Source organism: Solanum stenotomum, chromosome 3 (genome assembly GCF_019186545.1).
Source record: "Solanum stenotomum isolate F172 chromosome 3, ASM1918654v1, whole genome shotgun sequence".
NCBI lineage: Eukaryota > Viridiplantae > Streptophyta > Magnoliopsida > Solanales > Solanaceae > Solanum > Solanum stenotomum.
The window spans coordinates 23,693,242-23,765,330 of NC_064284.1; the positions used below are offsets into that span (position 1 = coordinate 23,693,242).

Consider the following 72,089-nt stretch of genomic DNA (forward strand, 5'->3'; position numbering starts at 1 on the left):
CGTAGTTTTTTTGCAGCTCAAAAGGATTTATGGTGAGGAGTATCTTTCATCTCCTATTCATCTTAAGTCATGGAATATTTTTCCAAAATGCTCAAGACTGCTTGCATAAATGGTTGGGCACCCAAGGTTGTGGCCTAGTGGTCAATAAAGTGGTTGAGAATCATGAGGTCTCAGGTTCAATTTCCAATGGAGACAAAAAAACACTAGGTGATTCTTCCCATTTGTCCTAGCTTTGGCAGACAATTACCTGCTACTTGTAGCTAGTGGGAGGTGGCAGGTATCCCGTGGAATTAGTCGAGGTGCGCGAAATCTGGCTCGGACACCACGGTCATGAAAGAAATGGTCGAGTAAGGGGATTCAAGGTTCACAGCCAGAATATCTTGGAAAGCCCATACTTGTTGTATGCTGCCAACACTCTTGTTTTGTGCGATGCCGAGCAAGAACAAATCAATAGCTTGAGGTTGATTTTTGGTGATTTTTCAGGGAGTTTCTGGGTACCAATAAACTGGAGAAAGAACCACTTATTTCCAGTTAATATGGTTCCAACTGCTATGAGTTTAGCTTGAGCTTTAGGTTACCAGGTAAGTAGGCTGCCTACCATTTGCTTGGGATTAGCACTGAGAGCAAGAGATTGAGCTGATAGCATATTGCAAAGGGTCTTGGAAAAATGTGAGAAAAGGCTAGCAAGTTGGAAGAAGCAATATTTTTTTATTTTGGAGGCAGAATAGTGCTGATCAATAGTGTTTTAGATTCTTTCCCAACTTATGTTATGTCTTTATTTTTCCATGCCAGTTAAGATTGAGAAGAGGATTTGCATAAGAAGAATTTATTTTGTGCAAGGAAGTAAGGAGAAGAAATCATTTAATCTGGTAAGATGGAACACACTAGTTATAAACAAGAAGGATGGAGGAATGGGGAGGTTAACAAAATAGAAGGCTTGCTAATGAAATGACTATGGAGATTAACACAGAAGTGGAAGGTCTGAGGGTTGGGTAAGCAGTAATAATTATGGAATTGAGGGACAATGATGCACTAACGAAGTCAGAAGTAGTCATGGAGTATCCTTAAGGAAAGGTATCAGATCTTTACAGCTTGGTTTCTTGAGCAAGACAACAACAGTGGAAAATGGAAGGAACGCCTCTTTTTGGGGAAATTGGTTTGGACATGGCCCCTTGAAGGCTTATTTCCAGATTTACTTACTTTGGCCACTAGCACTACATCAATATTGTCAGATTTCACTCATAATGGGGGCTGGAACATAAATTTTAGAAGGAATTTCAATTACTGGGAAATATCTAGTGCTGCTCAATTTCTTGGGCAACTGGATTCCTTTCAATAAGTCGCTGATTCAAAAGATAGTTTGAAAAGGAAGCTAAATAGCAAAGTATATTTTACTGTTAAGTCATATTAGAGATCTCTTACAAGAATGGAATGCCAGCTTGAACCTTGGTCATGGAAATCAAAAGCACCATACTAGATTTCTTGCCTTACATGGATTGTGAACAAACAAGCATGTCTCATGTATGAGAACTTTCCAAAGAGAGGAATAACCTGTGCAGCAGATGTTTCTTTTGGTGAAAACAAGTTGAGTTTGTCTGCCATTTATTTTGCAGTGTTCTAATCACTGTTCAGAATTGAAAGTTCATTTTAATACAATTGGCATGCAGTGGTTATGGCAAGGGATACCACTGAACTGTTGAAGTTTTGGAACAGAAAAGGGCTGCCAAGAAAGAAGAAGAATCAGTGGAATAGGCTGCCAGAAAAGTTCTTGCTGCATCTAGTGGATGGTTTGTTGGTTTGAGTTTAAAGAAATAGAAGATACTTCAAGGACTCAGCAAACAACACTCAGAAATGCAAATCAAATTGTATGGCTTTGTTTTGTTGTTGGTGCAGAATGGAACATGTAGAGGAGGCTGAATCTATTCTTGAGTTGTTAGAATCACTCCAGGCGTAGTCAGGGTTATACTTCTATTGGATGTATTACTACTATTATTTTCTTTTGTACAATTACAATTGCACATTCTTAAAATATCTTGTTCTTACCTTATAAAAATAAAAAAGGATCTAGGTATTTGAAACAACATAGGAACATAATTTGTAATCTTGTTTGGTTAAAAATAATTTGAAAAAATTTCTAGTCAAAGAAACACTATGGTAGTTCTGAAATAGTATTAGGGACAATCCTTTTGGGATTGACATAATATATATGAAATAAATGCTCAGTAGTGCATATAACTTTTCAGCAATTGGATGTTTGTTTACTAATTTATTCCTCTTGAGAAGCCAACCAAACAAAGAACAAGTAATAGTTAAAAGTCCAGTCAGTTATTTGAGGCTAAGCAAAGTTGATTAAGTGCTAACGCCAAAGGGAACATATTTGAGCTCGATCAGGTTCTTTTGGCATTTATAAGCAGCTGAGAAAACTTGGGATTCTTTTTTTCTTTTCATCTCCTATTTCATTTATTTTTCCAACCTAATCCAGAAATATCACCTGGGACAAGGCCAAAGCAGAAAAGGCAGATAGCAGGGATAGATCAGGAAGAATTACAAGACCCAGCTATTCTAGCAGACCCTGATAGTTGTTTTTGTGAGTTTAAAGGAGTACAAATACACCATAAGATATATGATGCAGAATCAGTTGCTACAAACTTGTCAGAAGAAGGAACTATTTCTCAACCTCCTCATGCTAATAAAAGAGTGAATTTTCCTATGATTTTATTACATGGCTTTGGTGCCTCTATTTTTTCATGGAATCGGGCTATGAAGCCCCTAGCACAAATCACTGGGAAAAAAGTTCTGGCCTTTGACAGACCAGCCTTTGGGTTGACGGCAAGGCTGAATCATGTCAACCATTCATCTCAGGGAAGTGAAGACACAAGACCTTTTAATCCATACTCCATGATATTCTCTGTGTTGGCCACTCTATACTTCATTGACTTCTTAGCAGCTGAGAAGGCAATTCTAGTGGGGTAAGTTCTATTCAAAGTCTACTTTGATTTTTCTTGGATGACAAAATCTGAATTTGAATATTTCCATTATGAACGGTTATGGATTTATATATTTCGACTTATCCAAGAAAAAGCTGTGGCTTCATTTAGCTTGAAATGATTGCAGTGAAATAACATTCTTATAGTTATATTTTAGTTTCACTATGCGAAGACAATGATCCTTCGCTACCCCAATTATAATAAAAGAAATGTGAAATAACGGGAATGGTGAAAATAAAGTTCGACGAAAATCAGATGTGTGTTTCCAAATGAATGACTGGCCTACTCTAGGATGAACGTTTAGGCGATAAAAATTTAATGGTTGTATTCATTCATTATATACATTACCTCTCTCTCTTCTATATCTAAAATAATCTATCAGCATTGTTACTCTTTCTGAATTGACTGATTAGATTTCTATTCCAAATAATTTACTGCAAACGGTTGAAAGTGTCTTTATTTGGTCAAGACGAAGTAGATATGTAATTCCCAATGAGAGGATAATGTGCTACAACTTGTCCTTTGCTTGTAGTATTGCCCTCCTTCCCTTTGCTCTTCCTATTTGATTTATCAAAGATGTCACTTTTGTCGGTAACTAATGAGATATACCAGACACTCAGCTGGTTCCATTGTAGCAGTTGAAACATATTTTGAAGCACCTGAGCGAGTTGCTGCCCTGATACTCGTTGCCCCTGCAATTGTAGCACCCCTGAATTTAGGGCATGTAACAAAGGACAATTCAAGTGGAAAAAGTAACCAGACTGAAGGCGAGGAATTGGAAGTGAACTCTAAAGGGAATTGGTTTACCACGGTTTTCAGCATTTTGTCAAAGGTATCCCAATATCTTGGACAAGCAATCATGCGTTTGGTGAAAGGGATGGGAGACATGATAAACTCTTTATATAAGAAAGCTTTATCTGCATTCTTGCGTTCTGCCGTTGGTATTATGTTGGTATGTACTCTATTTTGGATCTTCTAATCTATTTATTGAACCTAATTTTCCTTTCTGAAAATTTACATCATGAAGCCTTGTGAAATTGAAATTAGGTCTATACTTTATAGTTTGCAATTTTTGAAAATTGGTTTTTGAGTGAGAAATCCTCCCGGACATTCTTGAAGAAGTTAAACAAGAAGGTGAGATGAGTTAAATGTGTAGTGCAAGTCCATGGAACATGTCAGCTGCTGTTGGCTTAGCAGCTCTATTACTTATTTGATCTTTCTGACATTTATTTGAGGATAGATTTGATATATTTATGTTTCAGAAATAGATGGAAGAATTCTTATGAACTTTTATTAGTCATTTGCAACATATGCAAAATGAGAAAAATACTCGATTACCACTCTATAAAACTTGATTAAAATGGGTACAATAATGACTACCATTTTCTTTCAGGTAAGAATGATAATTGATAAGTTCGGCTTAGCTGCTGTTAGGAATGCTTGGTATGATCCTAAACAAGTTGATGATCATGTCTTGCAAGGCTATACAAAGGTGATTCCTTGGCAGCTAGTTGTTTCCAACTAGATGATGGGTTTGGTTTTTTCTTTTGGGCTTGTATTTGATTTTTCAGGTATGCAACCTGGTTTCATTGTGCATTGTTGTCATGTTTACTCTTTTAATATCTGCAGCCTCTCAGAGTAAAAGATTGGGATAGGGCTCTGGTGGAGTATACCGTGGCTATGCTTACAGATTCTGCATCTGAATCAAAACTACCACTGTCAAAGAGACTAAGTGAAATCTCATGTCCTGGTTAGAAAATCATCTATGTGGCACCAAATTGAATTGATATTGATAACTAAAAGAAAACATTGGATTTCAAAATAATTAATAGAAAGGCAAGCAAGATCTCAAGTGAATATGAAGTACTGAAAAAACAATTATGATATATAACCAACAACTCTTGACTACCAAATAACGTTTGATTGCACCATTCTTTTCTAGGCTACTCCCTTATACTGGAAAAGTGTGTCATATGCTTTAGTTCTGTCATGTTCCTTTTACATTCTTGGATTTGTGATAACGCTATGTTCTAAGAAACATATTATCGTAAAGTTGCATGATAAACAATAGACTCCAGTTATACAGTGAATACACAAAGTTCCTAATACTGCTTTTTTCTCTCAGTTCTGATTATCACTGGTGACAGCGATCGGCTTGTTCCTCCATGGAACTCCGAAAGACTTTCACGGGCCATTCCTGGATCTTGTCTTGAAATAATCAAGAATTGTGGCCACTTGCCCCATGAAGAGAAGGTTGATGAATTTGTATCCATTGTTGACAGATTCCTTGAAAGAGCTTTTGGGGTGCAGAAAGAGTCTGATCTGCAACCGGCAACTTGAGATTGATACTTTTTCCAGTTCAACTTGGCCAGGATTGACATCTATTGGTGAGCATTAAGTTTGACACTTGAACTGCCTACTAAAGTTCATATATAGGAAATCATTAAGCTCTTCGTCAATTATACTCAATTCTATAAACACCTATCAGTGCATTCCATATATAACGTAGGTGGCATATAGTTGTTTAAGTAAACATTGATTTTTTGTCCCTTGAGACATGTAAATATAATACACCATGTATCTTGAGAGTTGTAAATTTTTACTTCAGCTTATTACAAAGTAGCTGAAATCTCTGTTGTTACACAAGAAGCCTGAGATTTGCAGATACAAACTGAAACATCTATGCAGATTTTTGTGATAACCTCATTGCACTAATTGTATTTCAATAGATGGTATTCCATCTTCAGACAAGGGGATCAAGGGATATGGTGAGAGAGGGATCCTGTAAACCATGAGGCAGATCAAAACCAGACATGAAGTCATCTCCAAATATCATAGCACCGGCAGCTAATGCCCCTGCACCTACTCCCATTCCAAAACCAGGTCTAGCATTTCGTGCTGCTGAAGTTCCAGTTTGTGGCATGTTTAAATAACTAGGCGGCATGTTATTTGTTCTTGGGATGAAAGTTGGAATATAACCAACATTAGCAGGTGGAGGTGGAGGTGGGGGTGGAGTACGCGACGGCTGATAGCTTGGTCCTGCTGCTTGTGTGTAGCTCGGTCCCGCCACAGGTGGATGTGAATAATTTGTAGGATATGGCACTGGATGTGCATATTGGTGATTTGTCTGTGGTTGGCTCTCCAGCATTTGAGACGGGGTTAAAGATTGTGGTTGTAGGTATGCTGATGCAGGTTTATATCCATTAGTCAAGTTGAAGCCGCTGCTGTTATCTGCAAGCTTAAATCCCTCCTTATCACCTAGTTTCAAACAAGATGTCAAAAATGGAAAATTCTCAGTCAAGACTCGCAAGAGTATGGTTCTTCATCCAGGTATTACCATCTGAATCAATATAAACTAGTGTCTTTTCTCTAAGGATATGTTTCATAGAAGATGAATAACTACATAAATCATGAAGTCTAAAGGAACAAACAGCAACTTAAGTTTATACCTGGTTGTGAACTAGATTCTTCCCTCTCCTCCGAAACTCTGATAGAGACATCGATAAATCCCTGAGGTTTATTCGAGTTCTTTTTCCGCAGTTGAAAGCTCCCAACTTCTTCAATTGGCTTCGAAACCTCAGAGTTCTTAGTGTACTTGTCTAGAAATTCTTTCAAAAGCACAGTAGCTGTTCCCATGAGCTTTTCTCTAAGAAAAATGGGTTCTCTACTGTAAACTTCAACATTTAGGGCCAAATCCTGGAGAGAAGTGTCAACCAACATTGAGAATTTGGTTTTCCAAACAGGATTTGCATTGCCTGAAGAATCAATCTTGGAACAGTACTTGTTGTTTGGATCAATCCATCCAACAGCATACCATTGAAGCTTCCACAAAGCTGATGTTCGCCGGAGTCCCCGGGCGGAAATCAGGCAGATTTCAATCCATATTTTTCCCATTTTAGTGAAAAAGATAGATTTCAGCTTGATTGATACAAATGCTGATAGAATTTGTGCCCCTCAAAGGTTCTTTTCTTGATAAAAGTGATAATGGAAAGGTATAAAGCTGTTTTGCATCATATTAAGACTAGTACCTTACTTTTATGCAAAGGAAATTACTTTATACTATTATTGAAGTTCTGTTAAGAGACATCTAGGTACTTTTCCCCCCATATTATGACTCACAAGTCCATCAGAGGGGGACAGGAATCAGAACAATAGTCAAAAGCTTGCAACAGGACATTGTTGAAAAATGAACTCAACGGTTCACGAGAAAGTAATCTAGGGAAAACTATAGAAATTTGATCCATTAGATAAAATATTTACTTAAATTGGACTCAATCAAATATATTTATCTTGATTGGACCCACGGCCCAAACTATTTACCTGACTGTTACCTTGTTCTATTCAATAAATCACTGATTCTTCATCCTTGATTGATGGTATTTATACTATTAGAGTATATATATTTTGATGCATCAAAGAGGAACAAAAAATATTTAAGTGAAAAATCTGCTCAATTACTACTTCATACCATCAGATTGGGGGGTCATTAGACCATAGCTTGCTGCTAAAAGTGTTGCTAGGCTAACGCGGCTTGCTTTGTGCAAGACCGAAAAGTCTAGCAATAAATTGATTCATGTTCTTGATAGGCTCTCCACTTCTGAAAGGTCTTGTGCGAAGTGAGTTGCGCTAACCTAGCAATGTTTTTCAACAAGAAGTTACAGTTTGACGACCCCCTAACCTAGGTTGGGGAGAAAACTCCAAAATCCATAACACTGGTTAGGGTTCCTTTTCTTGTAGGCGAGCTACTTTGTTTCAAACATTTTTCATATATATATATTCACTTATTATATAGATGCTAATAATCTTTTGATCTAAACATAAGCTAATAAAATGTCAAATTATAAAGAGCAACTTTCACATATAACAAACAAAGAAATCATATTTGTATGCTATAGCAAAGTTTGCATAATTGCGCTCCATAACAAACATATATATGTATAATTCGCTATACATATACAATTGAAAGCTATGTCTATTTCGCTATACATTTATACAAAAAGAAGCAGTTGTATAATTCGTTGGTTCCTCTTCAGATTTGTATAATTTCACTGGCAGACCATTTGTATAAATTGTTGTTAGCCTCTCGTTGGCAGGGGAATATTTTTATTGTATAATTATAAGTGTATAAGACGAATATATATATGTATTTGCATGTGTATATATAATTTTCTCTCGCTTTATACAAACAGAAACGCAATTTATATAATTTTGTTGTATAAAACGAGAAAGAGAGAAAGGCAAAAGAGAACTGGGTAGATGAATATTTTTATTGTATAATTATAAGTGTATAAGACGAATATATATGTGTATATACAATTTTCTCTCGCTTTATACAAACATAAACACAATTTATAGAATTCTGTTGTATAAAACGAGAAAGAGAGAAAGGTAAAAGAGAACTGGGCAGGGGAATATTTTTGTTGTATAATTATAAGTGTATAGGATGGATATATATGTATTTGCATGTGTATATACAATTTTCTTTTGCTTTATACAAACAAAAACGCAATTTATACAATTATGTTGTATAAAGCGAGAGAGGCGAGCACAGAGGGAGCGAGTGAGAGAGGGAGAGTGGCGAGCGAGAGTTTGAGGGAAAGAGGCGACTGACAAACAGTTTGCTACAAGACACAATTAAATCAAAGTGTGGTTATACCATTTAATTTGAATTAATAGTTTGCCATTATGTACAATTTTCCCAATTATAAATGCTAATAATCTTGATTGAAATGTCCTTTATGTGATTATTTATTAACTAAGGAAATTGTTTTTGCTTTCCTTGAATATGCCATTATGTAGAAGGTGAAAATATGATATAATTGAGATGTTGCTGGAAGAGTCTGAGTCATAATTTTACTATATGTAAGTCGAAGTTTAACAACGATGATTGCTAACTTTCAGTACTGCATTTTACCAAAACAAACTCACAAAAATCAAATCAATTAATTTGATATAGTATTTTAAAAAATAAAAAAAATTCAAACTACCAAATCTGGATAAATTTTTTATTTCGATGTCTGAACATATCATAAGACAACACGTGGACAGTTCAACGGTTCTCAGGCCCGATACACTCATTATCGTTGTCCGCATATTTTACTTAGACACCTCAATTTAGCCTCATACCTATTGAAGACCTTATATGTTCAAAAATGGTTTCTATTGGACACAAAATGCTTACCCGAAATGTGTATTTCACGGTCCTTAAGCGTGTGAAATCATTGGAAATGATTTTTTTCTTTTTCTTTCCAACTAATAAACCTAAATTAATAAATAATGTATAAATAATAATTATTTGAAAAAAAAAAAGATTCGTCTTCTCCCCATCCTCCCTCTCTGCAAGTACTCCCATCTCTTTACACCCACCCACCCTACCCCCTCCATCTTTCTCTCCCATCCTCTCCAATTCTTCTCGTGCTTTTTCCTTGTTCTTTTTCTACGTAAATTTTGTTAAAGTCTCAAATATTTCGGCACAGTTTCATTGTTTTTGATAAAAATAATATTCCGGTGAAAAAATTGATTTTTTTTTTTTTGTAAAAGTCCATTTTTTCTTGTAATTGTTATAAATAATTATTAGTGGAAAGAAGATAAAGATAATGAATAGAAGGTTTTGATGCTATTAGAATGAAAGGTGAATGAGGTATTATCTTAGATGGACAATAATGGTGTACTGACGCCGGTGAAAGGGATAAAATTCAATGGAGAAGAAGAAAGGGGTGGAGGCTATGGTTGACTGGCGTTGAGGCGCAGCGGCCAGTGGAAAGGGAACGGAGAAGAAGAAGAAGCATGGAGGTGACGGTTAAGATCGGCGAAGAAGAAAATGGGTGGGTGGCCGGTGGGGTGGGTTAATTCAAAAATAAAATTTTGTTTTCTTAAATTGCTTTTTGATTATTTAAAAAGAACTTTTTTTAAGGGATAATACATAAAAAAAAAACCCTAAACTTGGTGCGAGAACTTACTTTAGTACTTAAACTACACGGGTGTTTATATACCCCCCTTAAAATATTTGATGTGAATTATTTTCAACAGTCCGAACACCAGCCCAGTTGAAGGCTGGGCATTGTTACACACGCGCGTTTTCATTCGTCCATGTAGCTAAGTGTTTAAAAAATATCTTACTCGTTTTATATAACCCCACCAGCTCCCAAAATAGAACCCAACCCATTTTTAAACAAATATCCCTGAATCTTTAAGCCCGATTCTCATTCTTTCAAATCTACAAGACCTAATCTGAAGGTTTTTCTTTCGTTAGCGTGAAGGATTTGCTGAGTTTAGGGTTTTCGTGAAGAAACAAAGTTACCAGGTTAGTAATCTTCGTTTAGATGATTGTAGCATTTAACTGAGTTTAGGGCTTTCATAAAGCTTAATTTTTTTTATCTTTCCAGTTTAACGATGGATGTGTATGTCACCTTAAGGTTTCACCATGGTGGAAAACTAAAACAAAAACCTCGTATTAAGTATGAAAGAGGTATTGTCACTGATTGTTTTGATGTAGATGTTGATAAATTCTCAATACTTTGAATTTGTTGATATAGTTAAAGAAATCGGCTATAATTGATCTGCTTGTGTTGTTTAAATTAAACCACCTAAATGTCGACATGTTGTTGAAGTTAAAAGTGATAGGGATATTATGGGTATTGTACCTCAGTTAAAAAATAGAGACATTGTTGAAATTTATGTGACTCATTTAGTTGAATAAGCTATTGCCCCCCCCCCCACCCTCCCCCCATCCCCCCCTTCCCGAAATTGGATATCTAAATGATGTGGGTGTGGAATCTAATGCTACTTTTGAGGGTAGTGAAGGTTTAGGGTTTGAAGAGGCTGCACAGCCTCAAGAACCTATTGTGGGTGAAGATTTGGGTGAAGTGTTGGGTAGGACTTCTGCTAGTGTTGGAGAGGACTTGGGTTGGGCTTCTGCTAGTGTTGGAGAGGACTTGGGTAGGGCTTTTGTTAGTGTTGGAGAAGACTTGTGTGATACTTCTTTTGATGCTGTTGCATTTGATATTCCAGAAATTAGGTCTGATTGGGAAAGTGAAACAAAAGCAAGTGATGATTCAGACAATGCATATTTGTCTGATGAAGAAAAAGATGAGTATGGTAGTGATGTTCATGAGGAGGTTATAAATCTCAGGAAAGAGAAAAGGGCTGTTAAAATAAAAAGAGAAAAGAAAAGGGCCCTAGATCTGAAAGAGTTGATTTAGGAAAAAAATGAGTTGATTTGGGATATGATGAATATTTATCCAAGAAACAAACTACTTTAGAGGGTAAGTAGCTGGAGATGAGCCCTACTTTGATTCAGATGAAGCTGTTAGTTTTGAAATAGATACTGATGAAGATGTTAATGAGGAAGATGAGGTTGAACAACCTATAAGAAGACAAAGAAAAGCAAGAAGAGCAAAAAGAAATGCCAAGAAAGTTGTCTTTGATCCTACCAGTCAATTAAGTCAGTTAATAGTTTGGGAGACTGGTCTTGCTTTTGAAAGTGTTGAGCAGTTTAAAGAAGCTATTATTAGATATGTAGTTCAAGAACATGTTGAATTAGATAAATATGTTAATGAAGCAACTATGGTGAGGGTAAGGTGTACAACTGGTTGTCTATGGTTGTTGTTTGGAAGTATTGATTCAAGAACATGAGATTTTGTGGTGAAGAGTTATAATCCAGTACATAAATGTAATGGCACAACCAAAAATAAATTGGTGAATTCAAAGTACTTATTAGTAAGGTACAAGTACAAAATTATTTCTGAGCCTGACATTAAAGTATTTCAGTTTCAAATTTTAGTGAAGAAAGAGTTGGGGGTGTATGTGGGGAGAACTGTAGCAAGGAAAGCTAGAAACATTGTGTTGCAACAAATTATGGGTGATCATGTGGAGGAGTTTAAAAGAATTTTAGATTATAGAGATGAGCTCTTAAGGACTAATCCAGGCAGCACATGTGTGGTGAGATTTAGTGAAGAAACTTTTGAAGGTGACAGAAAAATGTTTCAATCATTTTACATATGCTTTGATGCTTTAAAAAAGGCATTCAAAGCTGGAGCCTGAAGATGTATAAGATTTGATGGTTGCTTCTTGAAAGGTGTTTCTAGAGGTCAATTACTTATGGCTGTTAGTAAGGATGGAAACTGTAACACCTCGAAAACAAGAACCAAATTTTTTTTCCAGAAATATACCTGAAGTAGTGAACCACGGCAGGGTTCACGGACCGTGATAGGGTCCACGGTCCGTAGACCTGCCCATGGTCTTGACTTGGAAGTCACCAGGCCCAGACATCAGACCACGAGAACCTTCACGGTCCGTGGTCCTTGACACTGCCCGTGGGGGAGTCCGTGGAGCCTTACCAGTATGCCCTCTAACCAGTCCCTCCAGACCACAACCCAAGTGGACCACAGACAATTTCACGGTCTGTGGTCCTTCACATGGGCCGTGGTAGGGCTCGTGGACTCAGACCCTTAGCTAGTAGTCACCAAGTCCATACCACGACCGACTTCACGATCTGTGAAGGTGGCCGTGGTCAGTTTGTCTGCAATTTAAGTCAGGGTTATTTTAGTTTTTTCCTTATTCGTTGGACAACTAAACTATGTCGTTTTAATCTTAAATTTCGTGGTTTTAGTCAATTTAAGTCTAGAAACATAACTAGAACTTACCCAAGTCAGATCTTTAATCAAAACTTAGAAAATTAGAAGCGAAAGGAGAAAAAGAGGCGACCAACCCTAAGTTCAAGAGCGCAACAAGTTTTCTCCAGTTCCGGCCCCGAAATTGAAAGATTTCTTCGTGGAATTCGTCACCAGGTATGTGGGATTTCACTAGTGGGTTCCTTTCACCCATTAAGTCCCTAGTTTTCAGACAGTTTCTTGATTCCCTTATTATGACTAGACCTAGGGCTTCTTAAATGTTAGAATTGTTGGGTTCTTAGCTGTTAGAATGATCCAAATTAGATTAGTACGTTAATATTCAATTTATTGCATGAATTCTAGAACCCTAGCTATGTATTTCTTTAGTTCTTGAATTACATATGATAGGTCGGATATTTCAGTTATTCAATTATACATGCCTCAGTTATTAATGCCTCAATATTAGTTTAATTATTGCATCCTCAGTTGCATGTTCAGTTTGAGCTATCCAGTAACTTACATAAATCCAGTCATAATGTGTAAATTACTGAATCCATTGGGAGTAGCATAATACCGAGTTGGACAAGGGTTGAGCGTACCCAAACAGTCCCAGAACTACTAGACACGTAGGTTGTAAGTCCCCTTTGTGGGAATCATTTTAGTGATCACGCCAACATGCCTCTACACCTTTAGTCGGGTGTATTGGGTCCTTTCGATGGGCGTATACATCAGACTCCACATTTAGCTCATGTGATTTTATTATCGGTTATTAGTAGCTCCCATAGTTCAGTCAGATTCTATTGTATTGACCATGTATCAGTATATTCAGTATTCAGTCTCAGCATGTTATAAATTGGTCATTGTATTCAGTTAGCTTAGTATTCAGTATCTATATCATGTTCTGATTATATCATTGCTTATTTGCTTTGTTCAGTTATATGTTATTTCAGTTTTATTCTACCTTTCAAGTACTAACGCATACTCTGTGCTACATCTTCTCGTGATGTAGGTTCAGGTTCTCAGCATCCAGATCACGCTTAGATCGATTCCCAATCTCCAGTTCAGTAGAATCAGTGGTGAGTCCTCATTCTTCCAGGACAATAGTCATGAGTTTCCTTTCAGTATTTTCAGTCTTTTAGTTTCAGTTTTGCTAGACTTAGTTGGGGCCTGTCCCAGCATTTCTAGTCAGGAGGCTATTTTCAGACATAGTTAGATTCAGCTTAGTATTGAGTTAATATCTTCTTGTATTAAACTCATCAGTTTTCATTTATCTCAGTGATAGTATATGAGTTTTCCCCATCATATCAGTTTTATTTATGATTTAACTTCCGCATCAGTTATTATTATCCTTAGTATGCTCATGTCATGCCAGCAAGGTTAGCTTGGGATCACTTGTGATCCTAGGTCCCGTATCCGCGTCTCAAGGGTAGCTCAGGGCGTGACAAACTTGGTATCAGAGCCCTAGGATGTCTGTAAAGCCACACTAAGTAGAGTCATTGTCATGGGTGCGAAATGCACCACATCTAAAGAGAAGGAGGCTACAAAGTGTTTTAGGAAGAATCTTCATTTTCTTGTTACTCTTATCGTGCGTAAGGTATGATCTAATTCTATTCTAACTCGATATTCTACGTTTCAGTGATCATGCCTCCCCGTAGAGCTAACGCCAGAAATGCGAATGGCAGGAACGCAAACGCAACTCCTCCAGTCCCTGATCAAGAAGTCTCGAATGCAGAATTCAGGAACACCATTCAGATGTTGGCTCAGAGTGTGGCCAACTAGAACAATCAGCGGGTTCCAGTTCAGGCAAATGCCAATGTTGGGTCAGCTGCAGCTAGAGTGCTAGACTTTGTTAAGATGAATTCGCCAGAGTTCTTAGGGTCACAAGTTGGAGAAGATCCCCAAAACTTCATTGATGAGGTCAAGAAGATCTTTGAAGTGATGCAGGTAATTGGGAATTACCAGGTTGAGTTAGCATCGTATCATCTGAAAGATGTAGCTCATATCTGGTATACTCAGTGGAAGGAGAACATGGGTACAAATGAAGCTCATATTATTTGGGATTGTTTCAGCGAAACCTTTCTGGACAGGTTTTTCCCCATAGAGTTGAGAGAAGCAAGGACCCAGGAATTTATGAACTTAAGGCAGGGTAACATAACGGTCCAAGAGTATGGGCTTAAGTTTAACCAACTCTTCAGGTATGCTCCCCACATGGTTGCTAATTTCAGGGCTTAGATGAATAAGTTTCTATATGGAGTGTCAAACTTGGTGAAAACAGTGTAGAAATGCCATGTTACTTGAAAATATGAACATCTCTAGGCTCATGACTCATGCTCAGCAGGTTGAGGGTGATAAGCTTAAGGAACAAGCTAAGGAGATCAAGAAAGCTAGGACATGCAACTATGACTATTCTCAACAAAAATCAGGTGGTGGAAATCGCTCGCAGTTTAAGCAGAAGTCTTCGACTTCAGCACCTTCATCAGCCAGTGTCCCATCCTCCAAGTTCCAGAATAATCAGAAGGGTGGAGCATCAGGCTCTAAGTCTCAAGGTAGTATTTCAGCCACCAAAACCTACCCAACTTGCCCTAAGCGTGGTAACTTGTAGGAAAAGAAGGATGTTTTGGGTGTAGTCAGTCTGGTCACAGGTTGAGAGATTGTCCTTCTAAATAGGATCTAGGAGGCAATGCTAATCGAGCCCAGTCTACAACTTCAGCAGCACCAACAGGTCGCCCAACTCAGCAGGGTAACTCTTTTGGTGCAGGTGGCGGACAGAGCCAAAACATGCTCTATGCTCTTCAAGCTCGCCAGGATTAGGAAGATTCTCTTGATGTAGTCACTGGTACATTACGAGTCTTTGATCTCGATGTTTGTGCTTTATTAGATCCAAGGGCTACTCTTTCTTTTGTAACTCTTTATATAGCAGTCCAATTCAGTGTTAGTCCAGAAACTCTCCCAGAACCTTTTTCAGTCTATACTCAAGTCGATGACCCAGTTTTAGCTAGACGGGTATACAGAAATTGCCCTGTCACAGTTTCTCAGAAAGTCACCTTAGCAGATCTTGTAGAGTTAGAAATGGTAGACTTTGATGTCATTCTAGACATGGATTGGTTACATTCATGTTATGCCTCAGTCGATTGTAGATAGGATTGTTCATTTTCAATTTCCAGATGAATCAATCTTTGAATGGAAGGGTAGTAGCTTACCAATTATGGGTCGATTCATTTCTTACCTTAAGGCCAGAAAGATGATCTCAAAGGGTTATCTCTATCATCTAGTTCGGGTTAAGGATTCAAGCTCCAAAACCCCAACTCTTGAGTCAGTTCCAGTGGTTAATGAGTTTAGGGAAATCGACTTTGGAATTGATCTTATTCCAGATACCCAGCCTATCTCTATTCCTCCTTACAGAATGGCTCCAGATGTGCTTAAGGAATTGAAAGAGCGGTTGAAAGACCTTCTAGATAAGGGCTTCATCAGACCTAGTATTTCACCATGGGGTGCACTAGTGTTGTTCGTTAAGAAGAAAGATGGTTCTCTCAGAATGTGCATTGACTATAGGCAGTTGAACAAGGTCACAATCAAGAATAAGTACCCTATCCCAGGATTGATGACTTGTTTGACCAACTTCAGGGTACTAGTCATTTCTCAAAGATAGACCTCAGATCAGGTTATCATCAGCTTAAAGTCAGAGATAGTGGCATTCCGAAGATAGCCTTCAGAACTCGGTATGGTCATTATGAATTTGTAATCATGTCATTTGGACTAACCAATGCTCCTGCAGCTTCCATGTATTTGATGATACTTGGACTTGTTCGTTATCGTCTTTATTGATGATATCCTCATTTACTCTAGGAATGAGGAAGAACATGCGAGTCATTTGGGAGTTGTTCTGCTAACTCTAAAAAATTGTCAGTTATTTGCAAAATTTAACAAGTGCGAGTTTTGGTTACAATTAGTTGCTTTCTTTGGGCATATTGTGTCTAGTGAAGGAATTCGAGTAGATTCCCAGAAGATAGAAGCAGTGGAACAATGGCCCAAACCTACCTTTGCTACAAATATCAAAAGTTTCTTGGGTCTAGCGGGTTATTACAGAAGGTTCGTGGAAGGATTTTCATCCATAGCCTCACCATTGACTAGGTTGACTCAGAAGATGGTCAAGTTTCGTGGTCAGATGATTGTGAGAAAAGCTTCGCAGAATTGAAAACTAGGTTGACTACAATTTATGTTTTGACTCTACTAGAGGGTTCAGACAGTTATGTCATTTATTGTGATGCATCCAGAGTCGGCCTAGGTTGTGTGTTGATGCAACGAGGTAAGGTTATAGCTTGTGCTTCCAGACAACTTATGTTGCATGAGAAGAATTATCCGACTCATGACCTCGAGCTTGCAGCGGTGGTGTTTACACTCAAGATTTGGAGGCACTACTTGTATGGTGTTCATGTAGATGTGTTCACAAACCATAAGAGCATTCATTATGTGTTCACCAAGAAAGAGTTGAATCTTCGCCAGAGAAGATGGCTTAATTTCCTCAAGGATTATGACATGAATGTGCATTACCATCCTGGTAAGACAAATGTAGTAGCAGATGCCCTTAGCAGACTATCTATGGGTAGGGTAGCACATGTTGAGGACGAAAGAAATGAGCTAGCAAAGGATGTTCACAGACTTGCTCGCCTAGGAGTTCGTCTTATGAGCATATCAGATAGTGGTGTAACGGTTCAAAATGGGGTGGAATCTTCTTTGGTAGTGGAAGTTAAGGAGAAGCAAGATAGCGATCCGATATTACTTGAACTCAAGGGTGCAATCCACCAAAAGAGAGTTGAGGTTTTCTCCCAAGTGGGAGATGGTGTGCTTCGCTACCAGGGTCGACTATGTGTTCCTTGTGTTGGTGAGTTGAGACAACATATTCCTGCAGAGGCCCATAACTCTAGATATTCTATTCATCCAAGTGCCACTAAGATGTACCGCGATCTGCAGGAAGTCTATTGGTGGAATGGTATGAAAAGAGATATAACATATTTTGTGGCTAAGTGTCCCAATTGCCAGCAAGTCAAGGTAAAACATCAGAAACCAGAAGGTATGACTCAAGAGATTGACATTCCTACTTGGAAGTGGGAAGTGATCAACATGGACTTCATCACAGGTTTACCTCGTACTCGCAGACATCATGACTCTATTTGGTGATTGTTGATAGAGTTACTAAGTCTTCTCGCTTTTTGGCGGTCAAGACTATAGATTCGACGGAGGATTATGCCAAGCTTTACATTAACGAGGTTGAATGGGGTTCCTTTGTCTATCATCTCAGATAGAGGTCCTCAGTTTACCTCTCATTTATGAAAGTCATTTCAAACGGGTCTTGGTACTCAGGTTAACCTTAACACAACATTTCATCCACAGACGGATGGTCAGGCAGAGCGTACCATTTAGACCTTAGAGGACATGTTGATAGTTTGTGTGATCGACTTCAAGGGTAGTTAGGATGATCATCTTCCTCTTACTAAGTTTGCCTACAATAATAGTTACTATTCCAGCATTCAGATGACCCCTTATGAGGCATTATATGGGCGTAGATGTAGATCTCTTATGGGCTGGTTTGAAGTAGGTGAAGCAACCTTGATAAGGACAGATTCAATCCATTATGTTATGGAGAAAGTGCAACTCATCAGAGATAGACTTAAGACAGCCCAGAGTCACCAGAAGTCTTACACAGATGTAAGGAGAAGGGAATTAGAGTTCCAAGTTGATGATTGGGTTTTCCTGAAGGTGTCACCTATGAAGGGGGTGATGAGGTTTGGCAAGAAAGGGAAGCTCAGTCCCAGATATGTAGGCCCTTACCGGATCTCGAAAAGGATTGGTAAAATGGCATATGAATTAGAGTTGTCAGTAGATTTGGCAATAGTGCATCCAGTCTTCCACATTTCACTATTGAAGAAGTGTGTGGGTGATCCAGCATCCGTAGTGCCATTAGAGAGTATGGTTGTGAAGGATAGTCTCACTTATGAAGAGGTACCAATTGAAATCCTTGATCGTCAGGTTCGAAGGTTGAGAAATAAAGAAGTCGCTTCAGTCAAGGTTTTGTGGAGGAGTCAGACCGTAGAGGGAGCTACTTGAGAAGTAGAAATAGTCATGAAGTCCACGTATCCTCACCTCTTTTCTTTCGATTCCATTCCAGCTTGAGGTAATAGTTCATCTTCAGTTTTTTAGTCATTCATACGTTAATTCAGTCTTAGTATTGTGTTCCTTTAGTATGTACTTACATTTTCAGCGTATTTGCATGTTTTTGGAACTCAGTTCAGTCAGAAATCAACCTTCAGTGTTTAGTGGTAGGGTTGCAACTCATTCCTTCAATTTCACCTAGTTTAGTCTTCATTCGAGGACGAATGATCCCAAGGGGGAGATATTGTAACACCTCAAAAACCAGACCGAGAATTTTTTTTCCAAAAATATACCTAAAGCAGTGAACCACGATAGTGTTCACGGAACGTGATAGGGTCCACGCTCCGTAGACCTGCCTGTGGTCTTGACTTGGAAGTCACTAGGCCCAGACATCAGACCACGAGCACCTTCACAGTCCGTGGTCTTGATGATGGGCCGTGGTGACGCCCCCATAGAGTCGAGGCAGTGAACCTCCTAGTCAGCCCCTTAAACCGCCACGTCTAACTGAGGACCACGAGGACCTTCACGGTTCGTGGTCCTTCACACGACCCGTGGGGGCGTCCATGAAGCCTTACCAGTAAGCCCCCTAGCCAATCCCTCCAAACCACAGCCCAAGTGGAGACTACGGACATTTTCACGGTCCGTGGTAGGGCTCGTGGACTCAGACCCTCAGCTAGTAGTCACCAAGTCCAGACCACGACCGATTTCACGGTCCGTGGTCCCTTTCACGGTCTGTGAAAGTGGTCGTGGTCAGTCCGTCTGCAGTTTAAGTCTGGGTTATTTCGGTTTTTTCCTTATTCGTTGGACACCTAAACTATGTCGTTTTAATCCTAAATTTTGTGGTTTTAGTTAGTTTAAGCCTAGAAACATTACTAGAACTTACCCAAGTCAGATCTTTAATCAAAACTTAGAAAATTAGAAGCGAAAGGAGAGAAAAAGGCGATCAACCCCTAAGTTCAAGAATGCAACAAGCTTTCTCCAGTTCCAGCCCCGAAATCGAAAGATTTCTCTGTGGAATTCGTCACCAGGTATATGGGATTTCACTAGTGGGTTCATTTCACCCATTATGTCCCTAGTTTTCAATCAGCTTCTTGATTCCCTTATTATGACTAGACCTAGGGCTTTTTTAATGTTAGAATTGTTGGGTTCTTAGCTGTTAGAATGATCCAAATTAGATTAGTACATTAATATTCAGTTTATTGCATGAATTTCAGAACCCTAGCTATGTATTTCTTTAGTTCTTGAATTACACATGATAGGTCAAATATTTCAGTTATTCAGTTATACATGCCTCAATTCAGTTTAATTGTTGCATCCTCAGTTTCATGTTCAGTTTGAGCTATCCAGTAACTTATAGAAATTCAGTCATAATGTGTAAATTACTCAATCCATTAGGAGTAGCATAATATCGAGTTGGACTAGGGTTCAGCGTACCCAAACAGTCCCAGAATTACTAGCCACGTAAGTTGTAAGTCCCCTCTGTGGGCATCATTTTAGTGATCACACCAGCATGCCTCTACACCTTTGGCCGGGTGTATTGGGGCCTCTCGATTGGGCGTATACATCGAACTCCACATTTAGCTCATGTGATTTTATTATCGGTTATTAGTAGCTCCCACAGTTTAGTCAGATTCTATTGTATTGACCATGTATCAGTATATTCAATATTCAGTCTCAGTATGTTATAAATTGGTCATTGTATTCAGTTAGCTTAGTATTCAATATCTATATCACGTTCTGATTATATCATTGCTTATTTGTTTTGTTCAGTTATATGTTATTTCAGCTTTATTCTATCCTGCATGCTCAGTACCTTTCAAGTACTATGTATACTCTGTGCTACATCTTCTAGTGATGTAGGTTCAGGTTCTCAGCATCCAGATCACGCTTAGATCGGTTCCCGATCTCCAGTTCAGTAGAATCAGTGGTGAGTCCTCATTCTCTGAGGACAATAGTCATGAGTTTCCTTTCAGTATTTTCAGTCCTTTAGTTTCAGTTTTGCTAGACTTAGCTGGGGCCTGTCCCAGCATTTCTATTCAGTTAGAGTCTATTTTCAGACATAGTTAGATTCAACTTAGTATTGAGTTAATATCCTCTTTGTATTAAACTCATCAATTTTCATTTATCTCAGTTATAGTATATGAGTTTTCCCCATCATATCAGTTTTATTAATGATTTAGCTTTCGCATCAGTTATTATTATCCTTAGTATGCTCAAGTCATACCAGCAGGTTAACTTGGGATCACTTGTGATCCTAGGTCCCGTGTCCGCATCTCGGGGGTAGCTCGGGGTGTGACAGAAACAACCAAATGCTACCACTAGCATGGGCAGTTGTTGAGGTTGAAAACACATTTACTTGGAAATGGTTTGCTAAGCTTGTAAGAGATGATCTTCAGCTAGGAGATGGAACAGAATTGACAACCGTTACTAATAAGCAGAAGGTATTTTTATTTTCTTTTTCATTAATTCATTTATTTTCTTTTTCGTTTATTCATTAAGTTAGATCTCATGTTATTCTAAATTTTGTTAAAGGGTCTTGACAAAGATATAGCTACAATTCTGCCAAATGCAGAACAAAGAATGTGTGCATGACATGTTCTAGCCCACTGGTCTAAGAATTGGAAAGGCATTGAAAAAAGAAATTTTGTTTGGAGATGTCCCAAATCTACGTATGAACAAAAATTGAGAAGAAATTTGGATCATATGGAGAAGTTAGGTGATAAAATATGTGATGACTTATTATGGTACAATATAGATAGGTGGTCTAAATTATACTTTAAGTTTTTTAGTTGTTGTGATAGTGTTGACAACAACATGGCTGAAATCTTTAATTCATGGATTTTGGGGCCAAGACACAAAACTATCATCACAATGCTTGAAGAAATAAAGATCAAAGTGATGAGAAGAATAGGACAATTGAGGGAGTTCTGTGATACTTGGATAACAAACATATCTTCAATTGCCCGAAAGGTATTGACAGAGAACACAACAAAGTCAATGAAGTGTAACTTTGAATGGAATGGTGAATTTGGTTTTGAGGTTAAAGACAGTTGGGGTAACATATTTGTTGTGAATCTAGGCAATCAAACATGTACTTGTAGATCTTGGATGCTAAAAGGTATACCTTGTTGTCATGCTATAACTGCACTTCATTTTAGAAAATTGGAGCCCATTAATTATGTTGCACATTGGTATATCAAGGAGACTTATCTCAAGATCTATAGTCACTACATTCAACCAGTTACTAACATGAAAATGTGGCCACAGTCAACCAACCCTTCCCTTTTGTTATGCCACTTGTTATAAGAACACTACCAGGAAGGCCCAGAAAGTGTAGGAGAAAGGAGCAGAATGAAAACAAAACATAAAAATTGTCCAAGAGAGGTGTTGAGATGACCTGCAGTTTTTTTCATGCAAAGGGTCATAATAAGAGGGGTTGTTATTTGAATAATCAAGCTAATGTTGAACTAGGTGAAATGTTAATTCTTCTACAACACCAACTGAATCACAATTAAGCACAAAGAGAGGAAGAGGTCAACCAAAAGGTTCTACAAAACAGGAATGTTTATAGTAATTCATTTAGTTGTTATTTTACATCTTAATCAGTCTAATATTTTTGTTAATCAACTTATATTATAAGCTAGTGCTACTGGAAGGGGAAGAGGAACTACAACTGGTAATGGAACAGGGATTGGTGTTGCTGCTGATGATTTTGGTGCCATTGGAAGGGGAAGAGGAACTGGAACTGGTTTAGCTGGAAGGGGAAGAGGAACTGGTGTAGCTGCTACTGCTATTGCTACTAATGTTCCTGGTGCTACTGGAGCAGGGAAGAGGCCAAGAATGGTTGGAATGGGAATACTACATACACAGAGTAGTTTTATAATCCACAATGTAAGTTGTCTTAATTATTTACATACTTTTCAATTTTAACTTATCAAGCATCTAAGACAACATATTATTGTGAATCTAGCCTGGAATGCCTATGAACTCTTCAATAGTGACTGGAAATCTCGGGCATCATAAACCAAGATCATGCTTAAAATGGAAAGGAAAGGCTGTTGTAACTCAACAAGGTCTTCAAGAGATGAGAGAAAACAAAAGAATGAGAACAAGGTCCGTTGCTGCTGAAGTTTGCTATGGAGACTGCTTTAGTTTGATATTTTAGCTGTTTTTGGAACAATTATGCAGTTGTGATTGCTTTAGTTTGATATTTTAGTTGTTTTTGGAACAATTATGCAGTTGCGACTGCATTAGTTTGATCTGTTTATTTTTTAAACAATTATGCTGCAGCTGTGACTGCATTAGTTTGATCTATGTTTGTTTTTGAAACAATTATGTAGTTGTGACTGCATTAGTTTGATCTATGTTTGTTTTTGAAACAATTATGTAGCTATGACTGCATTAATTTGATCTATATTTGTTTTTGAAACAATTATGCAGTCAGTTTTGCATTACTTTTATGTGTACAATTATGCAGTTGTGACTACAATTTAGTGAATGTAGTTGTAAATAAAACACAAACAAAATATACAAACAAGCAAATTACATTAAAAGACTAAGAAATTAAAAGACTAAGAAGAACACAAAGTTCATTACAAAAGAGTCTTGCACCTAACATAAATAGTGCTACACTACACCAATATTGATCTCACTACATCAAGAGCTTAAGGTAACTTCATTGAACCTCTTTTCATATATATCACCCAGAACCAATAACTTATAGCTATAACCACAACACAACAATAAGCTACAACAAAAAAGAGCACATTTTGCTATGTTCTTCTCCATTTATTCTACATTCCTTTCATCTTCTCAACCTCTTCTTGCAACATTTTCAATTTCATACCTAGGCAATCATCATCTTGTTTGAAATCTCCAGGCTTGTCAACTTCTTCGATAACCTCAACCAATTCAAATGCAGTGGCTGATGTTTGAGAGGATTCTACTATATTCTCAAGCTCACCCAATTTCTGTATTAGTTTAGGAATCACAAATTTCGACCTCGGATCAATATTTTCTTTATCCTTCCAACACCAAAAGTGACAAGATCTAGGACCCTTCAATAATGCAAAAGGATGAAGGAATTAGTGGTTAATCAAAATTCTTAATCGGCTAAAAAATGAAACAAAAATGATCTTTACCCCATAATAAGGACATGACCAATATCTTCTTTCGGGGTTATTTGAAGTCCAAGATGTTTTCAAACGCACCACAAGTCCATGATTACAATAAATTTTTTTCTTCGTAGTATAATCATCTTCTTCCATACAAAGGTTTGTCAAGTTAATTGATCGCATTGTGTGCACAATTTTGTGCAAGAAGTAACGAGAATCTAAAAAAAAGCAGATAATAAGGAAAAGGGAGGAAACAAAAATCAAAATAATAGATGAAGAAGAATAAGTTTGAATAACAATGATTCCTTCAAAGATTCAACTTTTAGGTTTGAAGAGCTAAGATTTGAGAAAGATCAAGAAAAAAATAAATAAATTAGGTCACCATTTTTCGATGATTGGGTTGGTGAGGGAGAAGAGGAAATTAGGGTTCTTTAAAAGTGAATGTGGATCTTCAAATACGTAATGGGTCGGATATTACCGTTGAAGAGGCATATTTGATTTTAAAAAAATGTTAAAAGATGAATAACGTGTCGTTCTAAGCTGTATCAACACGCGCACAAGGCTGGTGTTCGGAGGGTTGAAAATAATTCACATCAACTATGTTAATGGGGGTATATAAACACCCGTGTAGTTTAAGTACTAAAGTAAGTTCTCGCATCAAGTTCAGGATTTTTTTTATGGATTTTCTCTTTTTTTAAATTAATCCAATTGCCATGGGTCATCGCTTATTTGGTCCATTTGCTATGTATGAGCATTTAAAATGTACACATATTTCTCTTTTATTTGACTATCATTTTGTGTTAAATAGGTATAAATTTGTTAAGGTTTAAGGGGTCGTTTGGTAGGGGGGAAATGCAGGGATTAATAACGCAGAGATTAGTAATGCAAAGATTAGTAGTGCTGGGATTAGTAATGCAGGGTATATGTTTTCTATCAAGTGTTTGGTTCATTGCTTTTGACCTCAACTTGTTTTTGGATTAAAACTCTACAAAAAACTTCTTTCTAATTATACCCTTGTATTATTATGAGATTTTCTATTTTATGTAATCGATCAAGGTAGATAATTGTCGAGACAATATTATTTTTTTATGACCTTCTAACTAGCTAGGAGAAACAATTTTGTTGTCATGTTTGCGATTTTCTCACTTGAATTATTTGAGGGAAAACAATTATTATCTTAATAAATTAATCACTTAAAAACGTTAATTTTCAATTTAGAATAGATAGACCATCTACTTTAAAACCGAAATGACGGTAAACAATAGCAAAATCGAATAAATCATCTACTTTTACACATAAAAATTACAAGTTGTAGTTTTAATATGTATGCAATTTATAAATGGTTCAAAATACAAATAATTAGAAACCATGTATAAATCAACAAATAATATATTAAATTAAGATCACAAACATCATGTGGTGATATATTTGCCTTTTCAATTAGTAAATGTTAAAGAACTCACATTTTAAATATTGTATTGATATGTATTGCATTTATTTATTAACAAACTCTCTCTAAATAATAGAATTTGTAAGTTAATTTATTTAAATAAATTTTCTAGTACAAATATAAAACATAAAATCAAGAAAATAAATAAAATGATTTGAGGGATATTTTTGTCTTTACATAGATAATCCCATGGTATTTAAATCCAATGTATTACTAATACCACCAAATGGAAGGTATTAGTAATACATCCTATAATACCATGTAAGGTGTATAACTAATCCATGGATTAGTTATACTTAGGCCCAAAAATTCTATCAAACATAGTACTAAATAATACCATACATAATACACGGACTATTTCTCCTAATACCTCCTACCAAACGACCCCCAAGTGTTCAATAGGTGCAAGCCTAGATTGAAGTGTCTAAGTGAAATATGCGGATAACTTTAAGGGGCCGCATATGACTTAAGCGTAAATTTATTTGTTCACTTCACTTGTATCCCATCTGATTTTCATCGTAAGAACTTTAGTATTTTCTATTGTAATTCAAGCTCTCGTTTTTTTTGGTGATGTTGCTAGACAATTATATTCATTCTTGACTTGTCCATTACTCTTGCTTGTTGCTTTGATTATATTCACTAACAAGAAATTTAGCATCAAGAACAAATTATTTGGTAGTTATAATTTGTATGCCCTTGAGGGCCAATATCTTATGAAGTCAATGGCTATACTTTAAAGGCTATTGATTAAAGGGTATTTATAGAAGTCCATTTGATGAGTATTTCAACGAATAATCCATTCACAAATGTTCAACATTTTTGGCAAAGAAAATTTATATTCAAGCACAATTTTGACTTCCAATTATGAACTTTTTTCTTTAATGTCAACCAAACATTGTCCTAACAGCTTATTGATTATTGTCCAAATATCTTTTCTTTAATTTTGTTTATTTATGGGTCCATTTGTCATGTCAATTTCTTATTAATACTTGATATATTTAGTATTTTAAGTTGAGTAATTTTATTAATACAAAACAAAGTTTAATGACTTTATTAGATACATTCTCATAGTTCAGTAACATTTTAAGATATTAACCCAGAACAATCTCTAATGCCACTAGCCAAATATCCCATTCAGAGACCATTTTTAGCGTTAATTGCACGATTTGCCCTTCAAATGGATTGATCTTTAATTTTTTACATTTAGAAGTCGAACTCATGTCTAGTGGGATGGATATAAGCTCTTTAAGAACGCATAACATAACTTAAGAAATATTATAATGCAAAAATATAAACTTATGTCACGCTAAAAAGTTATTTACCTTAGCAGACCAACACAAAATACTTACATAGGCATAAAAGTGCAAATAACCCCATCTTTATGTTAGCAAAAGGGGGAAACATAACTAGTAAGGGTGGGCTAAAATCCTAAAACAAAGAAAGTAATGAGACTTGATGCACTAGTCTCTACTAGTATTACACATCTAAGTAATTATATTTATGTATTGACATTTGCACTTTCAAAACAAGCTGAAAATAACAGAACAAAGTAAGAGGAAGAGTTTACTAATGTTGAAGCATATTATATCTAGTGTGTCAACATTGCTTCAATCTCTCAACAAGAATGTGTACTCCTTGGCCTGGCTCTACAATCATCCTATAAGCCGGCGAGTGTTTGTATTTGGGAGATAGAGAGAAACGAAACTTTGAAATAATGAGTGAAATAACAACCTTGAGCTGCACCATCGCGAAATTCCTGCCTAGGCAGAGACGAGGACCTAGTCCGAATGGGATATAAACTTGTGGCAATTTACAAGCACCCGAAACTCCATTTTCAAACCTCTCTGGCTTGAATTCATTGGCATCTCGTCCCCATATCTCAGGGTCACGATGAAGAGTCGGGATCAAGGTCCACAAGCATACACCTTTTGGCACAACAATGTGACCAATTTGTGTGTCTTCTAATGCCTCTCTTGACACAAATGCTGCTGGTGGATATAAACGCATCACTTCTTGAATGACCATTGTCACCTTTATGTCAAGACTATAATTGTTAGATACAAATTGTATATTGAGACGGAATAGTTATAAGATTAATGTGATATATGAGTTACCATTTTCATCTTGGAGACAGACTCTGCATCTAGGACACCATCAGGGCAAATCTGAGCCATTTCCTCACGGATACGAGATTGCCATTCTGGATGTAGAGCAAGAAGCATGAGGCACCATGATGCAGCAACAGCAGTGGACTCATGACCTGCAAAGTATATATTCTTGCAATTGTCAACTATGAATTTCCTTGACGAATTCTCACCTACATTGCCATCATTGATAGCTCCCTCGAGTATCGAATGCAGTAAGTCTTTCTCATTTGAATGTGTTTCTAAGCATTGATCCCTTTCTCTTTCTTTCACTGCTTCCCATATCAACGACTCTATCTCCTTCTCTAAGTTCTCAATCTCCTTTTGCTGTCTACTCGGAAGAAACCTAATACATATATAGTCCTTATGTCAATAATGGGAAACAAGTCGGAGACAAAGCTATTAGATTCGATTGAATATCTTTGCGACAACGTACATACCCTAATGCAGGAGAACCAAAAAGAATGCTTGTGTTTGATATGACTTTTTGAAGAGTTCGAAGCTTTGAAAAAATGTTTTTGCCTTTGAAATAAGAGCTCCCAAAGCAAGCCCTTGAGATCACATCTGCTGAGAGGCTTCTCAGATCCTCTCCCACACTAATTTCTGCCATTTTGCCCCCTTCAGCTTCAATCCTTTCATCCCATTTCATGGTTAATAACTCTGCTGACTGCAACATCAGGCTCACCATGCCCTAACAAATTCATCTTCAAGATTCATAACTACTTAAAAAAAAAGTAAAATTTAGAAATGGACAAATTTTGCAGCGTTGTAGTCTGGTGCACTAAAGCTCCCGCTATGCCCATGTTCCAGGGAAGGACATAACCACAAGCACTTATTGTACGCAACCTTAGCTTGCATATCTGCCAAAGGCTGTTTCCAAGGACGTAGCTAAACAACAAAATTTGTTGCTAATTCTATTAATAGGAGTGATTTGGCTACAGATTAACGACGAAGTTCATAGCTAATTTCAAGTGATTTGTATGGTGTAATTAATATATTCAATCATTGACTATAGTATATGTGTAAGATTTTTTTGTTATTATTTAATTTTTGATTAATTACCTTGACCTTGTCCATGAAGAATTCAGGTGCTACGATTTTCCTTTGCATGGCCCAAATATGGCCATTAGACCTCAAAATACCATTTCCAAGCATAGGGGCAAGTCTCTTAGTGACATAAGAAGGTTTTCCTAAATCCAGACTAATACTTTGGTTCATTTCCTTCACTAGCTCTGGTTGGTTCACATACAAATGTTGTTTGTTTCCAGTTGAATATGTAAATACAGGACCTGCAATTAAACCACCAAAACATCAAGCTATAAAAGGTTCACGAGTTCAATAATAAGAACTTAAAGATCAAATCGATCAAATTTATATCTTAGATGCACTTTTTCGTAATGTTATATTCATCCACTTAAAATTCTGAATATGCCTCTGACAAACAGAGCCACAATAATAACACAATAATTTTACATAGATTATTTCTTATGCATTGTTTGATTTAGTACATTAAAAATAACATGCATTGCATAAGAATATTTATTTACAAAGATATCCTCCACAATTATGATTAAAAAGATATAAAAAATGCTTTGAGAGGTAATTGGATCTTTAACCATGCAAATGCTTGCATTAAATCCCCTTGCATTACTAACACCTAGAAATCCATGGTATTAATAATGCACATCTTAATACACAATAGAGTGTATAACTGATATATAGCTTAATAAAGTGTACCAAATAAGGTATTACTAATATACAATGCTAATACATTTATTATTTTTTCTAATAGAGTGAAACTTGTGTAATTATAGATTAATTAGAGTTGCAATAATGAAATTCCAAGAATCATTTTGTGTGAGGTATAATAATTTCGAAATAAAATATAGAATTATTTTATTATGTGTTTGATTGGAGCGTGAAGGTATTAGGTAGTCATGAAATTATTTATCTCATCATTTATATCTTAGTGATCAGATAAGTTATTTCATATACATAGCAAAATAACTTATTTTCAACCAAACAACCCCGCGCTAATAAAGCTAAAATGAGAAGTTGATGGAGTTTAAAAGTCAAAAGGTAGAGCATGGGATCACATGGTTAGTGACCAAGTGTTCCCTGCATCTCCAACTCCTATCTTGTACTTAACTCAGTTACATGTCTCTAACTGTGACCCACCTTCATCTAGTCTAGTCATGTCCCTCTTAAAGGAAAATGATTTAACGGTATAACACCAAACAAGGAAAGGACCTCACATTTACACACTTCACCATAAGTAAAAATTATTTTCCTGATTAACGGTGCACCCATAAAGAGCATATGAGTGTTTTTGTAGTGTTGGTACAAGGTAGAGGAATCACCCATGAGATCAAGGTTTGAATCTTGCTAGAGCGCTAAATTTCATTAATTTTATTTTAAATTTAGCTTAAAGATCATATGTGGTGCACCCGAATTCTTCAAATCCTAGGTTCGTCTCTGTATATACTATACATATAAGATACATACCTATACATATTTATAAATATATACAATTACACCATATATGCACCATTGTAACTCTTTTGGGACAACAAACGAAAAATATCTACTAGGAATTATTGTATGATTTTATGGAACAAAAGACTCATTGTAAGTGCAATGGGATAACTTGTCTCTAGGATTATTAACTTGTCAAATCATCCTGCTGTATTTCAGTCCTCTGTTATTAGTACCCTACTTGAATAATGGGTGAAATTTAGATAAGGATGCAATGCAAGTTTTAATCAATCTTGAAAAAAATATTCACTCATCATTCGTTTGAGTGATTATTTTTTTCAGATTCGCAATGGAAAATCACGTTGAGACGTAAAATGCTTCCTAACAAAAGTAAATTCATACTCAGAGGACTTATGGCTATCCATTTAAGTGATTGTATCTTTCCATACACACATATCGTTTCCACTCTCAACTCCTGACCCATCTCATAAGTTTATTACTTTATCTAAATTATATAAAGAACATTGTAAATTACTACTCTAATATTTTTCGTTTAATTATCAATTACCAAAAGTTAAAAAATAAGTAAGAAAATTATTGGATTTTCAGCAAAGATTTTCCTTCTCACAAACCACACACGGAATATATCTAGTTTATTCGGAAACTACAACTTATCAATTTGATGGTAATTTTATCCTACTTCAACTACAATTTATTAAATCTCAGAAATTATTGTCCAATAACACTACAAAAATGACTATCATCAAAGTCAAATTCGACACTTAACTGTGTTTGGTATGGAGGAGAATATTTTTCATCGAAAATGTTTTTTTTTAAAAAAAATAAGTTAGCTTATTTTCTAGTGTTTATTAAAAAAAATATTATCTTAAAAGCATTAATCTATCAAAAACCTATAGGGGTGACACCGTGACAGGGTGTCAGTTGTCAGGTTTCAAGGTGGGATAGTCAAGATGTAGAGGTTGGGCCGTTGGGGTGTCAGGTGGGTGGGAGGATACAATAAACCTAAAACGTCATTTAGAAAACTCATTTTTTCTACTTTTATTTGAAAAGTCATTTTCTCATTTTTAAAGAACATATTATCCTACCAAAAATATTTTCCAAAAATTTTATCCAACTAAAAATAGAAAATCATAAAAGAAAAACATTTCTGGAAATCTTATTATGAGAGATGAGAAAGACTAGATATGTCACTTGTATATAAAATAACTAAAATTCTACTTTTTTAATATAAATAAAAAATTTATCTTGAAATTGTTATTCAAATAATCAAATCTAACTAGATCTGTCCGTGATTAAGGGTATCACGTGACTAAGTACTTTTAAGGATCCATAATTATTTAAAAGTTTTTAAGTATTTAATATTAGGGACAATTATCATTTAATTAAGAATCATCTCCATGCCATATATAATTGTTGTTTTGCGTATTAAATCATATATCATCTCAAAATATATATATTTATAAAAAAAAATAATTTAAAGGTGTGAGGCTCATCTCAAAATATATAGAAGTGACATGACCTCTTATTTTTCCAGGAGGTAAAGTTATTAATGAATTGAAATGACTAATTGTCATCAACTTACGTAAATAAATAAATAAATATGATATGAGCATCTTAGAAAAATCGAGAAAACAGGCCAAAAAAGTATATCATGACAAACCATATACTCCCTCCGTTTTACAAAGAATGACCTCGTTTCCTTTTTAGTCAGTTTCAAAAAAATGACCTCTTTCCTTTTTTGGTAACATTTTACTTTTTGCTTTCCACATGGCATGTTTAAGACCACAAGATTAAGGGCAATTTTGTACATTTGACATAACTTTAATTTAGGACCACAAGATTCAAAAGTCTTCTTTAATTTCTTAAACTTCGTGCCAAGTCAAACCAGACCAATCTTTTTGAAACGGAGGGAGTACTATATTTTATTTTATTTTAGTTTTGTTGGGCTAGAGGGCCAAATTTTAATAATAGCAACAAGACAAATCTTGGTGAAATATGATGAAATCAATCTCTTAAAGTTTTGGATTTTATTTTATACTCTCTTTCCTACACTTTTTTTTTTCTATTCTTTTTCCTTTCTTATTAAATTATTTCTTTTTTCGAATATGCAAGTAGTACTACTTTATAGCACATTACTCAGAGTCTAATAATTATTCAAACTACTAGTAGAAGTAGTAACACAAATGCCAGCGCATATCTCTCTTATTTTTTTGAGATTCCTACTCGATAAGATATTTATATTAGAGTACAATTATATTCATATTTATGCACTATAGAATACATTTATAAGAACAATGATTTCTAACATAAATTTTTTTCATTTAAAAAAAGACTCTAATTCAAGACTATATCACCATAATTTCTTTATTTGCTTCACATATTATAGAGACAAAATAAACTAAAAACTAGTTTAACTAAAAATACATAAATATCTCTAATATTACTACCTAGCTAGCTACCTTAGCTTATTGATAGTATATATATTAAAGAATTCTTTTAAAACCAAAAATAGAAAATGGACAAAATTTAGAATTCTTTTTCCTTTCTATTAACGACATGATTTTTGGTGACAACCTGGAAATTTTGAAGTACAGATCAAATAAACACTTTCTTTCTTTCATTAATTCATTATATTCTATCAAATATTGCAATAATTAATCTCTTCTATTTATTTTTTTCATTTTTATTAGTAGAACAAGACAACAAGAAGAATGAAAATAATATATATGAGATGGTAAGCACCTTACTTCCAACCTTTAGGTTGTGAGTTCGAGTCGTCAAGAGAACACAAATATAAGAATATGAGAAGGAAGATGATAGATATAATGTTACCGTATATTTTTCGCCATTGTTCAAAGTAGGGAAAGAGTGAAGAAGTATAATCATGTGCTACACATTCAGCATAAACATTATTATTGTTGGGAGATGCAGCTTGAATCTTTTGCATTTCAGCAACATTTCCATATAAAAATGATGGTTTTGGACCATATATGCCTTGTTTCTTAAGTTTCCATCTAAGTCTCTCTGATGACTTTAACCATAGAGTATTATACAACATGTAAAATACCCCATTAATACCAAACATAATTAGAATGAACACCAATGAAGAAAATCTCATAGGAAAAACAACAACAAGAAGAATAAGAAGGGAGATTATTAGAAAAGGTGTAGTGTTCTTCATTTTTGGCTTTTGTTGAAGCTTTCTAATTTGGATACCAACAAGTGTGTTTTTGAGGGTCCTAATTAATCGGATTGCACTAATGTATTGTGGGAGACTTATGTATATATATGAAATGTGCTCTGAGATTTTGACAGCCTTTTTGTCACTTTATTTGGATTATTTTTCATTCTTATTATTCTATCTGTTTCAATTTATATATGACATTTTTGACTTCTCGAAAGTAAAATTGTCTAATTTTGATTATAAATTTGAGCAAGGTGTCTTTATATTTTCTTGAAACAAAATTTATATATTTAAAAATTACGTAAAAAGTAGTATAAGTTAGAATGATTGTCAATTTAAAAGATATATGAAAAAATTATAATCAAAGATAAATTTATTTAAAGCTCAAAATTTGGAAGGTATCACATAAATTGAGACGAAGAGAGTATTATACTAATATTATATTATATTATATATGCCCAATCCAATATAAATGTCTTTATTTGATTAAATACGAAGTCTAAGGAATAAAGAGAAAATTTTGAATTATATCATCTTTAATTAAAAAGGTATGATCGTCTTTTAGATCTTTTTAATTTTAAACTTACTATTGTAAAATATAAATATGAGATGAAACACTTTTTTTTAATAAATTAAAAAGAAAAGTTAGAAATTTAAATTGGACAGATGAATTCTATGCTTCATAATATATAATAATAATAATAATAATAATTATAATTATTATTATTATTATTATTATTATTATTATTATTATAGTGCAACAAATAGGGTTTGCATTTGGCACGACGTACGGGAGTGTCATATTTAACGTCCTTTAGTGTGACTCCGCTTATTTAATAGTTAAACGATGATGCTGAAACATGATTGCACTTAATTGATGAGTTTAAGTACTCCTCGTATTAATTTATGTGATGTTGTTTGACTTGATATAAAGATTTAAAAAAAAAACAGATGAATTTATGGTTTAATATAAGTCATAGAACCCAAGGATCTGACCTAATGGTTAATATAATGTTCGAGAGTCATGAGGTCTCAAGTTCAAATTTCAGCAGAAACAAAAAAAAATCACTAATAAATAATATATGCTTATGTGATTATAAATCATTTAATTAAATGTAAATAAATATTTTAAAACTTAATTATTACTATTAAATATGAAAATATATCTTTTTCTTGAGTCGATTAAAAAGAAAAAATAGATATTCAAAATCTAATATTTAATTGATTTGAATTTGCGGAAGATAAAATCACAAAAAGAATAAATTGCTTTTTACCAAAGATTTTCCATTATCAAAGTGAAAAGATCGAATCTCAACCATGAGATCAACTGACTTTGACACCTCATGTGACTAATGGCACCAATTATACTAGAATGATTAAAGTAATAAATTAAAACCCCTGATAGAGAAATTAATAATTATTAATTATGCTATTAAATATACAGTTGACATCTTTTGAGCAGCACTTTTGCGTTACCCTGAATAACAAACATTTAGTCTATATTAGGTATTTTGTTATTCACACAATTTGTATAATTTTCTTGATTTATATAAATTCACAATTATTATAATTTGGTTTCTGATGGTATAAATTTAAAATTTTGTATATGCTTATTCTAGATATTTGTATACGATTTATGAAAAATTTATAATAAATTACAATGTTTGTATATTAGACAGCGCAATATACAAACAAAGTTCTAAAAAATTCATAAATGTGTAAATATAGAATTTGTATATACTTGTCTTATTTGCATATTCGCAAACGAAATATACAAACATGCAGAAATATACAAACCGCAGTCTCCATAGCAAATGAAACTATAATTATGGAACGCAATTATCGAAACAATACCTATAGAGCCCTATTATATCTATTATGATTGCTATTTATTAAGTTTTCTCTTAATAAATGTCTTAATCATTTGTGTTTGATATATATTATTTTTAATTCAGAACTAAAAAACGTATGAAATTAAAATGCATATCAATCAAATCCTCCAAAACTAAAGTTGATAGAAAAACTATTTTAATTTTATTTTTTGGTGGCATAGGATAAGAAAAAATTTAATGCCGACAGTTTGATCACATTATTGATCAGTTATTTTATTTTTGTGGTTCCTACTGTCTCGTTGAAACCGAAATTGAGACCGTTAGTCAATTGCCAAACAAAAGTATTCTCAACAAATAAAAGGGTTTCAATCTGTTTTTGGTCTTGAAACTCCAGTCTTTAGCCATGTGAGATAAAATTATAATATAAAATTATATGATCAGATAAAATTGAATTTTTGTTTAAACATATAATTTGAATTTTTAAATTATATTTTTGATTTTGAAATTTGAACCCGTTTAGCAATGTGAGATGAAAGCATGATATGAAGTTAAAAGTTTTGTTTGGACATATAATTTAGATTTTTAAGTTATCGTAAGTTGTGAAAACTATCAAAATTATCTCAATTCTTTATATAATCTTACCAAAAAAGCAAAAGGAACAAAAATATAATACACTAATAACACAAAGTTATTCTTAAAAAAATACAACATTTATTGATCGAATTTTAGTTCAATAAAGAAGTAAAATTGAAAATGAGTTGTAGTGTAATACTCTTTAATAAAATTGAGCATGGTCAATATCTTTAGTATAATATATTATTATGTTCGTATTTTGTGAATATTTCGTCACTCCTTTGATATTCTCACAATGAATTACGTAAATATAAAAAGGAAGAATTTTTTAATATGAACTTGTGGGACAATTTCTATATTTAGAAAATGTAAATCATGATATAAAATTTACAAATCAAAGTTTTTTAGAGAATTTATGATTTCATCTCATTATATCCGAATGAAGTGGCAAGCCAGAAATGTTATTAAAGATGTCCAATACAATGATGTGTGACTGTCAAAATAAAACAAAAAAACATTGTGCTATTTGAGGTGTGTGAAGCCAAAACTTTTTAGTTCAAATGAACACCAATTACCACTGCGCCAAAGACGTAACGTTTGTCAAGAATGTCCAACTTTAAATATATATCTTATAAATACAGAATTTGATATATATATATATATATATATATATATATATATATATAACATACTTTTTTTTACCAAGGGTGTCCAACTGAATACCTGGGATGGCTATATATAGCTCCGCCCTTGTCTGAATGTTGATTTTATCACCAAATTTTAAAAATCACGAGATGTAATCACATGTCCAAACAACTGGCTTTAGTACTCAGCGCTAAATTAAGAGGGAATTTGAATGTAAATTTTGGTCCGTTGTTTGAGTATATATGATGTGTGTTTCCACTTAAGAAAAAGCAATTTATGTGTAAATTCGTAACGAAAGAGGAAAATAATAATGTCGACGCGTCTTTGTAGAGTGGAGAAATAAGTGCATGCATGTAGACACATAACAAAAAGCGGAAATGTACAGTCAACTAAATTAAAGATGATGGAACAATTTTTATGTTTTGGGCCATTCCTATTTCCTACCCTTTCTTCTTCTTATCTTCTTTATTCTCTTATACAAAAAAAGTCGATAAGAGACAATTTCTGTAATATATCATATATCCAATCGCAGACATAACAAATGGTCGATATTTAAAGTTTATATATTCAAAATTAGACTTATAATAATTTATATATATATTTTTTAATTTTTAAAATATGAAATAAAACTACTTAAAAGTTAATTACATCATATCCCTATTCTTTTTCAAATTATAAAAATCTCTTTAACTTGGTGGAATCTGGGTACATCCCTAAATGTCCGGATATATCGTGTCCCATTTCAGATACATCTGTCAATATCTCGATAAATTGCGTCTCGACTTCTGATATATCACTCAACGTCCTAATACATAGCGTGTGTCCCGATACATCGTGTAAAGTGATGTATCCGATTGATACATGAGTAAAGTGATGCATCCGATTGATACATGCGTAAAGTGATGTATCCGATCGATACATAGCGTAAAGTGAAGTATCCAATTGATATATCAAGTAAAGTGCTATATCTGAGTTATGTAGTCGATCGACACATCGCGTAAAGTGATGAATTCGAGAATAGGAGACAGTAGGAATTTTTGTCATTTTTTTAAATGATAAGAAATTTTAGAGAATATGATAAGATAAGTTGTGTATTTAGGTAATTTTTTTGTTATGAATAACAATAAAAGAAAGAAGTGATGGGAAGAATTATAGACATTCTAATATATATTGCTACCATTTAGGTAAGGGAATCTCTTAGTTATAGAGCAAGAAAATTTTGCTCCACAATTAAAAAAAAAAGGTCAATTTTTAGGGAAATAATTCAAGCTATAATACAATATTTTTCTTCTAGAAAATCCTTCTGCTAGATCTAACCATAAAGTATGAATATTGATAAATATATTATTTTATAGGGATGATTTCAAGGATCTTGTTTGAGATTTTGCTCTATAATATTCACTTTTTCTGTGGCTTGCGATATTACACTCACCTTCTGATTCTTTGAGGTTTTGCTCTATATTATTCACTTTTTTGCAATTTACGTTATTACACTCACCTTCTCTGTGATTTACAATATTACACTTACCTCCCCTATTTTGATTCTTTTATAATCATTCTTTAAATCTATTTAAAATAAATATTATAAACTAATTATGATTTGATAAATTTTCCCCCCTTTATATTTATTTCTTCATATTAATTCGTATTATTAAAAAATAATTTATTTAATAAATATTTTAAAAATAAACGTGTATCTTTGTTTGGTCAAAAAGAACACATGTATATATATAACTCTCAACATTTGGCCGCAAGATTTATGTCAAGGAAATAGTAAGGTTGCACGGAGTGCCCCTTTCTGTCATCTCAGACCGTGACATTCAGTTTACTTCTAAATTAATTTTGGGGTAAGTTGCATAAGACGTTAGACAATCAGTCGGAGTAGACAATTCAAGTATTGAAAGACATGTTGAAAGCGTGTGTGATTGACTATTGGGACCATTGGGATCATCTCTTACAATAACACTTCTCACTCCAACATGATATGACACCATTTGAGACACTCTATGGGAGGGGATGCAGATTGCCCATGGGGTGCTTTGAGGCTTGATGTAAAACCCTTGGATATTTATTTGGTTAAGGAAACCCCAAAAATGGTAAGGAATATTCAAGCTAAGTTATTGACAGCCCATAGTAGGTAGAAGGATTATGCGGATCGCAATCTAAGAGATATAACCTTTCATGTTGGGGAACAAGTGTTGTTCAAGGTGTCACCAATGAATGGAGTGATGAAGTTTGGTAAGAAGAGTAAGTTTAGCCCTTGCTATATTGATCTGTTTAAGATTCTTGATGGTGTGGGGCCAATGGCTTACATGTTATGTTAAAGAGGCACCATAAAGATGTGGATTATATAATTAAGTAGGACTCAATAGTATTAAACAAGGAATGCAATATAAAGAGGAATTGGTGGCGATTCTTGATCGGGACATTTAAAAGTTGGGGAAAAAGGAGATCAAATCGGTAAAGGTTTAGTGGAAATATCGCCCGATTGAAGAGGCTACGTGGGTAACCAAGAGAGACATGTGAGACAAGTACCCTCACTTGTTCGAGGATTTGCGTACTACCCTCTTCTCTAACTTAGCCCATTTTTTCTTGTTCGATCACTCGGGGATGAGCATGGGTAAATTGGTATGTATTGTAACAACTTGTTCCAATTGTTATGAGTAGGTCAAATTGGGGCACAAAATTGTACGGATGGTAGCTTGAAAATTCTAGATTAGACTAGTCTTAAACGGAATCTAAGCAAAGTGAGGTTTATGGCCATCTAGAAAAGGTCGTGATTTGTATTTTCTACTAGTCAAGATATTAAAGAATTTGTAGTGCTTTACCGAATGAAATTTGGGTGCGTAAGAACTTTCAGAATCAAACTTGGTGTGAAAGGGATAGTGTCACGACCCGAGAGCACCCCCCAGTCTTAACTGGCGTACTCGACCTCTCGGAGGTCTAATACCCTCTTAGCATTCATTCATCGCATAGACACTAAAAATCATAAAGAATTTAAAACTTTCTTTAGCATCGAAAGAACACATTTTAATAAAATAGCAAGCGGAAGACTTCTAAACTTTATACATGATGTCTCAAAACAATCTAATACCTTTAGAGTACAACATTGGGACTAAGCTCATACAAAACTTAAACAAAACTACAAGACATAAAGGAACATATTGGGTGTTGTCCTCGAATCTATGAGGACTCACCAAGTCTTCATCTTCAAGCACCTTAGGAACCTATCCATCAATCATAGAACACCAACATCTCCAATCCCTACACTTTAGTAAGAATAAGGGAAGAAAGGGGTTAGCACAAGTAAGTACTAAGTATGGAAACCATGCAAAAATATGCTAAAATGGGACATTTATTGGAGAAACATGATTTATGCCATTTGGTAAAACTTTATGAAAATACAAGTATAAAAGTCACAATACTCAATCATAACCAACATACAAGTCATTAACCACTTTAGCACATACTCCACACATAACCCATTCTTTCACCTTAAACCATCCACCTCAAGTAACCCTTGGACAACACCTTGTGCAATGTATGAATAACGTCTCATACCACCATCCACACTAAAGCATTATCCTAAGGCCACCTAACGCGAACTTACCACTTATCATGCTTCATATCACAAGCCATCATGCATAACTAGTACTAATATACAACACATAAACATATTAGTCAAATAAGCCATTTCATGATCTTAGGACCTCCATCTAAAGTTACCGTAAGACACACCTAAGGGAGACATGAAGTGGCCGCCTATACAACCTCTGCATGCACACCTAAGTGTTCCTCAAGGCCACAATAGACAAGAACCTTTACATTTCAGTACAACATGCTAAATAGTTCATTTAATATAAGAGAGATATGCAACATATTAAAAAGGGTGACGAGTCAACATTCTTCTTTAGAGTCATTTAGGACACATTCATGCATTTAGAGGACTTTCATACAATAGTCATTAAGGCTTAGGGAACTCACTTTAGTATCTTCAAGGCCTACTCGTGTCATGTGTAGATAACATCCCATACTACTACCTACACGTTGTAGAACCTATCCAATGACTAGAGTGCACATCTCATATGATGGGAATAGGCATTAACCGACATAGACCATACTAGCTAGGCATGGAATCCGGTGTCATAAAACCCCACACCGTGGAAGGTGTTCTACTTGCCAAGGGTAGAACTAGGACACATCCCATGTAGGCACATCGTTTAGGGGATATCCAAAGATGTTCATTGTACTCTCGCCTCATACTCGGGAAGAGCTACCATCTTAACCATATCCACTCAGTGCGTAGCCTTAGTTCCCATAGAGTAATTTCATTCACATGTATGTACTAGAGAGGGCACCATCATTAGGTCTACCGACCCATAGCACATCTACCAAGAAGGGCACCACAAGGATCTACCGATCAAGGTTGATTAAGGATAGCTCACTGACTTTCTTAGAGAGGGCTTTTTACCGCTCCGGTCATTTCACACAAGAAGGAGGCATCATTATAAGGTCTACCGCTTCAAGGTTTTACATTTACTTAGGGTCTTAGGCTCATCATGAAAGAGCACCATGCTTAGGTCTACCGATTCAAGACATAGCCTAGAAGCCTCATTAATCATTCATAGAAAGGGCACTATACTTAGGTCTACCGATTCTAGACATTCATTCATTTATAAAGAGGCACCAACTCAAGGTATACCAATTCAATACAATAAGACATCAAGTCAAGATATATTTATTACTCAAGAGAAGGGTGCCTAAGCCTACCAAGTCAAGAGATTACATTACATAACTTCCATGTATCAAGAAGAGGCACCTACGTCTACCAATTCAAAACATACATCACATTATAGAAATCTTTCACATTCCATCATCATCACATATGAACATTAAGAGAGGACATACTTACAATCACAATACAATAACAACTTATACAAGATCACCTTGAGATCACATGAACACATTTACATTCATAACATGATTGCCTATACATCATTAAATTCTCATTCAAATCCTTCACATCACATTCACATATATGATATCATGTCAACACTTCAACTTCCTCATACATTGCCTTCAAGGCCATAATCACAATACATTCAACATATAAGCACCTCCACCATAAGTGGATCACACATCAATCTATCACAATTCTATATCAATTCTACATTAAATATGAAGTTAGGTCAACTTACCCTTTTTCCAAAGCCACAATCACCACTCCTCAATTCTTCAACAATTCACAATAGATAATAATAGAAAACAACTATTCAACTCAATCTAAGCATAATTTCATTATCATTCAATCATAAACATTCAACCCACTTCATAAGCCAAATTTAGGAAACTTGGAAAGACATGGGTTCATGGAATTTTATTTCGTAAAACCATCAATAAACATCAATAATAGCATATATCATCATTAAAAATCATTTAATGCAAGAACCCATGCTTAGAATCGAAATTAGGGTTTTTTTGTGTATTTGGAAGAACTTTGAAATCATTTGGATTGAGCTCCTTGAAGGGAAGAATAATAAAGGATAAAGGATCCCCATGCCTTAACCTTCATGAATCCCACGAATTTTGAGAAGAAAACACTTGAAACCTTCAACCCTAGCTTGAACTTGACCTAGCCCTTCAACGGAGTTCTAGAGAAAACCTTTTAGGAGAGAAGGGTTTTGATTTAGGGAAAAATGAAGAATGAATTCTAAAATACCATGCATATTAAATGTTTAATACCTTATATGGTTATTTAGAAATAATATAAAATATACCCACTTCTTAATTTAACTTAAAAATAATATTTACGAAAACACCCCTTGCCCACATGGACTTACCAAATAAAACTAAGGCAAAATTCAAGGGAGCATTTAAGGTCCTTGAAGTGATCCACTAGCCTTGGACCCTCCCTTGGACTTTGGCTTTGGCTTTTTTTTTTAAAAGCTAAGGCATATCCATGGGAGTATTCAAATGACCTACTTATATTATATATATATATATATATATATATATAAACTAAAATAGGTTATACCTGTTTAATTTAGACNTATATATATAAAACTAGGTTATACCCATTTAATTTAGACCAAAAAGGAAATTATGAAATTACCCCTTTTTATGCCTCCCTTGGATTGCCTAAATAAAACTAAGGCAATTACCAAGGGAGCTTCTAAGGGCCTTGGAATGGTCTACCATCCGGCTGAGGCGAAGTTCAAAGGAGCTTCGAAGGGCAGTGATGCCTTTCGCCTTCCTTGATCCCTCTCTTGAACTTATACTTGGTCAAATTTTTGGAAAATTTCATAACTCTAATTTATGCTAAAACTTTTAAGATTCATACGTTAGGCTCTAGTTTCACCTATCAATTTTTAGGGTCGCTACAGATAGTTTGGAACGTTAGAGGTCTAATGTATGTTGGGAAAAAGAGACTTTTCAGAGGTTTCTGAGTCTCTAAAGTTCGTGCAATCCTCTATAACAGATGATAGGCTGGCATAGTGGGCACGTGCAAGTGTTATAGCGGGATGACAACTGCTATAGTGGGTCAAACCGCTATAACAAGGTAAGTCGAGAATTTATGCAGAAAGATTCAAAACCTCCTATTTTTTGCAACATTATATTGTTCTTGGGTTTGAGAGGGACAAATTAGGGCAGTTTCTACTCTCAATTTTTCACCAAATTCTTCCGTAAAGGTAAGTTCATTGCTCTCCTATTTAGGCCATTTTTGATTGATTGTTATAAACATTTATTATTTTAGACCAAGAACAAGTCAAAGCAATAACAAGAGGAAAGTTCAGATCCTTTAGAGTTTTCAAGAGGCTTTTTGGTTCGATGTAGGTGTTGGGTTTTGTGTTTTTCAAATTATGTATATATGTATGTCTACTGGTTTATAATATCACTCGTGCAATGCATGTTGGGGAAAACATAGGGAAGGATATGAAATGACATCAGGTTGATAATCTCATGCAATGAACCTGTTTACTTAGGTTTCAAATGTTATTGTTCATTGTGATTGTGATTATGTAGGTTGTTTGTGATTGATTGTTGGCTCTGGTGCCATATTGGTACAAAAATACTAATGGTTGGCTCAGATACCACACCTGATATAAATACTAACACTGGTTAGTTCGGATATCGCGTCGATATACTAACAGTTTGTGTGTAAATTCCGTAAAAGGATCGAATATGTGTAATGGTGATCATGTGGGGTATGTTTTAGGTGTTGGTTGATTCATGATATTTTCACTTGGAGTCTATGGGTTGTGATTATTGTTATATGTGTTGGCTTGTGTTTACTGTATCGTATTTGTTTGTTTACATTCATAGTTTGGAGCTGGCTATGTGTGCATTGTGGTTGTGTACTGATATTGAACTTACTATTTTCTTGTTGAGTACATAGCATATTCAAGCGGCTAATACGGACATTAGTTGAACGAAGCGTGACCAATCGAATCAAAGGGTGAGCTACTCTTTCAGGCTGCAGTGGGTTATTCTATCTTTTTTTGTCCTTCTTTTCGGACATAAACACTTTAAACTATTAGATTTATGTTTGGTTGCATCCTCATTCTTGAGTATTTAGAATTTTGGTGCAATGACTTTCAGTTTTTAGGGATTAATTTCCATTAATATTTTGACTATTAATTGAGTTTGTGGAGACTCAATCTTTTTAATTGCTTTAAAATTGTTTTCCTATTATTTTATTTTATGACTTGCTTTAGAAAACAGTGTTTAGTTTAAGATTTGGGTTGGTTAATTCTTCCACCAAAGGATGAATGTGGGTATCATTCGCAACGGCATGGATGACTAATGTGTTGACCAGTTTCGGTAGAGGCGAATCTAGAATTTGAAGATTTCAGGTATACTAATATTACCTTAGCTCAAATATGATCCCTAATCTAAACTTAAAATAAAAATAATGAGGTTTAAGCTAAACTTAAAATAAAAATAATGAAAAAAAAGGTTATAGCTTAATTTGATCCGTGGTCTCAAGGATGGTTTCACTAGTTTATACCAATAACACAATGTCAATGTTATGTTTTTCATGGGTACACAATTAACTATATTCTAGTTTCTATCAATTTCTCAAAATAGATATACATATATACATATGATTTTTTTCGAAATTGACGAGTACACGTGCAACCCCTGAGATATGAGTCCACCTCGGAGTTTCTGAATGATGTGTTGGGCAGTTTATTGCTATTCCTGAACTCCAACAAGTGAAAGATGAAGTCGAGACTTCATGAGTCCAAGTAGCATATATTATTATATAAATGTCGGACGTTAATTAAGTCGATTTTGAGATAATATTTTATTGATAATTTATAAAAATAAACAGCAACATATATAAATTTATCTTTATCTTGCATTTTATACTAATCTATCATAAAGTAGTAATTTTGAGTCATTTTGTTTATTAGTTTAGATTTTATTGATACAAAAATTTAAATTGAATGATTTTACTAGAGATTAACTTCTCTTCATGGATAGTGGTCAAGAAATACACCGTCGATTCATTTTTAGAGATACTTATTTTATAAATATAACATAAAATTTAATGACTTTGCTACATTAATTTTCAAAACTGAGTGATCTTTTGAGATATTAACTCAAAAAAATCTCAATCAGGAAGCACAATAAAATGCTGACAATTTTTTATGTTTTATCTGTTTTGACGGGAAAATGTAACCTTAAGAATTACAATCCTCTAATTTTAGTGTTGCTGGACATGAATTAAGACCTGTTCTTGTACCCCCGTGTCTAATAGTCTGCTTGGACAGATAAAAAAAAATAGTTTTTAAGTCAAAAATAAAAAAGACAAATATTAAGTGACTTTTAGGTTAAAAAAAAAACAAAAAGTAGGAGTCATACTTTTGGTTTTTAACTTTTCTTAAGTCATTTCAAACTTATTTTAAGTTACTTTTAACTTTGTCAAATGTTTCGAAAAGCTAAAAATAACTTGAAAAATAGATTTAACCAATTTTTAAGTCAATCCAAATAAACTCATGCGTTGTTGTCCTGTAAAGATAATTTTGTAAGTTCACATATTCTGGCAACTTTTAGAAATATGAAAATAATATTTGGAAATATAAATCAGATGAGCATAGACTGGCCTATTTAGATAAACTTTAAAAATTATGTTGGAAAATATTTTTTGAGAGACGGGGGAAAACTAATTTTTTAACTTTAAAACCCGCCTGTTATTACTCAAATACTTAAGAAGCCAAACAACCCGTTTGAACTGGTGAAAGGAGAATATAAAAGAAAGACTTTCATGCCATAACCTCTCATTTTGCTTGTTTAAACGGAAATCTTTATTATTTTTTTCATTCAAATATATGCATGATACTCCCTTTGTTTCTTTTTAGTTATCATATTGTATTTTTCAAGAGTTAATTTAATTAATTTTCAACGCTAAATTAAATTATATTTATTTAATATTTTTAAAATAAAAATCTAGACATTCAAAAACTATATAAAAAGTACTACAAATTACCCTCTCTTTTTAATTTTATATATATATATATGGAAAAATTTCTGAAATATATCTGAACTTTGATCGAAATTGTTGTAACAATCCAAACTTTGGGCAGGACCTATTACCCCCGGCACTATTTAATAGTGTATTTTAAAGACATATAAGTGTCGAGCTGGACAAGTTACTATTTATGATGATGCAATATTTATGATGTCCTGTAAACACTTATATATCTTTAAAATACACTATTAAATAGTGCAGGGATAATAGGTCACGACTAAAGTTTGAGATTGTTATAGCAATTTCAATTAAAGTTTGGATATAATTAAAATTCATATCATTTTAATTCTAGAAAAAGAAATTGTGTAAAATAAAAATGAACAGAGGGATGAGTATAGTTGATCAAAAAGATACATAAATGAGGCGATAATTGCTTGGTAAAGAACAAAAATGACAACACCAATATTTGTTTCACATGGCCAAAAGTGTAAATATTAAAAGTACAAGGACTAGCTAGCATTAGTGATTATTATTATTAGTATGGAAAAGGATCAAAATTAGCCTCAAACTATTCAAAATAGCTCATATATATCCTTTAATTATGTTTGAGATCAAAACTACCCTTGTCGTCTATGTTTTGGACTACAAAAACCCTTAAAACATTATTTTTGCCATTAGAGCTAATATGACAGTCCACCCAAGCAATTTAACATGGCAAAAATACCTTCCTCTCAATAATGTTGTTCTTCCTTTTCATCCCTATCACAAAAAGAAAATCTAATATAATTCTTCTATTGTTCTTGTTTGAGTTGTTGTTCGGACTTTAGAACTCCAATTTCAAAGTGTGCTGAAGTTTGTTTGAGGTTGTGAATACGTGTTGAAGGGTCGAGTTCATTGTTGGTTTTGGGGTCATGGATTCTCAAAATTGATTTTTAGATTTTCAAGCTTTTAAGAGCTCTTTCATATATTTTTTATATTTTTTTGGGATTTCAACTCAAATCTTCAAATATCAACAATCAAACTAAGAAATCAGTTGTTAAATGTTAATTTCCAGCTTCAATTGCAATATCCAAGCAATTTTTAGTAACATTCAATTGAATCTCTTCAAATTTTTGCACTTCAAAAATCAACAAAATCTAGAAATTTCTCACCAACAAGCTTTCAAATGAGTAGTTATTTTTGAGTTTCAACACAAAAAGAATGACTTCAAGAGTTCTTCAACATTTTCAACCTTGAGAATTAAATTTTCGGTCTCAGATTCGATGACATAAAAGACTCAAACAATGAACTCAATCATTCAACACACAACTACTATCTCAAACGAACTTCAGTGCACTTCGAAATTGAAATTTCAAAGTCCAAACAATAACTCAAACAAGAACAATGAAAGAGCTATTTTTGATAAATAAAAAAAAATAAAAAAAATTGTTATAGAGATGAACAAGGAAGAACAACACATAATTGAGAGGAAGGGATTTTTGTCATGTTGGACTACCTAGGTAGACTGTCATGTCAGCACATATGGCAAATATAACATTTTATGGGTATTTGTGATCCAAAACAGAGACAACAAGAATAGTTTTGATCCCCAACATAAATAAAAGATATTTATGAGCTATTTCTAATAGTTCGATGATAATTTTAACCCTTTTCCGTTATTAGTAAAAGATGAAATTTCATGTCAAAGGAATCAAGAACAATTATAAAAAAGAAGGCAAGATCCACCGGAAGTCCACAAATATGTCACATTATTTTAAAGAACCTAATTACCTCAACATTCAAAATAAAATTATGAGGAAAAAAAGATGTAAATTCTAATTATATATAATGGACTAATAGAGAATAAAATAAAACATATTAGGATAACAGTTTGAGGCGTATTCAGGAGAGGGTCATCAGGTTCACGTGAATTCATGCTTCCTTCATGAAATCATTTATAGAAGTGTTATATATTTTTAAGAAATATTTAAATATAGATGTGTGAATCCACACTCAAAGTTCATATAATATCGTGTGATTATAATTGGATGCACCTCTCTATGTGATGTTAGAAATTTGAATCTTTTATCTATCTTGTTTTATTTTCCTTCCTACAATTGGATAGATAAAAAATATTTTGGACCTATAATTTTAAAATTTTAATATTTTAGTGACAAAAATCTAATTTTTAAACTGATCAAATTTATATTTTAAATTTACTTCAAAACAATATTTTCATCATTTCAAAATCATGAATACCCTTCTGATAACGACTATATTTGTATTGCATGACCAAAAGTGCAAATATAGTAAAAGTAGAAGGGCTAGCTAGCATTAGTTATTAATCTCCCAAAGCATAGTGGAATAGGATGAGACAAACTTTCATGTCAAAGGAATCAAGAACTATTATTTTTATTATAAAAAGAAGCAAGATCCATTGGAAGACGACAAATATGTCAAAATTACTTAAAAGACAGAGAGTAGAAGAAGGTGAAAATAGGAAGGGACTTTATTATAGCCTATCAAATAATTAACAATGGATGGGACTATATGGGACTGGGAGTATCGCAGCAAACAAACACATGTGCACCTACTTCGTGTAAGCAAGCCGTATATATTTGATAATAATAGGGGCCATTGTCTTTTTATCAATATGAAGGGGCGGATGAATTATAATATGTGAAATCGGTAATTTTTGTAGAGAATAGCAGAAGAAAAATATAATGGATAAGATCTTCTGCTAGTCCAAGATCGTTAACTAAGATTGGAAGATTCAATTAAAGAAGAGGAAGTTAGAAGGTTAAAAGGAAGAATTTGGAAAGAAGAATTTTGTAATTGAAAGAAGACTCTTTAATTGGATTTGTTTTTTTTGTTTTGTTTTGTTTAGACTACTCTATGATTTTCTACAAAATATCATCTCTAAAATATCTACAAGAAAGTTCTAGTGAACTTATATTCTAGCAATCTCTCTAGAATATCTAGATATTTCTTTAAGGCAATTTCTCTAGAATATCTAGATATTTCTTCAACATTTTTCTATGTTTCTACACTAAAATATTCTAGAGAAATCTATGTTATTCAAAAAATCATCTTTAACTTTTTTCACACTCCCCCTTAAAGTGTTTTTTTGAAACTACCCCACACTTGTTGTGGAAGAACTCAAACGAAGCTTTGAGCCACGCCTTGGTGCAAATCTCAGCAGTTTCTCTGGATTCCTCTTGCTTCTTCAAATGATAAAGATTCTTTATCATCAGTTGATCCATCTAGATTATCTCCTTGTTGAGTTCTCACACTCCCCCTTTCTCTTAACTTCTCGATAATTATATTATCCAGAGAAACACTATCAATTTCCTGGAAAGTCTCAACATCAACATAGGATCCACTTCCATATTCTCTTATCATGTCCTCAATAAATTTTTTAGTAGCTTCCGAGCTTTCAAAAATCATATTGTTTGCCTCTAAGACTTCAATATTAGCTTCTTCCTCTATTTGATCTCTATCTTCTCTCTGCTACCAATGTTTGATCTAAGCTAGTGATTGGCCTCAATATGATAGACGATTGACCAGATACTTCAATTTTCAATACATTTCTGTTAATGCTTTCTTTGTTAAGGTCGCCACTAGCACATATACTTTTAGATATTGAATGTTCAGGATTTCTTCTATAACAACTACCATATCACCACTATAAACATCTTCAGAAGTTTCTTGCTTCATACTGATGACATTATTGTCTTGCTCCTCCACGTGATTGACCGTATTATATTTTGAATCCTCGATTCAGTCTCTTTCAAGATTGATGGAAATCATGGCATCTATTGTTCGAGCCTCAGCTACTAAGAACTTTTCCCACTCTTCTTCTTCTTCTTCAGCAGCAACCTTTTGATCTATATTACTTTCCTTGGCTCGACAATATCTTTTTATGTATCCTATTTTTTCACATCAATAGCATCTGGAAAGCTTCTTACCATAATAATTAGAAGGTTCTTCCTTCTTTCCAGGCAAACTTGAACCACATGATATTTCATATTGCAACATATCTCTTGATTTTCCTTTAAAGTTCCTCTTGTCGGCTACAAGAGCATTGCCTTCTCCTTCAACAAATACACCAACCAATTGTTTGTCTAGTAATTTCCGTGACGATAACAAATTCTCAAATTCCTCCAGGGATGAATATTGAGTCCATTCTTGAAGTGATGACACAAATGGATTATATTCAGGTTTCTGACCACGAATGACTATTCTTCTTATTCATGCTTCAGAGATAGCCTCGTTCGGAGTCAACAAAGATATCTCAAAACATAAGTTCTTAATCTTTAGAAAATACTCGGCGATAGAAAGATTACCTTGAGTGGTGTTGGACAATTCATTTTTCAGTATCTGTAACTGAGCTTCATTATTCTTGTTGAACAACTGATCGAGGGTCTTCCATATTTCATAAGCTGATTTACACCTTATAATATGATCAAATAAACCAGAGGAGATTGTCCTCTTTAGAATGAACTGCACCTTCTCATTAATCTTCTTCCACTTCTTGTATGCACTGCTATTTTCCGGTCCATCAACAGGAGGACTTGTGTTACTTCCATTCACAGCATCCCACAAATCCTTGCCCACAAGGTATGATTCCATACATGTTTTCATATCTTGTAATTGGACTGATTCAACAACTCAATCCCCAGTCCATTAACACAACCGCTTAAATTCATCTACGCAAACTAGTTGAATTTATCAACAACCCAATCTTGAAATAACACCACAAGCCAATCTACGACTATGGCTTAGATACCATGTAGAGAATAGCAGCAGAAAAGTATAATCGATGAGACTTTCTGCTCGCCCAAGATCATTAACTAAGATCGGAAGATTCAACTAAAGAAGAGGAAACTAGTAAGTTAAAGGAAGAATTTGGAAAGAAGAACTTTGTAATGAAAAAAAGCTCTTTAATTGGATTTTTTTTTTTTTTTTGGTTTAGACTACTCTATAATTTTCTACAAAATATCATCTCTAAAATATAAGTTCTAGTGAACTTATAGTCTAGCAATTTCTTCAAGATTTTTCTGTGTTTCTACACTAGGACATTCTAGAGAAATCTATATTGTCCAAAAAACCATCTTTAAATTTTCTCACAATTTTTATAGGAAAAATATATTTAATTATGTCTTGATTTTCTAAAATAACAATTATTTTGAAATATCTAGCTATTTATTACAAGAATAACAAGTAAAATGGTTCGGAGAGAATACTTCATGAACACTAGTTTGGTTTCTCGATATTTATAACTGCCGATGAAATGGGCATAAAATTCCTTCCAAATGCTTGTACATAAAGAAGTTTTCGCAAAGAGAATGAAATGTTAAATGTTTCTTCGTGTCCCTCTAAAGTGAACATATGGTGAAAAATCTCTATGTATAGTTAGTTAGATGATCGTATTGGATAAAGTATGCTATTAGTTTAGATTCTACCAGATGAATTTAATCTTAATGGTTGACATCAAATCATTGCTAGATTACTTTAAAATAGTGATGATATATATCATGATAGGAGTTATGATCGGGAACAAATTCAGCCTCCATCTGCCTACTTAATTATGGGCTTGTCGTATGAGGCTTGTCTAATACGGTTTATATTTTTTGTGTGATTTGTGAGTTATTGCACAGTAAACAAGGTAACCACATAGTGCTCACCCGATGAACCGAAAATGTGACAAAGATTGTGGGTTCGCATGAGGTTTTCCAAAAAAAAATGTTGGGCGTTATTTTTTTAACAAAAAAGTAAAATCATTTTTTGGGATATTATCTCTAATTCCAAATGTAACGACGAAACTATATATAGTTGACTTCAATTATTGAAAGTAAGGATCCATTTGGCTATGAGATTATTTTTTGCGAATTTATTTTTCACTTTATTTGAAAATAAGTATTTGATCATAAAAATTTTAAATTGTATTTGAAATTTGAAAAACACTGATCAAAATCTTGTTCACTTTCACTATATTGTTTTTTTTTTCAAATTTTTCCTTAATTTTTTTAATTCTTATAAAAATGACCCTATTTAAATTGTATTTCATATTTAATCTTATTTAATATTTTTAAAGAAAAAATACATTCAAACAATCGTTATTATATGTAAAAGTTATATTTACAACTCCACCCTAAGGGGGTGAGTTCGAGTCATCAATGGAGAAAAAACGTGAGAGCTCCCAAGGAGGGGTTAAAAAAATATAACTTCGTATTCAATTTCAACTTCAATAATTTCAAATAAATTGAAAAAATATACTTATAATATTATGTAATAACTTGTATATGGTATCTAATCTATGACATTATGTAGCTATTCATTTTGAGATATTACTCCTTTAAAATAGATTTGATTGTATATTTCATGTAAATTAGTCAAGTTGAGTAATTTTGCTAGTTAGAAATTGCGGGTGTAGATCATATTTAAAAAAAATATATTCAAATTCTAAATATTACTTGCAAAAACTATAATCAAACACAACTCCAACTTTAAAATTTTTAAATAAAGTAAAAATTATTTAATTTTCATGGTAAAAAAACTCCCACTAAATAAGTTTCTTTGCATCCGTAATAAGTGATAAAAGAATAGGTGAATACGTTTTCCCATTGTATGTTTGACTTGACGTTTTTTTATCCAAAGAAAAAAAAAATGATATAGTCAATTTGAATGTTTTGTGTTTATAATCGGATATACGTAGATAAGCCAAGCCTGAGCCCAAAACTATATTGACTAAATTTTTGTTTTAGTTCAAACAAATCAAAATTGCCCTACACTCCATACATATAGCTTGGTGAGTTGAAAGCCTCCTTACCATTTGAGTATTCGTATAAGTTCTTATAAGGAGCAATTTCAAACAAGATATCTCCTAAAATATGAATATTTATGTCTCATTACCCACTATGTTAAAGGCCTTAAGAGTCTTCATTCCAACACCATGCACAGACCATTCGTAAACTTGAGTTCCGCATAAAAAGTTATGATCATCTTATTAGAGACACTCCTATCTGCTAGGTTCCCACAACTTGGCTCACAAATTGTGGGATAGCCCACGAATCAGGAGATTGACTCATGTGATTGATCTAGAGAGTGGAAAAAAGCCACCTATAGGCCACGACTTGGCCCACAAATCGTGGGACAGCTCATGAGTCACGGGGTGGTTCCTGGAACACCGTTTCTATAAATTTTAAACATATTTTAGGGGTACTTTTGTCCTTTTCTTTCTTTCTCAAGCCTACGCCACAAATTTTTAATATCATTTAGGAAAGTATATTAGATTTATCACTCAATTATCTCCTATTCTTTGCTCTTAACTCCCAAACTTAAAATAGACCTCAAGACTAGCTCAAATTAAGGTTCCAGTCACGTCCCGCACTAGAACTCTTGTTCTCTTATGTAAGGCTTCAATGAGATTATCCTTTCACTCTCATGCCAAAATTGTACTTTCTTTCAAAAAATTAGTACATAATGTTTAGAATTAAGTAAGGGCATTACTCAATTTATGTTATTCCATCATAAGTTTTTGTTTCTGATTGATTATTTGGTTTTAAACCTTATTGAATCAGTTCAACATGATTTCAATAGTTTCTTTAACCTTAATAATTTTCAAGCCTGAATTTCGCATGGCACAAGTTTCAATTTTAGCATAAATTACTTGAAATATGATTTTGAACAAAGTCTCACACTTGATTTAGACTAATAAATAATTTTATTTATTTATGATTATATCGGTATATACAGATTATTTTAGAAGAAATATTTAGCACGAAGCGGAAATGAGTTTAGAAAACTCACGTCCTCTAAATATGTGTCACCGTAAAATTTAATCAAACCGTCAATAGTCGGCTTCTATAATCCAAGAGGCTTAATAGTGAGTCCACATTAGACAGGTATGTTCTATATACTAGCAAGGTATAGGCAAACCTCCCAACTTGGATTATACATTGACAACTTAAGCTCACATGATATTTGTTAGTTGTAAGAAACTCCCCACTAAAAGTATCTTAGAGTAGCAGTTTTAGATGTGTTTTTAACTCAGAACTATAGAAATAGATTTACTTTTACAAACTTTTAGAGCAGATTACTAAATGATCTTTATACACTGATTTGAAGATGTTCCTTTATCCATTCCATATATTCATGATTATCGAAACTCATTAGTCATTGAAAGCTTGTTCCTATCATAAATATTTTATGTTTAGTGTCACCTTACATACAAAGTACACTTCACATACTAATCACATACTTTATTCTGTTATGTATCCTATAATGATGTAGATTCAGGTGTTCACTCTCAAATTCACGGATAGATAGGTTACACCTTTTCTATTCAACATTTGGTGGATCCTCATCATTCCAGGACTTCATGGAGTAGTCAATAGTTAAAATATTATTTTATACAGTATTTGCTTTTAAGGGGGGCCATGCCCCGACAAACTTATTTCATTTCATTCCAGTCAGTAAAGGTTTTATTTTAGACATTAGTTTTTAATTTTTTCATGAATTTTCAGTCATTTCATTCAATTATATTAGTTATGTTTTAGCTTCCCCTTGCAATTCATAGAGTATTAGTCTAATCACTAGCAACATGCCAGTATGTTTTAGCCATTGGAAGGACTTTTGCATGGTTTGAGTTGTAGCAGTTAAATACTTGTGATTGTAGAAGAGTTCGATGAAGTTTCATTTAGGAAGTTTGACTTAAGGTAAAAGGTAATATGCGGTGGAGGTTTGGCCAAGAAACTATAATGATAAATGATTTACGGGAAGAACAAGAATCTTGCGCGATGGATACAAGTTAAGAGATGTGAAGGAATAAGACATCACGTGTAGATCCTTAGTTTGAAGTTGAGGATTGTGTAAATTTCTGCTTTTATGTTAGATATGACAATGCAAGGTGGATTGGTACAACACAAATGTATGATGTGTTATCAGCCACTTTCTAAACACTTGGTATTGGTGTTGGTGGTAAACGTTGATGTATGAGGAATTCTGCAGTTTTTGAATTGGTTTGAATTGTTCAGCTTATGGTAGGTGGCTTACGAGTGTCCAACCGGAAGGACTCATAGCTCTACATGGTTATTGAGGATTTTGAACTGGGTTGATAACTCTATTTATGGAATTATCCAGATTGTTGTAACGCGTTACATAGATCCTTGATGGTAAATAGAGGTTGTGTGCTCATAGTATACGGAATTATTGGAGTGACCAAGAACTGCTTCAAGTTTCGGCATGAGATATATGATGGTTTGAATAATAGTTGAAGCTGGGTAAGTAAAGGATCGCGTGTAATCGATATTGGTCGTGATTCAATAGTTCTATCTCAATGAAAAGGTACTATGACATTTAGAACTTGGATTATTAGCGATTGGGTGAGACCCATATCGATCGTGGAATGCTTCAATGGAAGGAGGAAGGACCATAATTCAAAATTTTGGAAGCAACGATGTGTTTCTAAGAATGACTGGATACTAGTGGCCGTCTGAGGGTAAAGTAACTGGCCGGTGTGACTATGATGTTCTGGTAGTATTGATATTGTTGGCTTTAATGGATTATTGTAAAGAGTATGAGAAAATGGATAAATTGAGTATGTCTATGATTGTTATGAGGCCGGACTGGCTGATTGTGAAGTCAGACGAATGGGAAGGTGTGTTATGGACATCGTGGAAGGGATATCTTGGGTTGTTCAATTTCGGTTTTGTATATTCTTATGTGACCACCTACCTCATTTCAGACATGGTTTTGGATTATGATTCTCTGTCTATGTTCAGACGTGTTTTTACTTTTGTGGGTGGATGCCTAGTGGTGAATCGGATGGACCGATTCATGCTCTCTTGGCAGAATAGAATACTTGTGTGGGTGGGCCAATTCAGAGATAGTGGGTTCGATGTGGTATTGGGGTGGTGGAAGGTTTTCGGAAGTTCTACAAGTGTCATCTTGCTTTTGGAAAGGTATAGAGAGGCTACCGTATGTGGCTACAGTTTTTGGCTATTTTGGTATTTATCTTGCCCCTGTATGCATGATTCAGCTAGGTGTGGTTCGATGCTTAGGTGGCCCATGGGCCTAGTTCTTCCGTTGCTGGAATTGTCTACAATTACGGATCCTACTTCAGTGTTTTGGTGGCATTCTTAGAGGTTTTATATGCTTGGATGGGTCGATTATCAGTTGGATACTTGATCATTTCTATATGTGGGTTAGATAAGCGTGATTATTCCAAGATGGGTGCTCGATGGATATGCATCAGATTAGTATGACTCAGACTTGTGGAAATGTGGTAATGGGAATGGAATTTTTTCTAGAGTCGGTGACGGTTCGTGTGTTGTGAGAGCTTGGTGACTGATTTAGGTTCATCCTTGATTTTTCTGTGGTTATTGATTCCGAAATTTCTCTTGTGGTTACATGATTAGGGGTTTGTCATGGTAAATACGTTGTGATTGTGAGATCTTAGATTCAGATTCAGTCTTTGAGTTAGTCGGTGGTTTGAAATAACCCTTTGAGGGTTAAGTTGTCAAGATTGATTTGGGAATCCTTATATGGATTTTTGGGATATGGTTTAAGAATGGGTTCGTTTGGAGTAGTAATTATTGAGTTCGGAAATTTCACCTCGGGGTTGATAGCATCGAGTATTTTTTGCCTTCTTCTACTTTATGTTCGAGGACGAACATGATTTTTAGTGGTGAATAATGTAATGACCCTAAAGGTCATTTTTGGAAATTTTCATAAAATAACCGTTTTACCCCTCCCGATAATTGCCCCGAGTCCTAATTGTTGTACTTTCGAAGTTGGTTTGAAGGAAAATTGATGAAAAATTGAGTTTTTAAGAGTTAAAGTTTGGTTAAAAGTGCTACTTCGAGTCATTTGGAGTTTCGAAACTCGAATCGGATTTCCGTCAATTCCAGCGGTTTTAGAATGTCGTAACGGGTCTATAAGAATTTACGGAGTCGAATTTGGAGTTAAAATGAAGATTTGAGGTCCTAAGTTGCTAAAATTGTGAAATTTTGATCAAGAGTTGACTTTGGTCAACAAACGAGGTTCCGGTGCTCGAAATGGAATTCCGAGGGCACCGTTGGATTCAGGGGGTGATTCTAAGTTTAGAATGAGTCTTGGTTGAATTTTTAGAGGCCCCGAGTGCGTTTCGAGTTTTTGAGCCTAAACTTAGTTTCTTGACGCCTTATCGGATACCGGGTCAAGGAGACCTCGAATTCAAATTCCGACTATTTCATTGTGTCCGAAATGTCATTTTCAAGCTAGTAGCATATTTGGTTTGTGTTCGGGAAGTGCCAAATGAGTTTTGGGTGAGCTTTTAAGTTTCTTGGATGCTTTGACACTATTTCAGCAAATTGTGGCAACTAAAGGGTTCATTATTAGTTTTAAAGGTCGAAAAATTATTTTGAAGGTTCTGAAATTTTGAGCATGAATTATAGGACTTATCTGCAAATTTTGGTGCATTTTTGCTAACTCGAGATTGGACTTTTATCGCAAATAGGAAATAATTGTTTACCGAGTAGAAATGATATTTGACTGGGCAAACGAGCATGAAATTGAGCTCCGATTGAACGAGCAGGTCCGTATCATTATTTAAGACATTTACAAAAAGAATCAGGTCATTTCACTATCGTGTGAGAAAATTATGGCCTTTTTAGTGAAAGATTACCTGCTGTTTTTCTGGTGCATAACAGCCATGTACTGTTATAAAAATCTCAGACTGTGTTCATTTGGTATTTTGAGCATATCGGGAGTTCTAGAGATCGGAATGGAGTGATTCTTACGGGTTTCTTCTTGAATTAATATGAGGGTTAGTATTCAATCTTCAATTAGACATTTTCTCATAATTTTTTTATCTGATTTTTTTTTCCTATCCGTAAATCTCTTGGGAAAAATTGGGGTTTTATCGATTTGGACTCCCTTTTTAATGAAAAAGGTATATTTACGATCCTTATGTTATGGGTAAACTGATTTTAATATAAAATTATTGATTCATCGATTATTTTCATCATATTAACCGCGTACAATTTAGACTTTCCCGGTAAAGTTAAAGTTTGATAAATCGAGAATTTCAAGGTCGATCTTAACTCCCTTTTTGATGAAATTTCATATTTGAACTTATCTAAGCATTGGTAAGATGTTTTTTCAAGAGATATTTCATTTTCGAGTCGGGGTTTCGGATCCGAATATTTTAGGCTTCTTCAAGAACGTGGATTTTCCTTCAAATAGAGTTTGTGAATTGATTTCAGCTCCGTTTTCAAATTGGTTTTCACCATTAGCTTCCAAATACTTTAAGGATCATTTTACATCAAAAATTTCCAGATTTGGGTATCGTTTTCCGGTATGAGACTTTTGGACCGTTTTGCCATTTTCCCCTAAATTTCTTAATTTTGGTGTCATTGGACTTGAATTGTGATTGTGAATAATTGTTTGAATAGATTATTGTGATCCGTATTATACTCGGAAAGGAAAGGCTCAAGTCAAGTAACTTTTGGAGTTCGTTTTAAGGCAAGTGGCTTCCAAACTTTGTAAAACTCTTAGACTACGCATGACTACTTTCCTAATTGTGTTGGGGAGTAATGGGGATTGAGGATGGGTTTTATTTGTTGATTGAAATTGTTGTAAATGAAATATGCGGAATAAAACGAGCTAAATGTGTTATATGTGACTTGAATTTGTTGAATAAGTCATGTGATAACTGATATTGAGGGGATAGAAGAGCATGAGTAGGCTATGATTGATACAGACATTGATGTTGAGACAGATGATGTGTAATACTATGATGTGGTCGTGATATGGTTGTGATTGAGACAGATGATGTGTAATACTATGATGTGATCGTGATATGATTGTGATTGATGACATGTGCATATTCATTATTCATCCCATGTGTGAACTATCTGTTGCATGAGTTCTGAGACACTGATATGAGGATGGATGGATATGAGACACAGTTGAGACTAGCTCCGGCTAGAGATATATGAGATGGACTAGCTCCGGCTAGCGATTTGGATGCCGATGGGATCTGGTTCCGGCGGTGATACATGGTCCATGTGTGGCCCCCATGGGTTCTGATTTGAGTATTCAGCGCGGACTGATTACGTCAACAGATGTGTATCGTAGGACAGACATGCATCACGACTACATGACATCATTATTGCATTTTGCATCGCATTTGCCTTATCTTTGTCTGTGATGTGTGGATTGTATCGGTTTACCCTTCTTATGTGGAATTTGATCTACTTGCTCTTATTTGTTGATCTGAGGTTGATGAGGATATACTGTTGGTTCTGGCTGTTGAATATGATCTGTTTAGTATAGGTTGGTTGGTTTGCTGCTAGATTGAAGTTTCAGTGGTTCGGTTGGGTTTGAAAGGAGTTGTTTGTAGCTGCTAGTTTTGCTTAGTTTAGAGTTACTTGCGAGTACCTGTGGTTTTCGGTACTCACCCTTGCTTCTACACAATTGTGTAGGTTGACAGCTCTCTCAGATTCGGCTTAGTATTTTCTTTAGCAGATTGAGCTTCGGGACATACTCGAGAGGTAGCGGTTCATTCCAGACGTGCCCTTGAGTTATCTTTACTTTCAGTTTTGTTCTATTCGAGAACTATACTCTGAGACTTATATATTTTTTATTCGAATTCTGTATTTAGAGGTTTGTACATGTGACAACCAAATTATGGGTAGTGTTGAGTCTTAATTAAAGTCTTCCGCTTATTTATTATCTTTTATTCTCGTATTTCTACTTCTCTATCGTTGTGGTGGGGTTAGGCTGACGTGTCCGGTGGGAAATGGACACGTGCCATCACATCTGGATTTGGGGTGTGACACTATCGGACCACTTTTTATCAATGAAAAGTATGGGAAAGAACTGTATTCAAGACTATCTCATTGGAGAATATCATAACTTGTAAAACGTCGTACTGGATAGACCTGATAGTTATAAAGTTGAACGAGGATGGAAAGTGGGGGGGGGGGGGGGGGCTTAGTAGAGTAGTCACTGATAAACCTACAATAATAATTAGAAAGTCCAACAAAAAATCTAAGTTCAGTTATCTTCATGAGTGTCTCCCCTCTTTGATACTTTACACCTATCTAACAACATGTTCCAAGAAGTTTACCTACTACTGGGCAAACTCACATTTCTCATATTTGATGTAAAGCTCATTTCCACGGGACCTGGAAAACCTTATGCAAGTGCTCCATATGCTCCTTTTAAGGTATTATTGTAGATGGCTATGTCATCTAGGTACACTAATTTATAAACTAGTCTAGGTAAGGATGTGAGATCTTGTTCATCAACGTGCAAAGGATCGCAGGTGCATTGGTTGAGCCACCAACCACTCATAAGCTTTATATCTCAACACACACATCATTTTGGCTCATTCCCTTCCCCTATGCAAATTTGATAGTAACCATTTTGAAGATCCATCTTGGTAAAGTGCTTGGCATGTCCACGTCTATTAGACAAGTCATCAATAAGAGGGATAAGGTTTTTGTTCTTTATGATCATTTTATTAAGCGCTCAATGTTCTATGCATAAGTGTAATTCCATATTTCTTCTTTTGAAACAAGACTAGAGCTCCAAAGGGTGGTTTAGATGGGGAATATGACTGGAGCTCCATAGGGTGCATAAGTGTAATGACCCATCTTTCTTCTTCTACCTCTTGTGCATCACAAACGCCTTTGAACATTGATAGCTTAGGAACCTCAATATTGGCCTCCTTATCTTTGTCGGATGTCGTGGATCCTCCAGCTTCAATTTGTTCCTCGAGCGCTTCCATCTTGGACTTCATGGTCTCAATCGTGCTTAATGTTTCCATAACTTGACAATTCAAGAAAGTGGTGGTTTCCTTCATTTTCCAGTTTCACATGCTTATGCCCATTCAATTTTTTTTGAATGTTGTCATTTTCCTCAAGGGTGAAGTCCTTAAGAGTCTTGATCTTTTCATTGACCTCATTGAAACTTTTATCAAAAATAATTAATCTCCACAGGTTGCCTTGTAGTGTCAATCTTCACGATCCATTATGTACGTCTGTGGGCAACTCCACATGTTCGTCATTACTCTCTTTAGTAGTCGAAGGTGAGTGGAATGTCATTGCTTCTCTTGATGTTGGGTCGGACAACAATTAATCATTTTTTTTATCATTCTTTCTCCTATTCCGGTGTTTCTTCCCAACATCTTGTCTGACATTGGCGGTGCTAGCAGCGCTAATGTCTCTCTTGTTTGTCATTTTCTAATAGTAACCTTTGTTGTGACACCATGATATCACAGACTTAGACTTTCACTAAGCATACTATGTGTCACTTGACAATACGTTCACAAATTTTTCACAATTTTGCAAGCTCAAAGTAAGATTTTCAATACTAGATCGGTAAGAGAATGTTGAACTAAAGAAAGACACAAGAGGATTGCTTAAGAAAACTTTTATATTGCTCAATACTTGAAAGATTTGCTTGATGGTTTTACAAATGAATGTTTTTCTATTTATACTACTTATCTAGGGGTTAATAGATAAATAATAATATTGTTATACAAGTTCCTAAATATTTACAAATAAGTCTTTTTTCTAAAATACTCTACATAACTAGAAGATTCAAAGAACCTCATATGCAAATCCATGAAATTCTAAAGTTTTCCAATAAATTCTCCATATATCTCTAGAATAATTCCCCCAAGAACTACTCTTCTTCCAATGGAAGTCTTCCACTTGGATAACTTTATGTCACATGGTGCCTAGGTGGTATGATGATGTGGTGGTTCATCACACCAAGCTCTGGAAAGAGCTTGATTATCCATCACTCTCAAGTTATTTTTGAACCAAACAATGTGATTTTAGCATACTTTAACTTAAAAGAGGATTGATTTACTTTTGAACACAATAATTGGCTCAATTAGAATAAACCACATGATTATTTTAAAATTTGAATAAAATCATTAAAGTGTTAATTTAAGGAAGAAATTATATAATATGGCAAGCATGTGAATGTGATATTACTATAATTAAAAAAAATACACTTTAGAGCTATAATTAGGATTTTATCATAATAAAAATCTCCTCGGTCGCTTGCTCGCTCTCCTCCTCCTCCTCCTCCTCCTTTCTCTATAATTGGCAAAATATAATTGTATCAGATATGTATTTATAATATAAATACAGATCATGTGATAGTGATACAAATACAAATGGTAACCGTCAACTATATAAACTATTTGCAGTAATACAAATCAAATATTTCAAGGATACATATTTTTGTCTCTGATTTCAAAATACAAATGATTTATTTCAATGATAAATTTTTCAAGGCAACAGATGGTAGCATATACAAATATAAATACAAACATATAAAGCAACAAATACAAACACAAGCACATGGTAATACATAAATACAAATACACAAGATAACATATAAATACAAATACAATATTAATATAATTATATTCGTTGATATAACTTGTATTAGTTAATATATTTAATCTAATACAAGTGATTTATACAACTTAATATAATTATATTTATTGAATAAATACAATTGACTTGTATTCACAAATAATTATATTCAAGATTCAAGATGTATTCAACCTCTCTCACTGGCCTCTTTCCTTTATTAACGTACGTGTCTTGTCCTTCATACTGAACACACCTTGGGTAGCTGGAGTGCATAAGAGAAGATACTGGGAAGAAATGGAAGCTCTACTTGTAAGAAAACTGGGCGACCCAACTCTGCCACCAAATGCCTCGGAGAATTCATCACTCGATCTCTCAACCTCCCACCCTATTCCTAATTTGAAATCGCCAACCTCCGTTAGAGTTCGAATCAAAGCCACCAGCTTGAATTTCGCAAATTATCTCCAAGTCCTTGGCAAATACCAAGAGAAACCCCCTTTACCCTTCATCCCTGGCTCCGATTACTCCGGTGTTGTTGAAGCCGTTGGCCCTAATGTCACTAAGTTCAAAATTGGAGACCACGTTTGTTCTTTTGTTGCCCTTGGCTCATTTGCTCAATTCATCGTCGCCGATGAATCCGACTTGTTAGCTCTTCCTTATCTCTCTTCTGTAGAAAGCTAGTTTATTTAACAGTTTTGGAATGATCTCAATTAGTAGTGAAATGATTTGGGCCCAATTGAACGGAATGTCAATGTATTTGGATGAGTTACATAATTCAATTTAACTAGTTTGAATTGAGGTGTAGTTAATTGATTGACTGATTAAACAATTGAAATTAGTGTAGATTGTGATTGGTACTTGGTGCATATATATTTCAAAATACACTTAAACTTGCTAAAAATAGGAAGGGTAGCCGATTGGTCTTTGTATATGATACAAACTAGATGTTCTCTTTTCTGTTTTAATTCAATGGTTCAAAAAGTGTATTAACTTTGTTTTGTAATTGAAGGTTTCAAGTACCTGATGGATGTGATCTAGTTGCAGCTGGTGCACTTCCTGTTGCATATGGGACATCACATGTGGCTCTGGTGCATAGAGCGCAGCTGCGTCCCAAACAGGTATGTCACCTTCCCTGTTTGGGCAGAAAAGGCTTATGCCATTTTGTTTATACACCTGAAAGCATGCGACGTATATTGGTTACACGTTGTAGGTTTTACTGGTACTTGGAGCAGCTGGAGGCGTTGGGCTCTCGGCAGTACAAATTGGGAAGGCTTGTGGTGCGACAGTTATTGCAGTGGCTAGGTACTTGTAGATTCTTGTGTGTACAAGAAAGTTGGTTTAAGTTTTTTTGTACTAAAATTATCCTTGTCTTGTCTGTTGAATCTTAGGGGAAATGAAAAGGTGCAGTTTTTGAAATCTTTAGGTGTTGATCATGCAGTAGACTTGAGCAGTGCAAACGTCATTGAAAGTGTCAAGGGCTTCCTGAAGTCAAGAAAGCTCAAAGGGGTTGATGTCTTGTATGATCCAGTCGGTGGGAAGCTTACAAAAGATAGCTTAAAGCTATTAAATTGGGGGGCACAAATTCTGGTTATTGGATTTGCAAGTGGGGAAGTACCTGTCATCCCAGCCAACATTGCGTTGGTGAAGGTATTGCCTCTTAAGCACCCTAATCTTTTTTCCCTTTTACCCATTTGGTTCTTTCCTGGTAATGCAGTTGATTGTACAAGAAATGTTAGTGCTCAATAGAAATGTATTACTCTAGTTTGTTTGTATCTTACCAAGATGTATCCCTGTTCAGTTAATGAAACTCCTCTTCCATTGCAAATTGATGTCTATGTTAGATCACTTTGTAGTTGAGAAGGCTTCTTAAATCGTAATGTTAAATTGTGAAATCTGTAAGTCTCCTCTTTGTTGTCTTGGAATTGAATGGGTAGAGAACAGTAGTGAAAATGGTCTTGATGGTTATGTAGTATGTGAAGCAGGTATACTGGAGACACAGGTTAAAGAGTTGAAAAGGCTATTAAATAATTATTGGAGTTCCATTTTCAAAATAATAATAAGAATTATTGGAGTTTGTTGCTTTATTCGGTCTGTAGGATGCTATATCATGGATTAAGTTTGAACTCGTGAAGCCTGTGAATTGTTGTTATCAGACTCATCTATGCATGTGATTCAACTTTATATGTGCTTCAGCTACCATTGTTGGTTAATAGTGCAGCAAGTTGTCGAGTATTTTCATTTCCAAGTAAAGATCTTCTAACGATACAATGATACATGCATAGATTGCGTTATTCTTAGATCCCACACAAGTTTGTCTCATTATGTGCAGTGTTAGAAGATACCTATCTGATCATGGTGCCTAGTGTTACAAGTTTGGAGTAAAATTTGTGAGAGAATCAAGCCAGATCTGATTTGCTTGAGCTGAAATAAAAAATTTCTATTAGGATGTGCTTGATTTGGTCTTCCTCAGTGGCATATGAATCAAATTCCGCTTCTAGATAATTTTGGACGAATGGTAGAATCAAGATTTAACAGGCAACTGATGATGTTACTTGTTAACAAGGGAACATGCATAATTAGAACCAAAATGGTGAATAAATGAAGAACAAATATGCAAAGCAACTATTATCAGACGTGCTACCACAATGGACCCACAAAATATATAAGGCAAAAAGGGAGAAACTTTTTTTCTGATATCAATAAAATGGGCCTCGGCCCAACATAATTTGCCCCAAAACAGAACTTTTTTCTGAGTACTAAGAATCTGTTTGGATTAGCTGATAAGTTTCTAAGTGCTGAAAAGCATTTTTAAGTGCTAAAACTGATATGATATATAAGCAATTACTTGTTTGGATTGAAGTGTTCACACTGATAATAAGCCATAGATGTGTTTGGTAAAAAGTGTTGTTAAAATTGTTCTTTTGTTAAAATGACAAAAATACCCTAGCAATTTCTCAATAAGTTAGAAATGTAAAATTATATTTGTAAGAAAAAGTCGGAATAACAAATATGGAATGGAAAGGAAGGTAGGACTTTCTGTTTTCAAGAAGGTATTTGAGAATTTTTAAAAATATTTAGAAATAAAATAGAAGAACGTTTGATCAAAAGTCAAACCAAAAGTGCTTATAATCTAAAAAGCCATAAGTTGGGAGTGACCAACTTATGGCTTTTGCCGATTTAATTTGTTTGAGTGTTTACTAGATGCAAATAAGCAATGTGCTTATAAGCTATTTTAACCAGCTTATAAGCTTCGCCAAACACCCTCTAAATTACAGCTGGGCAAGAGGTGATGCTGGACTTGGAAAATAGGTTGCTTTAGCTCCTAGGAAATTTCTATTACAACAACAACATACCCAGTGAAATCCCACTAAGTGGGGTCTGGGAAGGGTAGAGTGTATGCGGATCTTACCACTACCTCGAGGAGGTAGAGAGGCTGTTTCCAAAAGACCCTTGGCTCAAGTGCATCAAACCCAAGTAAAAAAAAAAAAAACAATGAAGAAAGCATAGTCGTTAATAAGAAAGGCAATGTAAAGTCTACAAGAAAGAAACAATAACATTAGTAAAATATGTGATAATTGAAACACAATACACAACATATGGCAAGAACCACAAAGGTACGACTAGTACTACGACAACACTAACAAGCCTAAACCTACGCACGGCAAGACAACATTTATCCCTACTAACCTTTTATCCTAATACATGACCTCCATTCCTTTCTATCTAGAGTCATGTCCTCGGCGATATGAAGCAGCGCCAAGTCCTGTCTAATCACCTCTTCCTAATACTTCTTTGGCTACCTCTACCCCTCCGGATACCCCCTACAACCAGCCTCTCGCACCTCCTCACTGGGGCGTCAGTGCACCTCCTTTGCACATGCCCAAACATAGGCAGCTTCTATTGGGTGAAGAAAAAGATAGATGACAGAAACAGATGCTGAAGTTTTTCCATAGTATTAAGGTTGAATACTTCAGGAGCAATAAGAAAGTGCAGCAGCAAGAACCAGTGATTATGATATTTATTGAAGTTTAGGGGTTGGTGGGAGTGGGAGAATACTGAAAGAAAGTTTGGAGAAAAGGGCTGCAAGAAGAAAGAACTAGTGGACCAGAATGGGACAGAGGAGAAGGGTGTAGCAAGAGGTAGAAAGATGGAAGAAATGGGAATAATTTCTTATAGCAGCCAATTTCCAGGTTTTATCTCTTAGAATTGATCATGGGGTTGAAGATTGGAGCATCTGTATAGTATCTTACAGATCTTGTCCCGTATATTCTTCTTACTTGTACATGCCCCAATTGAGATAATCTGCTGGTCAAATTGTGTAGCTCTGAATTAGACATGTCCAAGGCTGCTAAGTTGAGTTAAGCATGTTGTGGGCACGACTAGCTCCTTGTACCTACTAATTAGTTTCGATACAAGTAGTAAGTTCAAAATTCATGTTCACAATATAGACTGTGTCATAATTCAGACCACGTCTACTATGTTGAAACATGCTAGTAGCATAACATTTCGCAATCTCAAAGAATCTTAACAGTCGAAATTCACGGTATTGTCACAAGAGGATGGCAAGACATATAAAAGTAACTGCTTTCTTTTAAGACATGTTGCTCCTAAATAATTGCATCAGAGGTCTCTCCACCTTTTGTTTCATTATATGAACTAACTTCCTCCACGTATCCAGGAGACTAATAATACAAGCAGCATGAGCAACAATTGACTATTCTTACTTTTTTTCTCTGTTTACCCCGTCACCCCTTTTCTTACTTTTTTTTAATCTCTGTTTATCTCCCCCCACAAACCAAAAGAAAAAGTAGAAAACATATTTGTTTTCCTTGTATAGTAATAGCATAATTTTTTCTACAATTTTCGTTTTTCAGAACTGGACAATTCATGGACTGTATTGGGGAAGCTATAAGATACATCAACCCAATGTGCTTGGAGATTCTCTGAAGGAGCTTCTATCTTGGTTGTCTAAGGGTTTGATTACAGTCAACATTTCTCATACATTCAGCCTGGCAGAGGTAAGAAGCTATACCCTTTATTACTTATTAAATCCGTGAAAAGTAAGAGAAGGATTCTGGAAATGTGTAGGGAAATTAGTATTTCATATTTGAAAAGGCTGATATACAATTCACCTGAATTAATTTTGGCGAGCACAAAACCAGTATATAAAACTAAAGCTCATGCTTGTCAAAGATAGTATCAAAGATGGTCGAACCCACGAGGATTACGATAATTTTATGCTAATTGAGAGTGATTAATTACTATTTGAGAATTCCGATAGTTGAGGAAGTTTGATTGTTATATAAATTAATTAACTAAGGAAGAGTAATGGCACACTTCAAGTAGACAAATATAATTCAGAGAGGATGAATGAGTCATGTACGAATCCACCTGTTGAATAATTAGTGATTTTGGTCACCTTTCACCAGCCTTCGTAAAGTAAGAACGTTTCTTGCGAATACATTCAATCCTTCTTGTCCCTTCTAATAATCATACTCCCTTCGGATATACAATGAAAAGAAAGAACAAAAAGTACAAAACATGAAGGTAGTGTTCAATGATTCCCTATAGATTTACAAATATTGATTTCTTTCCAATATCTTTGTGACACTTCTAGAGTTGAATTACTAATTCTTTCTTGCAATAGAATTAATATACAACCGTAGAACGTCTGACAACGAATTAAACAGTGGAGAAACTCAATCATCTCTTACAAGTTACGATTAATAATTTAATATCTCCTCAAGAAATCAAGTGAACACATGAGAAAAAGACAAAGTAATCACTAATCAAACCATAGGTTTCATCTTAACTCAACTACAAAAAGTTTGCTCCATACGTTGAGAAAAATCAACCATTGCTATATTAAACATTGACAAGTTCATGATTCAAGAGAATAGAAGAGAAGATGAATCAAAACCAAGAAGAAACTTGTGATAAATCTTCAAACTATCATCAAAACTTGGAATTTTGTGTTCCTTTTCTCTCTTTTCATCCAAAAGATGCGTTCTGTCCCCTCCACCCTAGCTTCCTCCAAAAATCCCTTTCTATATCCCCCTTGCGCAGAGCTAAAATAGATGAGCTGAAATTCTGCATTCTAGTCGCACCGTCGTGAGGACCAAAACTTCACCACTGCGATGGTCATGGCTGGTTTTCAAATTCCTGAAGGAGTGTCGCAGCGGTCAAAACTTGACCACTGTGACGATCCGGGCTGTTTTGCATCCAATATTTCTTCAGCTAATTCTTTTTCATTTCTTGCATTTCTTTCGCTTGAATCTGTGTATTTTCTCCTTGTCTCCTTCATTGCACACCTATCATTAAAACAACATAAATAGTGAGGAATTACATCATATAATACTCAAAACTCAACAATTCTTATACCAGAAAAAGCATTAATACACATATAGATGTGACTTATCAAACTCCCCCACACTTGAACCATTGCTTGTCCTCGAGCAAAAACAAAGAACCCCAGAAAAACAACAGTTGAAAGATATCAAAATAAGTTCAGAGCTTTGTTTATCAGCAAACTTGACTTAGATCTACCAAGAGAATTGAACACCATCTTTTCTTGCTCATAGTCACGTGTTTACAGTGAACTCTTGCGTCTCTGGAATCCCTATGCCTCACCAAACAGATTACCCCAGATTCACAAAAGGTATCAAGCCAAAAATTGCAAAATGAAGGGGAATGTTCAAGAACAATGACACTCACACTCAGCAAAAATTCTTGTGCCACACAGAAGAGTACCATAAGCTTGCTTATTTTGTTCTATCCACTAATATAGGAGTTCTCTAGTAAAGATCAAGTAGGGCTTTTCATTTGGTTGTAATGTGGATGTAGTAAGACTCATATGAGAAAAAAATATTCTTTTCTCTCTCATCCCCACGCCTACTGTTTTGACCTAACTTTACTTATGCCTCCACCGCTGGCCACCACTCCATCAGTCCCGGTGGTGGGCCATACCCTGATTTCCATCCTTATTTTCCTCCACTTCCCTCCACTCAAATGCCAGTTATTTCTTCCACTTCCCAAAATCCTAATGCAAAGTTTCCTACAGATTCTCAATCCCCAACCTCGTCATAAACTATGGTGCTTTATTGAATCCAAACAATCTGAATCGGTCTGTTTTACCTACAAATACTACTATTGAGCCTATTCCGTTGAGACAAGTTGAATATGACAATGGTGTTCCAGTAGATTAATGAACAGAAGCTGAAGTTACTCATATGAACATTATCAAACACTTGCGATATGCAGTGATTGGTAAGTTTTTGTACGGCTAGCCTGATATAGAAGATATAAGGAAAGGAATACCTGTGTAGTGTGGTATCAATGGTACTTGTCGCATAAGAGTTTTGCGCAACAAGCACATACTTATTCGATGTGCTCTTCTGGAAAACTTCATCAATTTGTTTTCCAAGCATGCATACCACATCAAGGATAAGAAGGTATAGCTTATCAGATATTCAGATGCGCCTACTAATCTATAATTCGACTTTTAGAGACTCTAGATAAACTACGCAGGCTATGGCATGAATCTTGTTTCCTAATCTTTTGCCTACATTCTTTGTAAAAGAATCTTTATTCACATTAGCCTCAGCAGTGGGTAAACCACTTCACTTAGATATGGCCACCATTAGTAGAACCAGCCCTAGTTGTGCTAGAGTCCAGGTTCAGGTGGACCTATTATCTAGTTTCCCAGAGTCGGTGAGAATGGAAATTAAGGCTGAGGCCTGAGGCTATGGGACTTATTCATACAAAGGTTGTCAAATTACACTACAACTATCTTCCTAGTATTGCTCTGAATGTAAGTTACAAGGCCAAAACACAACCAATTGCAGAGTATTGCATCCTGAGTTGAGGCCAGCCCAAAGGGACACCTTTGATGACTACAGCAAAAGTTACTTTCTTTTTCGTCCTTATGTTAAACAATCTGGTTGTCAGACGTACTGATAGCATGAGTTTAGAAACTCAGGAACAAAATAGAGAACTTAAGGGTGTGTTTGTTATGGAGGATAACATTTCCAGTTTTCGCATGTTCAGTAGGACAAAATTTTGGATAACATGTCCTCTAGGAAAACAAGTAAAATAACTTCCTTAATGGAAGTAGGGTAAACGAGATCATTGTCTCCTTCCAACCCACCCAACGACCCCACCTCCACCCCTTTGACCATCCCACAGCCCGCCGCCTCCGAGGCCCTACACCCCACCCCCTCCTACTTTCATAGTATTTTGCTAGATTACATATAAATGATCATGTGATAATATATTTTTGCTTACTTCTTCATCAAAAATATTTTTGCTTACTAACCAAACACTAGAAATAAGCAGGATATTCACTTATTTTCTAGGAAAACATTTTCCGTCATACCAAACACACTAGTATTGCTCATTACTTTTTTATTTTAGAGAACCCTAAAAATGTTAAAATTAATTGGGATTATATGCTATAATTCAAACCTAAGGACTCAAACTCCCGCTAACCTTAGAAGACAAGGACAAAAGATGTTAAATTGTTACTACTATATATTTTTTTTGGAGACCGGTAAATTCATATTCCTCAACATTAAGGACATGCTGGACACCATCAAAAAGTGTTTGATTAAAAAAAATAGAAAAAAAAATACTTACAAAGATCTTAATAAATCTACAAACTGATCTATATCCTCTAAACCTACTTCTTTACCCCAAAAGTAGAAAGATATTATACAATTCCATTCAACTTTCTGGATGGAATTGGATCTATCTTCATAACACCTACCATTTCTCTCTCTCCAAACTGTCCACCAGATGCATTGTGGGATGATCCTCCACCACTTCTTTTGACTTTTGCTGCCTCCTCTTTTCATCCAGCAGCTAATCAAATCTGCAGTATGCTCCGGCATAGTCCAACTTGTCTTTGTTATGTTGAGAAATAGAGACCAAAATTGTACTGTAAAAGTGCAGTGTAAAAATAGATGACTGCTTGTTTCATTTGTCTCATTGCATAAGAAGCACCTGGAAACTATGATGGCCCTTTTTTTCTTCAAAACTTCTTGTGTCCGGCATGCTCTTTTAACCACCAACCAAGTAAAGCATTTTTATTTGATACTACTATATATCACATGTTTAAGTTCAAATTGTTTGATATCAGATACATTTTAATGTACAAAGTCCCTTAATTTGCAATTACTAGCATAATTTCTTAGTCAAATAAATTTATGTCAATGCAAAGGAGCAGAAACAGAAGGATTAACTGTTATTTACAGGTTTTACTTTTTGGCTTTCTTAAGAGATAAGTGAAATGAGAAATCCCTATTCAACGCACTTGTGGCAGAACAGAAGTAGTTTAAAAAATGGCCCTACTTTGGTTTCCCCCAGTTCTCTTTTTTTTTTTTAAATAAAAATAAATTGTTCACTTAATTATCTTCTTTTGATAGGTGAGAGATACTTTTGTTCATGAAAAGAAGCTCAGTACCTAGTACCTGTGTTGGCGGGAGGTAGCAGGTACCTGGTGGAATAGTTGAGGTGTTGATAAGGATCCCAATTGGGGATGAATCCAATCGAAATTAAATACAACAACAACAACAACAACAACATACCCAGTGAAATCCCACAAAGTGGGGTCTGGGGAGGGTAAAGTGTACGCAGACCTTACCACTACCTCGTGGAGATAGAGAGGCTGTTTCCGGTGGACCCTCGGCTCAAGTACAACCAAACCAAGCAAGAGAGAAGGAAACAATATATAACATAACATCCAATAAGAAAAAAGGCATAAACAACAACGGAGACAGTAACAACAAGAAAATACTATGAGAGGCGAAGCGCAGTAAACAACAAATGACTATAGGATCACAGACAAGAACTACAAGTGCCAGGCTAGGACTACTACAAACGCTACCAACCCACACCCTCACAAGGAAAGACAACCCGCTAACCCTACTAACCTTCAACCTTAATACGCGACCTCCACTCCTTCCTATCTAGAGTCATGTCCTCGGTGATGTGAAGCTGAGCCAAGTCCTGTCTAATCACCTCTCCCCAATACTTCCTAGGCCTACCTCTACCCCTCCGCGTACCCTCTA

At 34.8% G+C, this 72,089-nt stretch overlaps 4 protein-coding genes and 1 pseudogene across 6 annotated transcripts in view; 3 read left to right on the top strand and 2 right to left on the bottom strand.

Annotated features, from left to right (window-relative positions):
* LOC125859322 (uncharacterized) overlaps nt 1-5,575 on the top strand; it is a 29,885-nt gene extending 24,310 nt beyond the window's left edge. Inside the window, exons 2-6 of the mRNA XM_049539046.1 lie at nt 2,483-2,969; nt 3,600-3,939; nt 4,381-4,479; nt 4,617-4,737; nt 5,113-5,575. Of these exons, the coding sequence (XP_049395003.1) occupies nt 2,483-2,969; nt 3,600-3,939; nt 4,381-4,479; nt 4,617-4,737; nt 5,113-5,327 (1,262 nt within the window). The 3' untranslated portion in view covers nt 5,328-5,575. The remainder of the gene's footprint in view (nt 1-2,482; nt 2,970-3,599; nt 3,940-4,380; nt 4,480-4,616; nt 4,738-5,112) is intronic.
* LOC125859325 (uncharacterized) lies at nt 5,439-7,028 on the bottom strand. Its single transcript, XM_049539049.1, has 2 exons — nt 6,437-7,028; nt 5,439-6,245 (listed from the first exon to the last, which is right to left on the bottom strand). The coding sequence occupies exons 1-2, from the start codon at nt 6,879-6,881 to the stop codon at nt 5,731-5,733; spliced, it is 960 nt and encodes a 319-aa protein (XP_049395006.1). The 5' UTR covers nt 6,882-7,028; the 3' UTR covers nt 5,439-5,730.
* Nucleotides 7,029-21,057: 14,029 nt separating this feature from the next.
* Nucleotides 21,058-23,242, top strand: LOC125858780 (uncharacterized; annotated as a pseudogene).
* Nucleotides 23,243-26,616: 3,374 nt separating this feature from the next.
* On the bottom strand, nt 26,617-36,450 carry LOC125859321 (cytochrome P450 714A1-like). Of its 3 annotated transcripts, XM_049539043.1 has the most exons (6): nt 36,265-36,450; nt 32,785-32,983; nt 28,519-28,745; nt 27,897-28,147; nt 27,427-27,802; nt 26,617-27,343 (listed from the first exon to the last, which is right to left on the bottom strand). In XM_049539043.1, exons 2-6 carry the CDS (start codon nt 32,897-32,899, stop codon nt 26,909-26,911), a joined length of 1,404 nt encoding a protein of 467 aa, XP_049395000.1. In that variant the 5' UTR covers nt 32,900-32,983; nt 36,265-36,450; the 3' UTR covers nt 26,617-26,908. The 3 variants fall into 3 exon arrangements, with proteins under 3 accessions (XP_049395000.1, XP_049395001.1, XP_049394999.1); XM_049539044.1 differs by lacking the exon at nt 32,785-32,983 and having other exon boundaries at nt 36,265-36,448; XM_049539042.1 differs by lacking the exon at nt 36,265-36,450 and having other exon boundaries at nt 32,785-33,210.
* A 25,801-nt stretch (nt 36,451-62,251) lies between these two features.
* Nucleotides 62,252-72,089, top strand: part of LOC125859324 (uncharacterized) — a 15,231-nt gene continuing 5,393 nt past the window's right edge. The window contains exons 1-5 of the mRNA XM_049539048.1: nt 62,252-62,666; nt 63,032-63,140; nt 63,233-63,324; nt 63,411-63,669; nt 66,897-67,040. Coding sequence (XP_049395005.1) covers nt 62,320-62,666; nt 63,032-63,140; nt 63,233-63,324; nt 63,411-63,669; nt 66,897-67,040 — 951 coding nt within the window. The 5' untranslated portion in view covers nt 62,252-62,319. The remainder of the gene's footprint in view (nt 62,667-63,031; nt 63,141-63,232; nt 63,325-63,410; nt 63,670-66,896; nt 67,041-72,089) is intronic.

Excerpts from the sequence above, each read along its gene's own strand:
- LOC125859325 (XM_049539049.1), bottom strand. The coding sequence starts at position 6,881 with ATGGGAAAAATATGGATTGAAATCTGCCTGATTTCCGCCCGGGGACTC. Across the intron at positions 6,246-6,436 it reads AGAATCTAGTTCACAACCAG|GTGATAAGGAGGGATTTAAG; the intron begins GTATAAACTTAA and ends GTTTGAAACTAG.
- LOC125859321 (XM_049539042.1), bottom strand. The coding sequence starts at position 33,133 with ATGAAGAACACTACACCTTTTCTAATAATCTCCCTTCTTATTCTTCTT. Across the intron at positions 28,746-32,784 it reads ACAATGGCGAAAAATATACG|GTCCTGTATTTACATATTCA; the intron begins GTAACATTATAT and ends GTTTAATTGCAG. Across the intron at positions 27,803-27,896 it reads TTTGGTTCTCCTGCATTAGG|GTTTCTTCCGAGTAGACAGC; the intron begins GTATGTACGTTG and ends TATATGTATTAG.